Source organism: Protomyctophum parallelum, assembly GCF_964188405.1.
Source record: "Protomyctophum parallelum genome assembly, chromosome: 6".
In the NCBI taxonomy this organism is placed as follows: Eukaryota; Metazoa; Chordata; class Actinopteri; order Myctophiformes; family Myctophidae; genus Protomyctophum; species Protomyctophum parallelum.
In genome coordinates this window covers 11881211-11953299 of record NC_139701.1, presented here as the reverse complement: position 1 = coordinate 11953299, position 72089 = coordinate 11881211, and positions in this window count along the sequence as shown.

Here is a 72089-nt window from a genome sequence, read left to right as displayed (position 1 = left end):
ATCAGTTCCGGTTCAAACACTTCAAAACTTCCGCTAGCTTTTTCACAGGTCAGGAGGAGAGGTGATCCGATCGGGGAATAATTGTTTTTGTCACATCCAAGTCAAATTAAGCTCTAATAAATTAAGCCCCAAATATCGCATTTTGAGCATGATCCATAATGCACATAAAGACGTTTATGTGCATTTTTAGGTAAATGTCACGGTACGTTAGCATAAAATGCTAAAAGATGGTACTTATTTTAATTATTTCCCCTGGATTATGGGGAATAAAACTAATCTTGGGATGCCGGCATGGCATCGATTGCAAAGTTAAATGAATCTCGGTTTCTCGGGGCCCAGTGCCGAACCAGTTAAAATAATCCGTTTTGGACTGTGGCATTTCTTTTTCTTTATTTTTATTTTTTTAGAGTAAGTGCATCATCTCAATCAATCCAGACCCGCCAAATGATGGATGTTTTACTGAGGGGATCTTATCAACAGCTAGACGGGCTGTCCTCAGAATAGAGAAAAATAAGACTCTGGTACAAAGGCATACGAAACGCAGCAAGACAAAGACATGTCTGAGTCTGTATTGACCAAATACTGTAACATAGAAGATTGTATTACAAACTACAATTCAAAGGCTATTACATCAATTGATGTTTCAGTCATGTGTCTGCAAGAGACGTGCTTATACTTATACTCTTATACTAGACAAACAATTTCTTCGGATGGCGCTTACCAAAACATGCACACTGTAAACAGAGACGAGCCAGACAGGCAGACGGTATATAGGTATGTATCACAGACAAATCACAATTTTGTCGGGAACAATTCCCTTGCTTGAATTGGATTTGCTTGCCTGTAAAAGATTGTTGCAATTGCTGTTGCAATTTCTACTACACGCTGCTCACTGTTCCCAATTATTTTCACTCGTTGCTTCAACTGTCTTTATTGTGCCTCAGTTTTGGCATTGTTTGTCGGTCTGGGGTCTTTCATCACTGGGGCAGGATTGCTTATTGTTTGTGTGCAGAGTTAGCAGTTCTCACAAAACACAAAAGTTATCGTATAAATCTAGTCAAAAGCACTCAAACAAACAATCATCCAAGTATCGTTTGACTGGTTCGGCGGGGGTTATACCGGTGTCAAACTGAACTGGACCTCTACGGTATATAGGCCACAGCATGAACCGCTGAAGGCGAGATGTGATTTTGAAGTCTAATCTTATATGCTGCTACAGTGTATGCACAAACAACAGTCACGCTGTTGGGCCTAGCCTTGCATGATCAGACCTCTCTCCTCAGTTCAGTGGACTTTGGATTACAGCGCTGAGCCTGCAGTGCCGGGAGAAATGTCCACCATATAAGTGCACGTTGTCATGCAGAAAGATGTATAGCAAACAACATCCTGGGGGTGTTTGTCTCTCTTTAACCAGGATGCTGAGGTGGCACGCAAAACTATAGGATACGTAGAGATGCTGCTGCTGTGTGTGCGTGACAGCAGCTGCTTCCTCCCTACTGTCTGTGCGGCCTCTCTCTCTCTCTCACTCATACAGTATAACTTGCATCCTCTTTGTACCTGCTCATTATATTCCCATACGTCCATCTGTCCCTCTGCCTCACATTCCATTATTAATTGGCCGTTCCGTTATAATAGTTCTCTCCCAATGCAGACGTTAATTAGTTTGGGGGCTCCTTTGTGTGCCGAGCAAATACTATAATGGCCAAACGTGTGGGACGGAGGTGGCACGGAAAGAATGGAAGACAATAGTGGAATGACACGAGGACCCCATTACATGCAGCATCGACTGGGCACGTCTCCTTATGCGATAGTACTGTATCCCCCATGACCAATTAAGATACATAATGAGGTAATATGACTTTTTTTTTGTACATTTCCACATTCTTGAGCCAAAGCTACTACAAATGCACACAATTATAGTTATGGTGTAAACAACACTAAGCAGAAGTAATAATAATAATAATAAAACTTTATTCTAACTCCTAACGATATGGACCAGAGTTAAACTAATGTTAGCTCCCATGCTAACTAGTTGCTAGTGCTACCCTCGTCAGAAACAACACCACCATCCAGATCGGGTGGAAGCTGGCGCTGCTGATATCACTTTGCTTGTGCCCGTGGATGGGAAATGAGATTTAAAAGGCTATAGAAGCGTGGATGAGGGGCACGGTGGCACAGTTGGTAGTGCTGTCGCCTCACAGCTAGAAGGTCCTGGGTTCGATTCCCGCTGGGGACGCTGTGGGCGCTGGCGGCGTGTTCCCTCCTCCGCGTCATCAGTGCCCATACCCAAGGCGGGGGTTGGCGATAGGGCCTTTCTGTGTGGAGTTCTCCCCGTGTCCCCTAGGGTAGATACCCTCACAAAAACATGCCGTAATCCTGGTCTCTAAAACTACCTCCCCCTGGCCAGCCGGGGCGCCTGATGGAGGGGAAAGGAACTGGTCAGAATAACGTGTCCCTTCCACGCGCTACGTCCGGCCGGGGAAATTCCCCTCTGTCAGGTGAAAAGAAGCAGCTTGGACTCCTCATGCATAGAAGGAGGCATGAGGTCAGTCCGCTGCCCCCCCAGGTTGGCAGAGGAAGTGTAGCGCCCAGGATTACATTAGATAATTGGCACTGGGTGAAAAAGAAAAACTGGGTTACAAAATCGTGGGATAAAAAATAAAAAAAAGAAGCGTGGATGAAAGGCAAAGCACAGCTGTGCAATAAAGTTGTGTCGTAACTCGTATCTGCGTGTGTATTCCGTCTGACGACGAGTGGTTTATGCTGCTAGACTGCTAGTGCTCGTCTGTTGTCGCTGGCTGCTGATGCATATAGAGCGTCATCATAAGCATGCGCGCGTCCTGCGCTGGAAGTAGCAGATCTACAAGTTATCTACCCGTCACAATGCACGGCGCTTTGGGCTTGTACATCTGTGTTTTTCCCGCAGTTAGTTGAATTATATCGATTCGCAGCTTTAGGATCGAACCGATGTCCGATGCAGACGCTATTTTGACCGATCCAGACACACGTGCATCGATGTAGTCGCATCGTTAATGTTAAAATCGATTATCGATTCATATCGATATTTTTTGACACCACTAATTTATATCTCCGAGACCCCGATTTATATTGTAAAATCAAAGTTAATTTAACTCTGAGTTACAGACCCATAAGGGTCCATTTGGTTTCTTTTTTTTTTTTTTTTTTAAGATATTTTTTTGCGGCTTACGCCTTTTATTGATTTTTGAAGGGACAGACAGTAGGCTGACAGGAAACGGGAGAGAGATGGGGGGATGACATGCAGTAAAGGCCGTGTCGGGTCCGGGAGTCGAACCCGCGGCACACTGCGACTGGATTACCAGTCCGGTGCCCAGACCGTTACGCTACGGCCTGGGCGTCCATTTGGTTTCTAACCATCACTTAGATGGGAACTCCCTCAAGGACCCCTGGGGGTCCCCAGACCCCACTTTGGGAACCACTGCTGTATCCTTCCACACAGTGCTGCCATGGTTATGATGACCACACATGTAATTATTACCACATTATAGGTTATTATAGCCACAAGCGACCAAGAGGGCGCTTGCATATATATTGCATTAATACTGCATACTAAAGTCACCATTCCCTACATAGACCGCCCTCTTCATGAGAAAGAAAACTGACTGTTGGCGATAAACGGTCGGGCCTTCGCCATCCGAGCACCAAAGCCCTGGAATGAGTTTCCAGAATGAATTCGCCTCACTGACTCCCTCACACGTTTTAAAACCCCCTATTAAAATGTGTTTCAAAAAGCATTCCTATAAATAACTGTTGTTGTTTTTCCCTGCCTTTTACCGATCTTGTGTTATCTTGATTTGTTTAATGTTATTCCTGTGCAGCACTTTGTGGCTCATGCCTAGAAAGGTGCTATATAAATAAAGTTATTATTGTTATTATTATTATTATTATCCTCTTGAAAGGCTTTGGTTAAAAAAGGAAGGGATGTTCCTGTTTGCCATGCACCTACTGTATGAGCAATTAAAAAAAGATGATAATCCTTTTTTCTTTTTTTTAAACAAGCATTCAACAACACAACTTGCAAATAATGCAGCTGTAAACACACAGAACAATATCTGTTGTGTATAGTGCAGCGACAGGGACATAACCGTTGGTCGGTCGTGCACCCACAGACACGGCTGCCACCGCTGTGAGTGCCTGGCCGAGCCGCTGGAGCAGAACCAGTGCAAGAATGGCATAAGAACCCCACACAGCAGGGGTCTCCAACAGGGGGTCCGGCAGCCTATACTATAGGGTTCCTCTGAGTTACTGCAGGGGCACCGCCAAAGTTATGTGATAGGAACGTTTTTGGTGTCCTAATATAGATCTCTGAAGACTCCGGTCAATGAAATATAGCAGCGGTTGACTACTACTGTATGTGTGTAACAGAGTATATATGAATAGAGACGGCACCCGGAGGAAACCCTGAGGCGAAATGGACTTTGGTATTGCAGTGCTGGGCCAAACTGGGCCAAGCTGGTCCGTTGACTATCATTGCGCACGTTCATGATGACTCGTCAACAGTGCAATGATAGTCAACGGCCAGCGCGTTCATGAGTTTGGCCCAATCAATCCCAGAATGCACTCTGTTCCTACCCGGAAGGAGGAGTGAAATCGCCTCATGCACTTTTGAGCAACTTAATGCAGGTGGATGGGAGGAGAAATCTGGTGCTGTCTCTATTCATATATACTCTAAGCCTCTAAGGTGTAACCAAGGCTCTCTCCCTAAGAGCCTGGTCACATGGTATTGGAGGTAGAAGGAAACTATGCTGGTCTACCTACGGTATGTAGATAGATTATCTCTGGAGGGCGAGGTTGTCTAACCTTAGAGCCGTGGGGTTGAGAACTTCATATTGCTTTATGCTACAAGATCTTGATGGTGTGTCTCTCGTTCTCAGTCCCCAGGGTAGCCCTTATACTTGGCGTGACATCACAGCATTTCATTAAAAAGACACAAATCACACACTACAAACCAAAAATCACACCTGTGTGAAGTGAGGGGCGCTAATATATTAAAGTCTAACTCATGTTGATTAGGTGATAAAATGGTGATGTAAAACAAACGGTGACAAAATAAAACATTAAATTCTCTTTATTGTTAATGGCATTTAATGTTTGTGTTAGGGACAAGATGACGTAAATTTTCCCTTCATTGTCAATGGTGTTTTTAAAACAAACATTGAACTAACTAGAACTGCACTCTGTCGAGTGCATACTTGCTTGTTGCACACTAGTAGGCCATAAATGGCCAACTAGTACTTTTGACCGTTGTAAACTGTCAAATCTCAGTATCTCTGTGAAGGAACGTTTGAAATGTCTAATTATTAGGTGTAACTATTTGCTACCTACCTACTTTATGCATATAAACACCTAGTATTATTAAGTATGGTTCAAGTTTCTATCTATATAAGAAATACAGTTTTATCGATGTACATATATTCTGGATCCCTTTTTAGTTTTTTTAAGAAAAATAAATCATTGATATTTGATGAAAAAAAAAGTATATAAACTGAATTAAAATATGTTATACATTATAATTATTCTATTATTTATTCTAAATTGTCAATTGTTTTAAATGTATTTCATCTTGGAATATAGTGATATTAACACTAAATCATAATCAGAGTAATAGGTGTCTCTAACTTCAATTTCTGTAATAATACTAATTATACACGATTCAAATGAGCCCACCCCCGTCCAAAACGGTAGAGAAATGACAGAGTTACCATTTGGGGGTTCCTGGGGGTCCCTGGGGGTCCCCGAACCTTGAGACCCCCAAAGACGAATCTGATTTTCTGTGATTATTTTTTTGTATTTATTATAATTATAAAAATAATTTTGTTTGTGTAATGTTGTGTATTTATTTATTATGAAGAGGGTTGCGCTGCTGAATCTTGGCGATTCATTTTTACTATTGACAATTGTGGAGTGAAGCGCAGTAGCGCACTTGCCACTGCCCACTTTCACTTTGTGAGAGAGAGAGTGCCTGCAGACAGGCGTGCGTGCGCTGCCTGCCGAGTGCCACTGCCAATGGCCTGGGGCTCCTGCAGGCTGGTGTTGCGCACCGAATAGCCATTCGATCTACAAGCCCTCTGAAGTCACACAATGCATTCACGATCTAACACCTTTAGTATGGAGATCGGTTTCTAACAGGGCCATAAATCAGGTGGCAGGTAGGGCCGTGGGCGTGTCAGCCCCCTCCTCAGCCTAGGTTAACAACAGGTCAGTCTAAAAGACTAAACAGAGTGCAGTACTACAATAAAGAAGATGGATGTGATAAAAAAGAAAATCGAAACGGGAGAATACACTGTGATTGAAAAAAAGAAGGGGAAGGCAAGCGTGTGGAAGACCTTCAAATTGGTCTTGGACGCAGAAGGCAACCCGTTACTTTATGCACAGTGTACTAGTTGCAAGGCACTACTCTCTTATGACAGCAGGAAGACTGGGACATCATCATTGGGTCGTCATGCTGAAAAAGTTTGCCCAGGGGCACCAGCACCAGGAGCCTCGCAGACGAATTTAAAAGCATTTGTTGTAAAGAGAGCTGAAACTGTCCCTCTGCGGGTCAAGCAGGCAGTGACAAAACAATGCGTCAAATTGGCTTTCTCGAATTGGCCCAGGAGCTGATAAACGTCGGGGCTACGCACGGAAAAGTGCCTGCGAGCTCCGTTATCCCGTGCGCGAACACTATCCAAAAGCACTGCAAGGCCATGGCTGAGGAGAAAAGGGGGGCCTTAATAGCGCAGTTAAATAAGCACTTGAAAAAAGGAGGCACGGTCGGAATGACAACCGACATGTGGACCGATGATTATAGGAAACTTCACTACATGGCCACTACATGCCATTATGTGGCGGAGGATTTTAGTTTGGTTGGGAAGAACCTGGCCACAATGATGTTTCCCCTGGAGGAAAAAGAAACCGGGGAAAACATCAGGAGAGAGCTCGTCAAGATCCTGGTGACGAGATTTGGTCTTGATCCGCTTTCTCTGTCCAAAATCTGTCACTGACCAGGGCTCGAACAAGGCCCTAGAGCCCTACGTCAGACTTGATTGCCAGGATCACGTTCTGAATACTGTACTCAAGCATGGGCTGAACGTTGATGACGCTCTTAAAGAGAAGGCCTCAGACATAGCGGAAACAATAACCGCAGTGAAAGCCCTTGCGAGGTAAGCTTTGTTTACCCCTGGCCTATACAATACATAACACTTTGATGGATATGATTATGATACTATAATTAGGCTATTATACTTTGTCATGTCGGTTATAATTATGTGTAACCTAAACCTACACATTTATAAAAGCATATATAGTTTGCGTAATGTCCAATTGTAATTTGTCCATGCTTTGGTTTTAATACTTATTATTTTATTATTAATCAATAGATATGCCAAGCAGTCGGGGTTGCAAGCGTCTCTTTCCAAGACCCTGCTGCAGATGGTGGACACGAGGTTCAGCTCTGTATATATGTCACTGCGTTCTATCCAGGACATATACAGAGCTGCACGAGAAGATGGAGGCTCGTGGCGAGGCTGATAAGGTGGATAAAGTTGCCCCCGACATGCTGGCCTTTCTTGTGGCCTTCCTCGAGCCCTTTCGGGACGCACAGCGCGAGCTGGAGGGGGACAAATACTGCACTCTTCAGCTCGTCTGTCTGTGGTCAACAAAGCTGAAGGCTCATTGTCGGCCAGACCCACTCGACACGGCACAGCAGGCTTTTGTGCGTCAGCGCCATGCGGAGTGGATGGACAAGAAAATCATACTACATGATCTCCACAAGGCTGCAACCTTTCTGTGGCCCAAATACAACCAGCTGCGCATGCTGGACAGGCACGAAAGGGACAATGTGCACGAGTATGTGAAGTTGCGTTTAGCTGCAGGTCTGCCAGCAGCAGCGGTGGTTGTTGAGGAGGAGGAGGGGGAGGATGCCGCTGGCATTGCGAGTGGTGATGAAGATGAATCTGATGCAGCGGCTGCTGCGCCCGCTCCTAAGCGCGCACGTCCTGCATTTGATGCATGGGAGAATGTGTTCGCAGAGGAAGAGGAAGATGATGAGGTGGAGAGCTACATCAGACAGAGGCCAACTATGAGCGACGAGAAGGATGTGCTGGGCTGGTGGAACTCAAACAGCAAAACCTATCCAAAACTCTCTCAGTTGGCAAGACAAATTCTTTGTGTGCCAGCCAGCAGCAGCAGTAGCAGCAGCGAGAGAGTGTTCAGTGCAGCAGGCCGCACTATCGAGGAGAGGCGAACACGACTTGCTCCTGAAACGGTCGACGCACTTCTCTTTCTCCATGCGCAATAGGCCATTAGGAATAGGATAAAGATCGATTTGCTGTGTGTTGCGCTTTGTGTGTTTTTTATATATTTCTTTTATTTAAAATGTTAAAGTTTGAAGTGCTCTTTGTATTTATATTTTAGGTGTTCAAATTGGCTATTTTTTATTTTATTGTGTGCAAGAAACACGGTTTCTGCCTATAGCCCTTTTATTTATTGCAATCACTGACACTGCAAGAAAGCATTAACAACATTAGCATCCCGTCCGCGCTCCGCCTCATCGCATTTAAGATGCAGGCACGCAGCCCCACGGCTCAAGCCTCACATTCCACAGTCTACACGGCACGCACAGTGACAGTACAACACACTATGAAGTTAAGTCACACACAGTAAATCAGTAGCCCGTTGTGTATTATGGTCTATTGGTCTCTGCCTGACTGTCTGACCGTCTGTAATGTTATCATTGGACATGCTGTGAAAGAAAGTTTCCATTTCGCCGATTATAATTAGTAGGCTAATATAATTAAGTCTGTTCTTGACTCACCACTCTAGAATGGCATTGGCGCCTATGCGCCTATGCCATATATGCTATATATGCTATATATGCTATACGGTAGAGAAATGACAGAGTTACCATTTGGGGGTCCCTGGGGGTCCCCGAACCTTGAGACCCCCAAAGACGCCCCCAGGGGGGCGACACGATTCCAACGAGACCACCCCCGTCCAAAACGGTAGAGAAATGACAGAGTTACCATTTGGGGGTTCCTGGGGGTCACCTAACATTGAGACCCCCAAAGACGCCCCCAGGGGGGCGACACGATTCCAACGAGCCCACCCCCGTCCAAAACGGTAGAGAAATTACAGAGTTACCACCCAAAAAAGAAAAGAAAAAAAATCCGGCCGGCCGACCCACCCACGGACCGGCCGACCTATCCACGGACCGGCTGACCTATCCACGGACCGGCCGACATATCAAACGACCGGCCGACATATCAAACGACCGGCCGACCTACCCACGGACCGGCCGACATATCAAACGACCGGCCGACCTACCCACGGATCGGCCGACCTATCCACGGACCGGCTGACCTATCCACGGACCGGCCGACATATCAAACGACCGGCCGACCTACCCACGGATCGGCCGACCTATCGCACCGGCCACAAAAAAATAAAAATAAATAAAATCCGGCCGGCCGACGCTTAAAACGACCGGCCGACGGTGTTTACCCGTGGAACAAATGGATTCTGCCCTTGCTGGGGTTTGCTGGGACCAGATTACACAAATGACCATATTTCTTACGTCATCAATGAGAGCTAGTCATACAGTACATATACACACCACGTACTCTGGTCCCAGCAGATCAGGCACAATTTGCTATTTTATTTTACTGATTATGTATATAGTATACGTATGACTAGCTCTAAATGATGACGTAAGACATATGGTCATTTATGTAATCTGGTCCCAGCAAACCAGGCACGGATTTGCTGTTTTTTTTTGCATACACATCAAATGGCGGGTTGGCTGTCACGGTGAACGAAGGCCGGGCGAAATTATTACTTGCGCGCTAGTAAAAACAAACATTAAACCTGTATATAGGCTAGCGCCCCTCAAATTATGAGAAAACGACACGGGGACATATAAGTGTTTAGAATTCAACACTTAGCATTGGTTGTTTTCAATAGCCGTCATTGACATCAATGACACTTCTTTCAGCGCTGCTTCATACTGTAAGTGGACCTGCTTATTAAAACAGTGCACAGCCAAATGTTAATGGTGGCCATGCCGTCGTCTCCTGTGGCGCAGCCGTGCCTGGCTGCATTTTCTGGCTCATTAGCACGGTGCCACTGCAGAGTAGGTCGCCATTACTGAACAGCAGGGTCACCCAGAATATCACTGGAAGCTTTGAATAATTTCTCAAGAGTATTCATTTTTGTCCTCTCTCTACTGCAGAAGGCAGTCCACTGTATACAGTAATAATAATAATAATATCTGGGACTTATATAGCACTTTTCATAAACACTCAAAGATGCTTTACATGTGTGGGGGCCTGGGGGGGGGGGACACAACAAAAGGACAAAAAGGACAAATTAAAAGAGTAAAACCAATAAAAACAGTGCATGTAACAAGTTTAAAAACACATCAACTTGGAAATGCGATTTTGAACAGGTGGATTTTCAGTGCGGTTTTGAAGGTATAGGAAGTGAGGGGGAGTCTTGTGTGTGTTTGGGGAGAGCATTCCAGAGGGTTCACGTTTTATTTTTTTGGGAACCTCAAGGAGCGGGAAGGGGCGTGTGGCTCGAGGAGAGCGGAGAGGTGTTGCAGCAAATAAGACACATGATTAGTCATTACACTAGCTGTTGCCAGTGGTGGAAAGTAACTAAGTACTTTTACTTAAGTACAATTTTGAGGTATTTGTATTTCCAATTTACAAATACTTTCACTTCTACTCCACTACTTCTCAGAGCCACATGTTTTACTTTTACTCCACTACAATTATTTGAAAACTTTAGTTACTTTGTAGATTTTGAATTTGATTAGAAAACATTCATTAACCACTTCAACCCTATACATTTCGGCCATCTACAAAATAGCCGATACACAATGAGTATTTACTTTTTTAGTACTTTAAGTACATTTTGATGCAGATACTTTTATACTTTTACTCAAGTACATTTTCAATTCCGTACTTTTACTCGTAACGAAGTAGTTCTAAATTGCAGTATTGGTACTTTTACTTAAGTAAAACAATTGATTACTTTTTCCCACCACTGGTTGTTGCCACGACAACGGATGACGACCACATTATATTAGGCCACAATGCCTAAATAAGCAGTGAAAGAGACAGATTACTTCAGAGCATTTCCAGAGAGACATTCTAAATGTATATATCCTAAATCCTATAATACGTAACCTGAAGCTCAAGGGGAGAACCTCGTCCCTACTGTAAGAAACCAACCAGATTTAAGGAAGGCATGACTAACTGTCTTATAGATACAGTCCAAATACAGATTGCAAAAACAAATACCAGATCCTCTACCTTGCTGAGGGACATGGCTAATTTGGGCCTTGTCCAAAGCCTGCATGGCCAGAGGCCTTTTGTGGCAGTTCTGGACAACCGTGGGTCCGACCGACTCAAGGCCGGGCACTGCACTCCCTGTGGTGTGTGTGTGTGTCTCGAGTTACGTGGAATTGGATTACAGACATTTACACACAGAGACCTGGTGCATTTATAGATAGATGATGTTTCCAAACAGTTGGTCATCCTTGTCGGTATGCAGGGGCAGATCTACAGTAGGTCCAGGGATATGTCGAGAGCGCAATTAGCCCTTTGTGTGTGCCTGCTGTGCCACAGATTATTTTGGGTGGCTCACGCGCACCAAAGGTTTTTGGATGGTCCCTGCTGTTCCATCTGGAACATTAAAGACTAATTAACCCATTTTGGACTGAGGTCGATTACAAAAAAAGGCTTCTGAATTCTAACAGTTTTCTGAAAGTATGTATATTTCTACAGTATGTCAGTGGTGCTCGACCTCCAGAAAAATGTCTGTATTTGGCCGCTGACCCCCCATCTCAAAATATGTTGTTCCAGAGACCCCCCCCAGAAGCAAAGATTTTAGTTCGCTCTGAAAAAATATATATTCAAAGATTAGCTTTTTCACCATTTAAAAAGGTGCCGTGCTATGAGCAGGTGGAGCGAAATGCCTTCACGACGTACGACGTACGTCGCGACGTATATTTTTCCGTCGCAACGTATATTCGAGTACGTCCTGGCGTAAATATCAATTCGTCCCGGCAGAACGGACTCGTCGCGGCTATATCTACCCGTTTGCGACCTAGTAGTTTGACTATTCTTTTACGTCGCGACAGAACGGGACACGTCACGGCTATATCTACCCTTCTCGACGTAAAAGGTAATTCGTTGTGGCGTGTGTGGACTCGTCGCAACAGAACGGAACTCGTCGCGGCTATATCTACCCGTTTGCGACGTAATAGTTTGACTTTGTTATATGCCCGGTGCGCGGTGCCCTACGCCCACCGCGTGCACCTTGCCGGTCCGCCCTGCGCCCTGTGGCCTGGCACGTGTGCACGTGTGCCAGGCCACCGCGTGCACCTTGCCGGTCCGTGGAGCCCTTCGCCGTCCCCAGGCGACCCTGCGTTCCAGAGCTGTCACCCATGCCCACCGAAAATAGCAGATCTACCAGCTCCTCTCCTACATACGGGATGGCCCGACCCGCGTCTGTGGACCCCTGGGGGGGTGTGTGTGTGAGCGTCTGAGCTCCTATCTGTGTGCCTCCCCCCACCCCATGTGGACCCTTGCAGGGGGGGGGGGTCGGGGGGTCCCCCTATGCACTTTGTGTAGATGCTGCGTATCGCCTCATACTGAAAAAATTACTATTTTACGCACAGCGCAAGGCAATATGTGATTACGATCGTCCTTCTGGGGGGGGGGGGGGGGGGGGCTGGCCTACACAATAGATAACCTACCCTGGCCAACACAATAGATAACCTACAAGGACATATGAATTTAATTTATATACACGGCTATATTAATTTAGCCGATCATCAAAGCTCACCGCGCTCGTATAGCGCATTGACTGTCTGTCTGTCTGTCTGTCTGTCTGTCTGTCTGTCTGTCTGTCTGTCTGTCTGTCTGTCTGTCTGTCTGTCTGTCTGTCTGTCTGTCTGTCTGTCTGTCTGTCTGTCTGTCTGTGTCTCAATGACTTGCCTTAGGCAGATAATATAGACTACAAGTACTTTATTAAAGTAAAGTAAAAGAGTGAGTTCTCATTGCGTTCTCTGCGTCGTAGCGCATGCAGATAGGCAGATAGGGGGGGGGGGGGGCAGTTCTATAGGCAAGGGCAGAAGGTTCCTATAACGACAGTGGGTGCGTGCCCACCTTAGAGTAGCCTATATATTTTAAGGCACCCGCCCCGCAACTTATTATTATTGGCTTATTATTTTGCCACCAGCGGAGTTGACGGTTGACGCCGTTGTCTAGTATAGACTATAGGCCTGTGCCAGGATGATTTTAAATAAATATGTCTCTGTCTCTGCGTCTCTAGAGCTATAACATATATACTGTAGCACACATCATGTGTGACACATGTGCACACACACACACACACACACACACACACACACACACACACACACACACACACACACACACACACACACACACACACACCGAGTACTAAGTATAAGTAGCATATAGGGTACGGCTCTAAAAACATTAAATACTGCGGGAGCATTACACTAAACAAAGTTGGATTTGTACATTGCAGAAACGTAACATAACGTAAGTGTTCTTATTATTGTCCGTCTGGGTTTTATAATGCAGTGTGAGTCCGCTCCGCGATAGCCGATCTGCAAGCTCACAACGCGTTGCGCTGATTGACAGTGCACGTGCAGCAGCTACTGTATAAAATTATATTTAAGTAGGCTACTTTTTTGTGTGACGTCTGTGTGTTATTGACTTCTTGTTCCTTAATGTGCAGGTTTATCAGAGCGATATAGTGCAGCTGTGAGTGAGTAGGCCTATAGCTGCTGCTGCTGCGTCCGTGCACCAATAGAGCGACCGCGGCAGCGGCACGTATGCTTGAAATATTAAATAAAAATATGTTGGGCTTCCGGGCGTCCGTTTCTGGACTGTACCAACGGGCTTAGGGCCGGACGGTCCCTTAACTCCACGGGCCCCTATATTTTAGGCCCGTGCAGGGCTCTAGTGTGTGTGTGTGTGTGTGTGTGTGTGTGTGTGTGTGTGTGTGTGTGTGTGTGTGTGTGTGTGTGTGTGTGTGTGTGTGTGTGTGTGTGTGTGTGTGTGTGTGTGTGTGTGTGTGTGTGTGTTAAATGTGGTCATTTAAATGTAGGCCTATTATATACACGCACCATACAAGCACCTATATTATATAATGTGTTATACAAATGGGCAATCAACATATAGCAGCACCCCCCACCAGCAGATGTATATAAACATGGAATTGCGCTATGATATTAAAATGGACTGAGCTGTGATTGTGCCGTACTGCGCCGGCCGGTGGCCACTGGCCTATTCTGCCAGTATAAATGCATTATCATGCCTGTTGGTGAAATATAAACATCTAAAATGGTTCAGTAATAATTAGCATAAGTTATTATTAACGAAAAACATCTAATACTATTTTAAATTGGTCTAATAAAGTTAGTAACTAATCAGAAGCAGCAACCATTTTGTTTCAAACAACTATAGACCAATAAAATAGTAGGCTAGTATTTATGTTTTTCGTTAATAATAATACATGCTAATTATTATTGAACGGTAAGTACGCTGGTATGTACGCTAAGGTACACTATAAGCTTGTAGATCTGTTTATTTTAGTCAGAATCTCGTGTGTGTGTGTGTGTGTGTGTGTGTGTGTGTGTGTGTGTGTGTGTGTGTGTGTGTGTGTGCGCGCGCACACACATCACATGTGCACACATGTGTGCTATATGTTATAGCTCTAGAGACGCAGAGACAGACATATTTATTTAAAATCATCCTGTCTCGCACGGCATATAGAGCCAATGAACGGAGCATACACCCCCCCCCCCCCCCCTCTCTCTCTCTCTCTCTCTCTCTCAGCACACGCTGTGCTGTGATATCAATCAGACGCAAATGATCATTGAGTAACGTTAGCTCTGACTCGCACATTATGTGAGATCACATAAAAGGCCTTTAATATAGCCACAGATCATATAGGAATAGGCTTGGGCACTACCCTACCATCTCTCTATAGTGGGGCACCGACGATCTGCAAGCTCACAACGCGCTGCATGTGGACGCAACACTTGGAGCTTGTAGATGCGCACCACAGATCATACAGGGCGTGTGTTCCAGCTAACCCTATAGCATAACACACACACAAGCAACAGTATAGACATCTATTCATCATTATTTATTTCAAATCAAAATACAATGTAATGCTGCACCACTGTCATGAAGTTCGCACGCACACGCACACGCGACACACACACACACACACACACACACACACACACACACACACACACACACACACACACACACACACACACACACACACACACACACACACACACACACACACACACACACACACACACACACACACACACACGTTTGCTTTCATTCGCTGTATGATACATTAGGCGATATAGACCCGCTGCGGCCCAGCGATAATCAACCGCTGTCCGCTGCGATGCGTGAGCTTGTAGATCAGATGCCGACAGACAGACAGACAGACAGACAGACAGACAGACAGACAGACAGACAGACAGACAGACAGACAGACAGACAGACAGACAGACAGACATGAAATGAAATGGTTCAATAATAACACACACGAGATTCTGACAGAATGCGGCGGCATGCTTAAAATAAACAGATCTACAAGCTTATAGTGTACCATAGCGTATACATACCAGCGTACTTACCGTTCAATAATAATTAGCATGCATTATTATTAACGAAAAACATAAATACTAGCCTACTATTTTATTGGTCTAGTTCAGTTGATTGAAACAAAAGTCATGGAATTCAATTGCCTACATTCAGTATAGGCCTGGTTTTGATATAATGATGCAGGGAGATTTTCTGAGCCAGTCCGTGCCATGTCATTTTTTCAGATTAATATTTAAATCTTTAGTTGGAAGAATGCAATAGCATATCATAAGTGTTGACCATAATGGGACGGTTGGAACCAAATGAACCCCCGACGGCCGGCGCTATTCAGCTATAAGGCCTATAAACGATATGGCCATACAAATATGGTTATGTGGTGGTCTGTGACATGTCTGCGTGCGTGCGTGAAAGAAAGACAGAATACGACGCAATGACATGTCAAATTGTCAATTGTAGATCAGCTGCTTGTTATTTAAGTAGGCTAATATGAAGGCAGCGTCTCCGCAAACGTGGACACCCGTGGCCCCCCTTGATCCCCAAGGGTCCACGGTGACCCGTACCGCCCGGGGGTCCCCGGACCCGTTTGGGCGGCCCGTCAGGTGGTTTTCGAGCTTGTGGATTTGTATTTTTAATATTGCTTGTCAAACGTTTAAGGCATATAGCCTATTTAATCTGATTGGTATAGCTCTGCATGGTTGCTGCTTCTGATAGCCTACTAACTTTACGCACGCATGCGACACACACACACACACACACACACACACACACACACACACACACACACACACACACACACACTAGAGCCCTGCACGGGCCTAAAATATAGGGGCCCGTGGAGTTAAGGGACCGTCCGGCCCTAAGCCCGTTGGTACAGTCCAGAAACGGACGCCCGGAAGCCCAACATATTTTTATTTAATATTTCAAGCATACGTGCCGCTGCCGCGGTCGCTCTATTGGTGCACGGACGCAGCAGCAGCAGCTATAGGCCTACTCACTCACAGCTGCACTATATCGCTCTGATAAACCTGCACATTAAGGAACAAGAAGTCAATAACACACAGACGTCACACAAAAAAGTAGCCTACTTAAATATAATTTTATACAGTAGCTGCTGCACGTGCACTGTCAATCAGCGCAACGCGTTGTGAGCTTGCAGATCGGCTATCGCGGAGCGGACTCACACTGCATTATAAAACCCAGACGGACAATAATAAGAACACTTACGTTATGTTACGTTTCTGCAATGTACAAATCCAACTTTGTTTAGTGTAATGCTCCCGCAGTATTTAATGTTTTTAGAGCCGTACCCTATATGCTACTTATACTTAGTACTCGGTGTGTGTGTGTGTGTGTGTGTGTGTGTGTGTGTGTGTGTGTGTGTGTGTGTGTGTGTGTGTGCACATGTGTCACACATGATGTGTGCTACAGTATATATGTTATAGCTCTAGAGACGCAGAGACAGAGACATATTTATTTAAAATCATCCTGGCACAGGCCTATAGTCTATACTAGACAACGGCGTCAACCGTCAACTCCGCTGGTGGCAAAATAATAAGCCAATAATAATAAGTTGCGGGGCGGGTGCCTTAAAATATATAGGCTACTCTAAGGTGGGCACGCACCCACTGTCGTTATAGGAACCTTCTGCCCTTGCCTATAGAACTGCCCCCCCCCCTATCTGCCTATCTGCATGCGCTACGACGCAGAGAACGCAATGAGAACTCACTCTTTTACTTTACTTTAATAAAGTACTTGTAGTCTATATTATCCGCCTAAGGCAAGTCATTGAGACACAGACAGACAGACAGACAGACAGACAGACAGACAGACAGACAGACAGACAGACAGACAGACAGACAGACAGACAGACAGACAGACAGTCAATGCGCTATACGAGCGACTTTGATGATCGGCTAAATTAATATAGCCGTGTATATAAATTAAATTCATATGTCCTTGTAGGTTATCTATTGTGTTGGCCAGGGTAGGTTATCTATTGTGTAGGCCAGCCCCCCCCCCCCCCCCCAGAAGGACGATCGTAATCACATATTGCCTTGCGCTGTGCGTAAAATAGTAATTTTTTCAGTATGAGGCGATACGCAGCATCTACACAAAGTGCATAGGGGGACCCCCCGACCCCCCCCCCCTGCAAGGGTCCACATGGGGTGGGGGGAGGCACACAGATAGGAGCTCAGACGCTCACACACACACCCCCCCAGGGGTCCACAGACGCGGGTCGGGCCATCCCGTATGTAGGAGAGGAGCTGGTAGATCTGCTATTTTCGGTGGGCATGGGTGACAGCTCTGGAACGCAGGGTCGCCTGGGGACGGCGAAGGGCTCCACGGACCGGCAAGGTGCACGCGGTGGCCTGGCACACGTGCACACGTGCCAGGCCACAGGGCGCAGGGCGGACCGGCAAGGTGCACGCGGTGGGCGTAGGGCAGCGCAGGGCACCGCGCAGGGCACCGCGCACCGGGCATATAACAAAGTCAAACTATTACGTCGCAAACGGGTAGATATAGCCGCGACGAGTTCCGTTCTGTTGCGACGAGTCCACACACGCCACAACGAATTACCTTTTACGTCGAGAAGGGTAGATATAGCCGTGACGTGTCCCGTTCTGTCGCGACGTAAAAGAATAGTCAAACTACTAGGTCGCAAACGGGTAGATATAGCCGCGACGAGTCCGTTCTGCCGGGACGAATTGATATTTACGCCAAGACGTACTCGAATATACGTTGCGACGGAAAAATATACGTCGCGACGTACGTCGTACGTCGTGAAGGCATTTCGCTGTCTCTCGCTATGAGCTTGTAGATCTGCTATTTTTCAATAGCTAAAGTATAGCATAATGCTTGAAACACCAAAAAGGGTTCCTGCTCTGAATGTGTTAAACTAGGGCGGTCCCAAGAGTCAAAATATGTACCACAGACTGAGTTCTGGCTGCAAAGATCCAAGATGGTGGCGGCCAATTTGCCAAAGTCAAAGCTTTAATTAAACCAAGAAGACACACAACCCACAAACTAGTTCAGCACCACGGACAGCGCTAATGTAATTTTGCACCCCACTTCAACTAATGAGCAATACCTACACATGTAGGTCTGCTGTAAATGAGCAATAGCTGTAATGAAGTACATTGGAGGCTCCATGTAATATTTTTGTTACGGTAGCTTCTTTATCTTGCCTTTTTTTTAGGGCCGCTAGCCCTATTCAGCTATAGTGTAGAGCTTGGAATCAACAATGGCGGAAATTGTAAACAAAGTGGAAATGCAAATTTGGAACTGAAGACTGAAGAGGGGGAGGAATTATACAAAGTAGGGTGATACTGAATAGGACCAAATCAGTTGAGCTGTTCCTGAGAGGAATTTTCAGAAAAGCCCCTATATGATGAGAAAGCCTGATTGTTCAAAATTGCGTATTTTCGGGGGTTGGGTTGGCCTACACAGGGGAGCCCAAAAAACACTGAAAAGTTGAAGTCTTTGAAATGCCAATGACAATGAATGGAGATTTACATCATATGTGTCTACTCTGAGCAAGTCGGTATAGTTGTCCTACACGAAGCCTTTCAAAAGCGTGCGTCATGGTTGGTGAGTCATGGCTTGGAGGGAGGGACAGGTAAATCGAATAGTTGGGAACACCGTCGGCATTGTAGCACAGTAATGACTATAGAGGTGTAGAGCTGTACACAGCCTAGTTGGTATGGATGTGACAGGAGTGTGGGAGCACCAGACCGTATCGTAACGACAGAGACACAGAGCATGCTGTCCGTGTTACAACCGTTATCACTCTCACGCGCCTGCATGGACAGCACCCGGGGAGAGGGACAGGTGTTGTGTTGCTGCCAGAAGAGCCTCTGACTGCTGAAGAAAGTCAGGAAGTTGCAGCGCGCGCACGCACGCACGCACAGAGAGAGAGAGATCCCAGCCCCATGCCACACATGACACCCGCTCCTGTCTTGGGGAGATTATGAACATACTGAATAAACTTGAAACGATTGAGAACAAAAACTCATTTGAAAAGTGTTTACTGAAGTAATGAATCCAATGAGAAGGGTCATTTCCCTGTGGACTTGAAGAATCAGACTTGCATTTGCAATCAGTCAGTCCCTGCTGGCCATTAGAGAGAATGCAGGTTTAATTCACTTCTGCATACAGCAGGCTACGTGAAAATGTTCAGATTGGATCAAAGCTTCCCATTTTGTGGGTGTAACAAATTAATGATAATGAATAATTGATTTAGCTTTTCAGCAGTGAGGCTACTGTATAGATTCCCACTGGCAATGTGAAGACGTGCGTTCATGTGGTATGGCCCCGGTATATTGGCGTATTGCTGCCTCTCACTGTTAATAGGGTAGAACTGCACAGTCCAGAGAGTCAGGGAGGGAAATCACACAAATTGTAATTTTGAGAATACATGTTGTGGCTGCAGCCCCTTGCTGTATAGTAAGCCTGTGGTGGTATGTAATTATTACACAGGACATGTGTTCAGCAGTCACGGAAAGCTGCTTTCAAGTATGTGTGAAAAGTGTGACCCATTTCTGTAAATGAGGGCATGCAGGGAGACACAGAGAGGTTTAAACTCTGCATTCTCAGCTTGTTTGTGAATAATGCCTGGCGTGGTGGCGGAGCATCGTGGACACCTCATGGTGGGATCAGATCCCATTCCCTCCATCCCTGAGATATTGCCTTGACCTCTGCGGTGCACAGACCAAGATTACCTTGACATCTGCTGGGTGGGTTTTCAAAAAGCTAATTAATCCCCACTGACCTGAAGTGTGGCCCAGTCTGTTTGAAGAACAGCTCTCGTGTCGGCGTATAGACTCACCATAGGTCAGACCTCACGTGAATCTTGTTCTTGGGGGATGTGGTGTGAAGTTTTCTTTTTCTTCATGGACAACTCTGTTTGACAGGTCAAGAGAAATTGAATCAAATATTTGAAAACAAATATTGAACCAAGACGTTTAACAAACTTGTTTTTGTCATAACAATTATGACCTGGAATTATTTAGTGAACGTCCACAACTCCCTTTTCACGTCAGATTTAGTTTCGGCTCTGTTTCATGGCCTCTCCCTGCAGCCCACTGAGGATTGCAAACATTCCACATCACGAGGCAACATCAATATGCATGATGGTATAGAACAGAAACATTTATAAATACCACATTTGGCAATGTCAACAACACACCCCCAGGAAGACATTGAGAAATAGAAGACAGCGATGATATTTCTCAATGTTCTCAAGGGAAGCCGGAAATGCCCAATGGATGCATATATAGCCACTGAAGGTTTCGAGATCTGGGAATACTCGAAGATATTTGCTAATTTATTGCTCTGGTTTTTCAAGCAGGTGAGGAGAGAACCTTGTGCAAAATGAGGTTTATCTAAGCAGTGTTTGTGAGGTATTCTGAGGGGACTGGTGGATAACCCCTTCCGTCTGTCATCGCACACAGACGAGCTATGCTCAGCTGCTGTATCCAGGGAAATCACAGGGCTTCAGTGAGTCTACATACAATATCCACTATTGTATTCCTGAGGCAAGCATGCTGCTTTTTTCCATCAGACGTTTTGGCACCAAGAAGCGGTGTTGTTAATCACTAATTATACAACAGGTCGTTTCGAGGAAAGCAATCTGATTGGTTGAAACAGCCTTCTAGCCGTGGTTGAAACGAGCACCACTCCACACCTAATCAAAACAAAGAATTCAGCTGCTCTGTTCTCCCGGAGCGCAGCAAACTCGGTGGCTAGGCTAGCTAGTTTCTTGGGAGTTTCTTGTGGTCGTAGTGACTATACATCTCTGTCATTACATTTCATTAAATAAATATGTTTCTTCAGAGATTTTCTTAGTTTTAAGGGTAACTGTTGGATAATTGCAATATTACACTTGAGCGGGTGGTTTAACGTCATTTATGCACTTCTACGTTGCTTTCGGAACTCGGCCTGCAGCATCGCAGGCGTGCATTAATGACATTAAACCACCACCTCTCGTGTAATATTGCTTAATCAAATGCATGTCTGTTGAATATTCTATACAAATATTCATCCATTCAGGACAACACACTAAAGTTCACACTAAAGCAGCACAATTAAATCATTTGAACTATCTTTTAGTTTTGTTAATATACTTGGCCTTTAGTCAAAACGAGAAAGAGCTGGTGCATTGCTTTCAACTAAATGTAAAATATCTACTCCCACAACATACTGTAGTTACAGCATATAGAACAAAGAACAAAAGTGTGAATTTAAGTTGTGCAATCGTATGAGCAAATTCTGAGTGCAGTACAGTGGGAAGCTGGCCTGGGGGTACAAACTCCCCTCAAGAGGCTATCCATTACAAAATGGCACTGTGTTCACTTTCCTCAGCTGCCTTAACAAACCACACGAAGTCCCACATGAATACAGCAGCCTCCTAGATACACATCGCAGAGCAGGGTGACCTCCCCCCCGTACTCCCTTTTCCAATTTCTCCTCTGAACTTTGACCACTGTCCTCCCACTCTGCTCACCTCTCCATTTCCCTGGGCTCGGCCACCCCCCCGCCGCCCTTTTCCTGCATCGTTCTCGATCTGTTTGAAGACCTGCCTCTGATCTCCAGTCCTCCCATGGCCAGCCCAACACTCGCTGTGTCCATCTTGCTCATGCACTTCCCTGCCTGCCTCAGCCCTTATTGCATGGCTGGCTGACATTCCTTGTCCATGGATCTATTTCGGCACTCTCTCTGGAGGAGGTGATAGATCAGACGTAAGCCTTGCGGTTTGTAGTTGCTTTGTAAATAACATTGTGCACAATGTATAGACTGCAAGAGCGATGGCTCCTTTAGTCATGTCTTTGCCTCTTGCATACAGTAGAAAGCAAACACATTGACACAAAGGAAGAGTGGTCAAAGAGCAGCATGGCTGAGTATAGCAAAGATGTCAGACGGCTAACATGCGGACTGACCTCTGTGCAGGTATCCACAGAGGATGCATAGAATCAATTGGAGAACATTGATGCCCTAAATATACACATGACACAAAGCCGCTTTTTACAGCATGACTCCTACAGCAGGAGTCACCCGTCTAGAAGAGGGTCTGTCTGTCTGTCTGTCTGTCTGTGCATCTGGAGCCAATCGCACAAACCGCTGTATTGTGCTCACTGCCAATAGGACACAGAAATACCTCTACTAATACATTTTGCCACATGTTTTTTTTTTTATATCCAACTTAGATTTTATAATGGAAGTCAACGGGGCTATGATCAGGCTATGTTAATGTTAATGTGTTTTTGTTTGAACTGCGTACAGATCTAATAAATCGCAATAAATAGGAGGGCAAAATCTAAATAGAATCTCTGTTCTCTGTGCTCTCCCATCTGTTTTGAAGTGTTTGCTGTTTTTATCACTCTTGATGACACAAACACCCATTTGCAATAATATGTGGCAGGTTAATGTATCGTGAAAAATATTTGATTCAGCATTTTGCATTTCTCATAATCCATGATCTGATTTTATGGATGAGCAGATACATTTACATGACACTAAAAAAAGTGGAAGGATTTTTCTCTCGTCCATGCAAGAATCTAATAACTATAAATGTACCATGGCAACTTTGTCAGTGTTTGCTAAGCTGAATGCATTGGGCTGTCTAATAACATTGGAGGATTCACTGGAGTGGAAACTGCAAATTGTTTGTCATATCAATGCCTGTATCTTGGAATACAAAAGCATTCCAGCTGATCTGAATACATTTTTATTACAGTAAAATGTATACAATGATAGATTTTAGAGGAATTTATTTGTATTTCTAGAGTGCAGAGAAAATGAAAAGGGTGGGAAAATAATTGATATGGGACACATAATTGCTAGGCATATTATGTATACACAAACCTCCAAAAGTCATGAATGAGGTTCAGTCGCATTCTCCAAAAAAATGACATTTGGGTTAAGGCATTGATAATCACTATGCACAGATTGCCTCCCTACAGGCCATCTTGACAAGGGTACAGTTTTGCGACACAGCAAGGGCAATGTCCCTGGCCCTGCTTGTACACTCCACGGTCCAATGCATAAATAGAGCACCACAGCACACCTCTTAAAAGGCTGCAGCCATCCGAGTGTGTAATGACGCCAGGGGTGAGAGGCACTTTACAACCAACCCATACCTTCACCCACAATGGAGATTAATTGCACTTGATTGACTACATCAGATGTGGTTCTACTTTCTGGCTTCTCGTTTGGTACACTCCGGAATGTATCGGAAGACTTCTGCTTACTCGATATATATTGAGCCCTTATCAGAGCGGAGCTAATTAAGCACCATTTCCATGTGTTTATTTTTTTCGCCCCCTCCTATATCCGGACTGCAGATGGAGTGGGGAAATCTATTAAAGTTGTTGACATGCAATGTGCTAGCCTTTACCTGACGTCAATTCATCGTGGATCATGGTATGCTTGATGGCATTTTGAGCACTCAAGGACCACCTAGAGTGCTATGCAACTACAAGTACTGTAACTCTAACTCTGGGCATAATGAGAAATAGGAAATGACAAATGGGCTACAATATATCTACTCTAGTGCGTGTGTGTGTTTGTGTGTGTGTGTGTGTGTGTGTGTGTGTGTGTGTGTGTGTGTAATCCACGTCCCACCGACTTGAGATTCGACACACGCGTTCCACACCACCACAGGGAGTGCAGTGCCCGGTGTCGAGTCGGTCGGAACCCACGGTTGTCCAGAACCGCCACAAAAGGCCTCTGCCCGGGCTCCCTGCCCATGCTATGAACAGCTCACACGGTTCACACCTGATCACCCCTATATCTCCATATATGGAACTGGCCTGTTCTGACATCTGCATAGACTCCATATTTGGGCATAGATGGATGTTACAGCAGTTATTGGGGGAAGAAGGTGTTACCCAATATAAATGTGTTACATACACACCAACCCATGAGCCATCCAGCATGGACCAATAGAAATACATGTCAACTGTAGTCAGCCAACAATGGTGGGTTGCGTTATTAGTAATTCTACAAGTAATTCTACAATAATACGTTGGCTATACCATTCTCTATACACTCCGTGTTGCCATACTCGGCCCTTCCTAGATTGTGATGCCAGACGGGTCTGCTTTCAATAGAATACCCATTTGATGTACTACTACTACTGTACCTCTTATGTACTTTAACAACTTATCTTGTAATTTACTGTTACAGTGTGATCCTCTTCACCAGGTGCAACTGAGACCATTTCCTCCCCCCTGGCTGTCTGACAACATCTACATACTCTGACTTGAGTACAGTACAGCATGTTGTGACAGGATGGACGACCTCTCAGTGCTATAGATTCCCATCACCCAGAGTGAACAGCGTATTGTGACAGGCTTGAGATGGAAGGCTGCCATTTCCCATCAAAATTGGATTTATTTTCATTAATGCTATGGCCTACTGTATATAGGTCACGGAAAATGATCAATACACACATTTATTTCTATACCGTCCTCCTTGAGGCATGGCAACCACAATTAGACAGCAAGCCAAACTCCATTCAGAAGAGAACATGAGAGTCAGGATATATTATGCTTCATGCGGAATTGAAAAAAAGGCAACAATTACAGTATTGTTGCTTGTATAAATTAATAGGTAAGTGAGTGTAATGTAGGTTACATTTAGCCGCAATTTGCAGCACTAGATTGTTTTTATAATGCGTTGAATCTAGAGTTGAAATACCCTCCATTGACAGCCCATTGATACAAAAAGAAAATTCTGATCTGCTTATATTAAACGACGTAAACTCACCAACATCCATATGACATAGGAATCTGCAAGCCGATTGTCATTGTTGAGGGATTCTGCCTTTTCATTTAGCAATGTTTGTTTTTGTTCTAAATCCTGCTTCCTGTCTAAAGGGGAAGTTGTGTCATGGACTGTACCATTGCACAGCAACATCAGGGGGTGCCAAACACTACAACATAATAAAGAGCTGTACCATTACACAGCAATAGGGGTGCAAATAACACACCAAGGAAACAAGTGACTGATGGGCAGAACAGTGTCATTAAAATATAGAGCATCAATCTAGTTTCTACAAATGTGTAGGCTACTTTTGTTGAGCACGAACTTATCAACTCTCCAACTAGTAAGTAAGTTAGTAAGTAAGTACATTTTATTTATAGAGCACTTTTCAAAACAAAGTTACAAAGTGCTGTAGGCCTACAGTAAAAACAACAATATAAACAATCAAGTTAAAACAAGGCACAAAGGAGCACAACAAAGAATAAGAGCAGAAACATAAATTGACAACAATGATGGTCAAAATAAAAGTTTACAAGATAAAATGTAACCTAAATAAGTGAGTTTTTAACTTGACCTTGAAACCTTCAACATACTCTGCATTTTTTAATTGATAAGGGTAGGGCGTTCCAAAGTGTGGGAGCAACCACTGCAAAGGCCCGGTGCCCCTTGGTTTTCAGTTTTGTCACAGGAATATTCAGGAGGCCTTTGTCAGAGGACCTGAGGGGTCTTACATTTGGTTTTGCCACCAGTAAGTCTGTGATATAAACTGGGGCTAGGCCATGTAGTGCTTTATAGGTTGTTAAAAGGATTTTAAAATCGATTCTGGATTTGATTAGGAGCCAGTGTAGTTCAGCCAGTACCGGTGTAATGTGGTGTTATGTAACTAGGTGTGGCGGTGGATCAGGGGTAGAGTGGCCGGATGGCAACCGCAAGGTTGCCAGTTTGAACCCGGGACTTTGAGTTTGAGCAAGACTCTGAACCCCTAATTGCTCCTGATGTGCTGGTTGGTGCCTTGCATGGTTTCCGCCGCCATCTGTGTATGAATGTGTGTGTGTATGGGTGAATGTAATGCACAATCTATGTAAAGCTCCTTTGATAAAGGCGCTATATACAAATGCACCATTTACCAACTACAACGGAAATGTATTGAAATCCCTTTTATTGTCATTGCAAATGCAACAAAATAGAAATGTACAACTCCCGGATCAAATGCAGTCATGCAATACAAAGTCACATACTGCACCATCCTCCTTCCGCCTGGCCTCGAAAAGAGTAATTATATGAGAATGATGTTTATTCATGTACCCAGAACCCTCAGACTAAACGGCACTGTCAACAAACTGGATTCTAGTCTTTATGACCAGCAGGCCTCAAATCGAGTAAAAATGTAGTCGGAATCTCTGTCAGACAGCAGCACGGCTCCCAAGAATTGTGTACTCGGCCGGCCCATGACCGTGTTGTGAAGCAGGACTCCATTCTTACATTCGTGCATGACACCACAGTGATGCAGCTGGGACGAGTCAGCCTGCCTGTTACGGACCATGGTCCTTCTGAGTATTTGTTATTGATGTTGTGATGGTTAATTGTTATGATGATAATTAGTTGAGCTGTGAATAATATTTATAGTATGGGAATGTTGGTCTTCTGTGGATGGCTTCTATTATAATTTGTTTCTTTCTGTGTTTCATGTAAGTTATTGAATGGAGCTGAATGGAGTATGTTGGAGAGTGAGAAAGGCTGATGGCTGGCAGTGAATGATTGAATGCAGACTTGCCTGTGAGATTGACAGGTCCATGTTCGGACCTCATGCCCCTTCTTCCTGATTGGGTGTCTTCGCCCACACCCTAATCCCAGTTGGCTGTGCCTAGTTGGCTGTTGCCTATAAAAGCTCAGTTGAACCTTTGCTCTGGAGAGGACGACAGCAGTTTGCAGCAGAGACTCGGTCCCTCTGGTCCGCCACCCTTTGCCTGCCCTTTTGTTTGCTTTTGTTTGTTTTAGTTTCTTTGACTTCGATTCCGTTCTGTTCTGTAAGTTTTGCCTTAGCCCCTTTTGTTATCTGTTTGTTCCCTTTAAGAGTAAAACCCTAGTTTTTTATTATTATTCTATCTTTGTTTCTGTCCTTTTGTAAGGGTGTTAGGTCCCTTTTTGTTTTTCACTTTATTGTAATTCTGTTAGTTAGGTTAGTTAGGGTTTAGTATTGTATTTTTGTTCTTGGTTAGGGATTGAGTTAAGGGTAAACCTTTATTTTCTAGATAGATACTTTTGCTATGTAAACCGCACCCTGAAGCCAATACTTATTTGTGAACTGAAAGCTGACAAGCACAATTAATTTGAATCCATTGTCTTTGTGTATAAAGAAAAGAGCTACAACAATAAACTAAAGTTCTTTTTCAACCCTGTCTCCTCTCACATTATGTTGTTTACCTTCACCCTAGACGAAGGTGCGTAACACTGCCCTACAGGGAGGATGTAAGACATCTTGTGAACCAAATCTAATCGTGTATGGACCTCTGGATCTTGGAATCCCGGGAACGGCATGGCCCCAATGTCCCAAAAAAATCAAATCCATTATAAAATAGAAGTTAAATATGTCAAAATGTCGAAAGAAAATATGTGGACATAGGTGCAGTTAGCATTGTGCTGATCGGTCCCGCAGTTTGAGACATTAGCTCCCCACACATACATACGGACGGACACACACACACACTGGATTCCTGCAAACTGCATGCTGGAGAGAGTCGGCAGCCTCCGATACTCTGAGGAATCTCACGTGAAGCACTCATCACAGCCCATCCTGTCCTCCAACAACCTCATTTATTGTACAAAAGACTTGTTGTCCCTACTTGTTGCATAATGCCATGCTCTTACCCGCATCAAGTGAGGCGAACCTCGCACTCGCAGCCTGTAATTCTTTACTCGGAGGCTAGGAGATTACACTGTCACCTCCACGCAACAGCCTTGTTTTCCATTATGCAATGCCTCACAGTATTGCATACACCACGGTGTGAATATTGCATCAGTCTACCAATTCTCATCTGTCATGCAATTTCATTGTTTTCACAGATGCCAAAAATCTCAGAACCTCCTCAAACCTTTTACACCCTCTCCATCCTTTCAGCACTGATTGACAGCCTGCTGTGTCCTCTCACCCCTCTCTGGCTGGCAAGGGAGACAGGTGACCCGTCCGGCTTGGCCCCTGCATGCACCTGTGATTTTATAAGGACAGCACACAGCGGCGACGGAGGGAAAATGTGTCATTCGGTTGAGATGACAAGTAGACGTGAAAAAGAAAACTAAACAAAGGAAGAAAGCAAGATAACTGTCATCTCTGAGCACTAGAATATATCAAAGCCTGTATGAGTGAACTAACAAAGCCACAAAACTGGCCTTTGTAGTTTGTTTTTGCACATCCTTCTAGCAGCAGGACACAACACTCAAAGTCTTGAGACGTGTTTCACAGGAATCTGACAAGCAGCAATGTCCACTCACTGTGCTGCACCACAACATGGATTAACTTGTTAACACAGAAACAGTAGATCTTTTAGAGATTATTTGCACGTTGTGTCTAGGGGATATAACAAAGAGGGAGCCATGGTAAGAAACAGACAGATAATATCTTGTCCGGACAAGATATTATCTCGTCTGGACAAGATATCAACCTTGTTATGCATAGGCTAATTATAAACATTTACTGTATAACACGTGTTATGATATGAAGCTCAGCTTCATTATAAAAGCAATCACAATGCATTATAGACCTGTCCTTTAAGTGCTTGACACACTGTGCCACCAACCAATCCCATGAGTAATTGCTTAGAATATTTTCCAGTACAAATGCAGAACACCGTAGGTACACATATATATAGGTAGACTTGTCATACATGACAACTGATGATGAAACACTTGTAAAATCAAGTGATTCTGCGTTAATTGCCTAAGATAGATGCTCTCTCACCCAACGCCACCCACACTGTACCGCAGCGCCTTGGGCGATGAATCATGCTGCAGGTTGTACAGAGAACAGTGCGAGTACGTCAGGCAAAGGCCAGGGGGATGTAGAGGTGTGGGGTGAGGTGGTCGGGATGGCATGAGGAAAGCACTTTCTTCTCTCTCTCCCTTCTCTTATTTACCGTAAAGTCCTCATCAGACACACGCTTTGTCTCAGCATCTTGCTACTGTATGCTGAAAGCACACTCTTCCTCTTGTCACAAGAGAGAAAATATATGTGGTTTTGGAGAGGAGCTAAAGGTCATGTGATTTATTTCCTGTGCTATAGATTAACCTATTGTTAAATGTACTACATTTTCAAAAGGTAGCTAGAGCACAGTATGCAAGCATGCATATTCAAAATCAATACAACCATGCACACTTTGCCAGAACCTGAAAGGTTCTTTGTTGAGAAAGCAATTAGTTCCAATCAGAACATCCGTCAATTAATCACTATACTGGCCTTTTAATTTTGCTCCAATATGTTCCCAGGCCATATACGTAGTTGGTATAGGCTATTTAATTTACTGCCAACTGCCAAGTAAATTAAAGTGTTCACGAAAGAAAACATTTGCAAAGTGTTAATGCACAATTTAATTGGGTTCGATTTTTGTATTATGCTTTACAAATCAATTTATTTCTTTTTTCCAATCTCCTTTAAATTCAAACACATAATTGTTGCATAAGATCATGACAGCGAACCCACACATACTGTAGTATATTGGTGGAATGTCAATGTTTGCATCGTCTGCTGTGTGCATGACCGTCAGATTTGTACGCTTATATTCTAGTCATCCTTGTATGCAATGAATTCACTATGCTGTCTCGTCTGACCTGTCTCGGGTGACCGAAATAAACTCTGTGTTTGACTTTCCAAGAAGCATCTTGTCAGGAATTGTCTTTTATGCCACGGCGTGTGGCAGGTTCAGCCAGATGAAATTCCTGTCAGCATGTGTCACCTTATTCCGAGCCAACCTCTGAATCCCTCGGGAATTGTACGAACACAAAGCCATAATGAATTTGTCACCTTCTGTGGTTTTATCGTGGGCTGCAGGCCGTCCGACCTGCACAAAGCAGGATGAAGACGGCAAGCTGTGTGCTCCGAACCACGTTCTCCTTTCCGCAGCCTCCCTCAAACGCTAAATGAGTGGTCTCAATGTTATCAGGAAATTATACAGTGCAGGGCATATAAGCCCTTCATATCTAACCCATATTAAAAGACACTTTTCTTTCCAAGTCTACGCCATTCGGGTAAGCCCTTTCACTCAATTAGCCATCTTAAGCTGGCTGTACATGTTGGACAAAGGGACAGGCGCATGTTAAATGGGCTGATTATTCCACGGTAATTACGGTACTTTCGGAGAAGCGTTGTCTCGTCCTCCCTCTCAAACGGCTGGAGAAAGAAAAGCGGCGAGATAGAGGGAAAAGTGTGATAGTGTGAAAATGACAGGGATGAGCGAGAGTGGGATGAGAGCGAGGGTGGGCAGAGAGAAAGGGTCATTTCGACAGGGCGCACCGTGGCTGTGAGCCTCCGACTGCACCAAGGATGAAGCTTCCACAGATCAAGATAATGAGCTTAGACATAAAAGGACACCTCTGCGTTTGTTTCATGGATCACTTTATACCGTGTCCTGGTCCCCCCCCCCCCCCTCCATCCACCTCTTCAACCAATATACAACTGAAATAAGTGCTGCCAATCAGTGTCCATGCAGCAGCGCACAGGTTAAATCTGGAGCTGAAATAAAAAACGTGTTTATTTCACAGGCGCTGCAGAATTGATGGTTACATTCTCTATCGCAAGCTCACTTACACATGTGGGTGGAAGCCTGGGACTTAACCAGATGCCATCTGCCATGATCATTTAACCCATTCTGATCTGAGATCAGATTCTAAAAATGTCTTCTACGTCCTGATTTTTCAAAAATAGCAGACCTACGAGCTCATAGCGCGCCACTCGGTGGTGCACTATGAGCTTGTAGATCTGCTATTTTTTAAATAGCTAAAGCATAACGTAATGCTAACACCAAAAGGGGTTCCCGCCAAGAATGGGTTAACACCAGCTGTAGCGACGCAACTGAGCTTTAAAACAATTATGATTGGAAGAGAGAGAGAGAAAAAAAGACGGGGTACAATTGTGCTCAATCCTTTAATAGACGCTAGGGAGACATAGCAGTACTAGGTTTAGACGAGATTATTATTTTCATTGAAAAGTACCGTCACAAATCAGACAATAACTTGGCTCTATTGACCCATAAAAATCCCCTGTAATACCATTCAATCCTCATAGCGCAATTAGCCTAAATGACTTGTCTTAAAGGACATAATTCAGAATAGCTCAAGGTATTTTTCCAAGTGATTAATTGAAGCACCAACCAGGAATTAATCATCAAGTAAAAATCACACACGTGTGAACTGAGTGGTGCAACTCCCCCCCCCCCCCCTCACTCCTCTCCTCTCTCTCTCATTAGCAGGCAACAGTGCAGCACTAATACTACCTCTCTCTCTCTGTTTCTGGCACAACAGCACCCCTACTGGTACGGTAGTCATAGTCATACTGGTGCTCATGAACCAACACATACATAGGCACACACACATAGGTGAACACGGACATTGCTGTTCCTTGGAGTGGTTGCACCACTCAAAAATAGTCCACATGCACACTGGATTTGTATTATTTTGTTTAATACACACAGCTGACTCTTGAGACACTGAAAGTCACATTGATGTTCTCACCTTTGGAACGGTATCAATGGAAGCCAAGGTAAGGTGTGCAAAAAAAAAAAGGGGGCCATCTGGCCTGGCTGCGTATGAACCGTCATATGAACCGTCAGCTGCAGTTCTGGCCAACTGACCTTGGCAGACCCCGTCGGGCCTGGAGGTGCCGATATGGCACTAATCATAATAACTCTCAGTCTCAGTGGAGGTTGGAAACATGGCAAGACTACTGTACATTTTAGCTTCCCTGACACCTGATGGTCAGACAGTAAGACAACCGTAATATGTTCTGTAGATTCATCTCTGTGTTTCATCTGTGTAATCAAAGCACCGTGCATGTGTGCTGTGTGTGCGTGCGCCGTGCGTGCTTCCCGAAGGCCATCGTAAATGTGCTTTTAAAACAACTCCATGTCGACTTGTCCAGAGGGCTAAACTGAATACATATTTACATGTTAAAGCAGTGAGTCAAGGCCAGGGTGACTATGAAAATTATTTTTATACGCTTGAACGCCAGACGATTTCTCTCTTAAAAAAAAAAAAACAAGACATTTGGATGATCAGAGTAACAGTGAATATCTCCGAGGCTCTCATTTGGCCTTCCGCGTGCTGAATTATTTGAGCCACATGGGAGTCCGTAAATAACCCATGCCTTTGACCCACAGACAGTATAGCCTACGGTTTGAATTTGAATCCTCAACCCTAGGAGAGTCTCTCTCTTGTTTATGAAGTAATCCTGTTGTTGCACCATGATGGAAGGTGTGGAGCGCCTTGCACCTCCGGAGTGTAAATAGTACAGAACATCCAGCACCCAGCCAAATCATTTCTCAGAGCAAAACATTTACTGTTTCTTTCCCCCCCCTTTTCTTTTCCCAGAGTCAGTCAACTTGAATGATCCCTGAAGGCAACTAGTCTAGCTGAAGCAGAGCAGAGTTGTTTCACGGACTGTGTCCTAATGACAGATGGTATTTTCATAGCCAGTGCCAATGACGACCTCTAGCAACCCTGGCTGGAACACAACCTAATTGCAAAAAAAGAAATCCTACAGTGTAACGAAATAAGTTGCAGCCAAACAGTGTATACTTGTAGCTGTACATTTCAGATCTGTCTGGTGAAATAAATAAGCATAACGCATAGCACTTATTCATGCACAAAATGTAACAATACAGAAACCTGGAACCTTGAACTATACTATTACTGCTATTTAATATAAATTAGTCTCATATTATTTGATAATAATTATTATAATTATTATAATGTAATTATATTAATTACACACCCCATGAAGCCTTGAATTCATGGAAGTCTTTGTTTTGTTTTTGACACATTCCTCGGCCGACTCGCAGTGTCTCCCATTGACCGATTGATGAATTGATTGATTGATAAGTTGATTGGTTAGTTGTATTCACAGTAGAATGGGTACCGTACAATTCAAACAAAAGTCAATAAAAAAACTGTTACGAGAACGAAACGATGAAAAGCACTACCGATGACCCAGTCATCAAATTATTGTATTAGGAATGCATCAAAAACTAAATAAATGTATAATAATAATAATAATAATAAATAAATAAATATAGCTGCAAGCAGCGATAAGGCGGGACCAAGAAAGAAGACAATACGCAATAAGAACAATATGCACAAATAAGAATCACAGGCTGAGTTGTCATTCTGGGCATGTCATTATCCATTATTACAGTGTGTAAGTCGCTGTTCAAGTTTTCACATACAAAGTTCTCTTGAACTGGAATTTCAGATAATGGTCCATACATTGTGTGTAGAATGTTTCACGCAAATTGCTCAAAAAACCAGGCAGAAAATCAGGTATAAGCATTCTTCAAACTGCTCAAAATGGCATCTGAGGGCGGAGCTTACTTGTCAAAGTGACAGATGTGTTCCCCTGAGTCAAGGAACATGTGGAAACAAGTGCCATGAATTTTGGCCAAACAAAGCATGAGTCATGACTGTTCAAAGGTTTCATTTTCAAAAGATTGCTATAGCGCCCCCATTTGGCCAATTGACTGACATGACCCTCTACCATACTGTAAAGTCACAAGCATATGACACTGCATGTATGTATGAGGGGCAGAAGAACAGACAGACAGACAGACTGAGATCTGACTCACTGGGAGGTTAATCAGGATGGATCTGACTGGGAGGTTAATCAGAGACCACGCAGAGATCAGATCAGCACTGGCATTAAGTATAGTGAGATCCCAAAGAGATTGGAAATATAATGGTTTATATTAACCACATGAACCCTATAGCGTCTCTGGTCTGGGTTGAACGTTCAGCTAAAATAGAACATCTACACGTCTGTCAATCTGACAGACAGGCGAGGCCGAGGGCATTTGGTGTAGAGGGAAACAAGGACAGAGCCCTGGAGGACCCCGGTCAACAAACTATACAGTGCAGTGCAGGGTTTAACCCATTTTGGGCGGGAACCCCTTTTGGTGTTAGCATTATGTTATGCTTTAGCTATTGAAAAATAGCAGATCTACAAGCTCGAGCTTGTAGGTCTGTTATTTTTCAAAAATCGAAGAACGACTGACATAGAAGCATAGCTTATTCAGAAAACTGTCAGGATGTAGAAGACATTTTTTAAATCTGTGAAACTTTGTGAAACTGGACCCATTTTGTCCTATGGGAGGTGCTACAGGAAAGGCCAACATCACCTCCGTGTAGCATAAATGTGCACAGCACATTCTGAGACATCCAGCCAGTATTCAGTTGTTACAATTCCTAACACGCAAACATGACCCGCTTTAATTGTTTCTAAAATGTTTTTTGTGTCCAATGTATTTGGATTTAGGTCATAAAGTTAACATAACTACTATAACATAACTATTAACTATAAGTTAAAATAACTATAACTAAACGTGTCGCAGTGCAATCAACACTGTTAGAGGCCATACTGTAACATTCCAGGTGACTAAAATGTGACTAAAACTAAATGAAAACTATTCAAGAGACTATGACTAAAACTAAAATCAAAATTTGCTGCCAAAAACAACACCGATGACAAATTGTAACAAAGGCTGAATATAATACCATATACCGTCACAATTAATGATAATGATAATGAATTTTATTTATATAGCACCTTTTTAAAAGTCAAAAAACCAAAAGCTAATATACAGTAAAAATACAGGAAATACAGTAACAATATTTAAATATGTACAGTCACGTAACACTTGGTGTAGAGGTACGTTTTTAATTGAGATTTAAAAACAGGCATGTGCTAGCCTTAGCTGTGTTGGCAGTGCATTCCACAACCTGTAGGTGCCCGGGGCGGAAAATGCCCGATCACCACGTGTAACTAAATTAGTCCTAGGGACATCAAGGAGGGCCTTATCTGACGATATAAGGGTGCGGGGAGAGCATATCAAGTATATATTTAGGGGCCATTCCGTTTAAGGCTTTATAAGTGATAAGGAGATTTTAAAATTGCACCTGGAGCCCACAGGCAACCAGTAGGGTGGCCAGACGTCCGGTTTCACGCCGGACAGTCCGGTTTTAGACCCACCTGTCCTCCTCCCACCTCAACCTCTGGCCGGACACATAATTGTCCGGTTTTTTGTGATATACAGTGCTTGTGTCATTTACTGTCATTTACGTCGTCTGCCTGGGTATTAAAATCTCTGCAGCGCTGCTCAGCTCCGCCTCCGCAGCGAGCCGGCCACACTGTCTTAAAAAGAGAGAGGCTAGTGGAGACGTTCAGAGTGTTGCCATGTCCGCTTAATTATAAGCGACTTTAGGCTTGTTTTATATAATAGGCTACTAAGCCTAGTCAGGGCTTCTTTTGGGCTTGTTTTCATAGACATGGTTGCTTGGTTCTCTTCCAAAACTGGGCAACACTGCCAGTGGGATGGTCAGTTTGTTTGTTGTGCTCTCACAATCACTTTAGTATAGTTAATGCAGAGATAAACAAACCAAATATGCAGAAATGAAAAACTACATTTAATGAGCAATGGAGCAAGGAACTCGACATCATAAAGAAAGGGAGGCTGTGTGAACATATAGGCTGCTGGCATCATTCTATGTCCCACACCGATGACCATAAAACTGTATAAAAAAACCCACAAGAAAGAGATTAAACATAAAACATATCTAAACATGAAATAAAATAAATTGATTCTAAAATGAATGGCCTTTGTGGTACCCTATAATTTAAAAAGGTTAATTTAATTAGCAAATATATGTTCTCTGTGGACATAATGCTGGAGATGATGGTGGTGAAAATCAGGTGCAATAGTAGTAGTAATAATATTAATATATGGGGGGGGGGGGGATCTGGGAGGGGGAGGGGGGTCAGGGGAGCGAGCCCCGCAAAAGTGTCCTCCTTTCTGAGGTCTTGCAGGTGGCCACCCTAGCAACCAGTGAAGGCCAGCTAGCATGGGTGTGATATGGTCTCGTTTTCTCGTGTTTGTAAGTAGTCGGGCGGAAGAGTTCTGTATGAGTTGTAGACGGGAAATTGCTTTTTTGTTAAGGCCGGAGTAAATGGAGTTGCAGTAGTCGAGGCGTGATGAAATGAGGGCGTGAATGACTTTTTCAAGGTCAGGGGGTGAAAGGAATGATTTAATTTTGGCAATATTTCTCACCTGAAAGTAGCATGATTGAACAACTGTTTATTGAAGGATAGGTCGGAGTCAAAGATCACACCCAGGCTGCAGGTGTGATATCTGTGGACAGGGAACCACATTGAGGGTGGAAGGAGAGGGTTGAACTAGAAGGGCCAAATAGAATTATCCAAGAAATATTGTCTACTCCGTCAGAACAAATCAACAGTATTATTAGTCTAAAGGGCCAACAGCTTTAGCTGGAATTCAATTTGTGCCGTTTGATTTGTCATCTCGAGGCACGTTCTGCAGCCGTGTGATGTGGATGACATTCCCGAGCCTGCACCTCTGCACAAGTAAAACAGTATCTCACCCTCTTGTTGTGCTTTCACATCAAATTCGAGGCTTTATCTTTCTATACTGTGCGCTTTAGATTTTTTTTTTTTTTGTCACATAAGTCAGTGGTTCCCAAACTTCGTCATGCCAAGGACCCCCAAATTGACACTAATTAGCCTGCGGACCCCCATTTGAAAAGATACGCCAGGGACCCCCATTTAAGAGAAGATTTTTATGGTGATTCTCAACCCGTTTAATTTAAAGGACCTCCAGGTATGACATGCATTAGCCTACAGACCCCCATTTAATGGCATTTATATCTCTGGGACCCCCAATTTATATTGTATAATCAATGTTAATTTAACTCTGGGAGTGTACAAATGGAACCAAATGGACCCGTTAGGGTCCATTTGGTTCCATTTGTACACTCTCAGAGTTACACACCCATAAGGGTCCACTATCATTTAGCTATGGGGACCCCCTGGAAGTCCCTCAAGGACCCCTAGGGGTCCCCGGACCCCACTTTGGGAACCACAGGTGTGGATGACATTCCATGAGCCTGCACCTCTGCACAAATAAAACAGTATCTCACACTTCTGTGCTTTCACATCAAATTCGAGGCTTTATCTTTCTACCGTGAGCTTTAGATTTTTTTCTTTTAAGTCACGACATAAGTGACAGGTTGTATAATCGCTGTTCTGTTGTAATGTTATTTTAACCTCCACATTTCACAGCTGCTATTCTAGCTGACAACGTTAATGACAACATTAATCATGCACACACAGCTCATGATTATCATTATTACCGATTGTGTTGTATAGGTTTAAAGAGAGGGTTTTATTAAACCTGTATTTCAGTTTCAGCAAACTGATTGTCTTCTAGGTAAACAAAAGTCCATTACAACTGGGAAATACAACATGTGTATACTGCAACATTCACTGACTTGGCACTTTGAGAGGACGCATTCCATTAGTATTTCAATTCCCTCTCAGCCGTACACTTGAACTGCGTTCCCAGATATTAAATTAATTGTTTAGCGGCTGCTGTGTGTGGCAGGCTGCATTGCTGTCAGAGTGGAAATATCATTTATGCAATATAAATGAAGACAAATTGCTATGCCATGATTCTAACACCCAATACGGCAAAGAACATGTTGCACACATGGCGACCTCACTTTTTGTTGAATATTATTATTACGTTTCCCCAGCAAAACAATACATGCATGACAATGGGTATGTTTATTTAAACATACTGTAGCAGCATGCAGTTATTTGATTAGCTGTCCAATATAACTGTAGAAGAAAAACATTCATAGGCCTACATCTGTCTGCCTGCCTGCCTGCCTGTCTGTCTGTCTGTCTGTCTGTCAAATTTGTCATTGCTGCTAAAAATCAGACCCGTCTGAAGTGAGTGGTACTGTACTGTACAAGCCCTCATCCCTGGCCTTTGTGTGTGTGCGTGTGTTAGGCTGTGCAACAGTGGTGTACAAACGCCATAACGCTATTTTCGACCCGGCAGGGACCCAGGGACACACATAGCTGTCTATAGGTGTGGTTGCACCACTCAAAAAAACAGTGGAATCAGAACATAATATGTGCTGGCCTACCCTGTGGATTTGAGTATTATTATTATATTAATAATAAGTACACAGGGTATGCCTTTAACAATAAAGACACCTTAAACCACAAGCCCACATCAGCTATTCTCACTATGTGTTGCACGAATACGTAGGCCTATTATTAGTCGCACATTATTAGTGTACAGAGCTTATGTGGTTTATTTCATGTAAACAATGTAATGTGTGTTTCTACATTTGTAACTCAGAGAATGTATACAAATGAGTTAAATGAACACAGCGAATGTTACAGTCTATGGCAAAATGCCTGCTGCCAGACTAGAAACCACCTCAGCAAGCAGTACTAGAGGCACCCATTTGATCAGCGCCACCTGGCGCAGTCCTCACACATGGGAGTTAGGGGAAAAAAAGACGTACATGAAAAATGACATCAATGCAAAGACATGCAAGGCCCACTAGCGTTTTTCCCCCTTCCATAGCCCGTTTAGACCTGAGCTCGATTCTACAAAATGTCTTCTAAATCATGACAGCTTTCTGAAAAACCTATGTTTCTATGTCAGTGGTGCTCAAACTATTTCATGTCAAGGACCCCAAAAATGTATTTGGCCTCTCTTTTATTTCTATTTTGCAGACGTTTGGTCTCTTTTGTTGTTTGTTGTCACTTGTATTTTGTATTGTCACTTGGGTAAATAAATCCTGTTAAACTTCTGCCAAACTGCGTGCCTTGCCATCCGTTTGTTCATACAACCCTAGCCTCAGACAGGGGTGTGACAGCCTCCGATCCCAATCTGAAAATATTGAAAGAAGCAAAGATTTGAGTTAAAAATGTTCGTTCTGAAAGAATATATTATTCCAAATTTGCGCCACATTTTCACGATTTTTCTAAAATAGCAGACCAACACTATACAAGCTCGTAGCGCGGCACCGAGTGCTCACACTACGAGCTTGTAGATCTGCTATTTTTCAACAGCTAAAGTACAACATAATGCTTAAAACGCCAACAGGGGTTCCCGCCCAGAATGAGATAACAGAAGCACTTCATGGGCTATACAGTCTGAATGCTGCCCTATTGCATGTTTGCATCCATGCATCTCTATGGAGAGGGAAAATGAGTCCCTAGGGGGGGGGGGCGGGAGGGACAAAAGTGTCAAACTACACACTTAGAATGAGTAATGGAGGAACATGCCCATAAATGCCTCCACTGACCTTTCCGTGTACAGATACGACGTGCACGGGAAGGAGACTGGGGGTGACGCTCCAGCATTAACCCACTTTCGGCGGGAACTTATTTTGGTGTTTTAAGCATTATGTTATGCTTTAGCTATTGAAAAATAGCAGATCTACAAGTTCATAGCGAGCTTGTAGCTTGTAGTTACGAGCTTGTAGGTCTGCTATTCTTGAAAAATGTTGCTCAAATCATTGAATATATATTTCAGAGCGAACATTTTTAACTACAATATTTGCTTCTGGGGGGGTCCCTGGAACTACATATTTTGAGATGGGGGTCCGTGGCCCAATAGAAATAATTCTGGGGTCCTTGACATGAAAAAGGTTGAGCACCACTGACATAGAAACAATTTTTCTTTTTAGGATTTAGAAGCCTTTTTTTTATCGACCTCAGTCCAAAATGGGTTAATTGCTGCAAGCAGACTTTTATTTATTTTTTTGCGTGTCAGGGAGGACGACTTATCAACCACCATATATGTTAAAATGAAAATGAAGAAGTGAAATGAGTTTTGGGTTTATTGGGAGAGGACGGAGACGGAGAAAGGGGGTTATATTATTATTACCGAGGAAGGAAAGAATGTATGAGATAAATAAATGGGCTCTAATTTCCGCTGTTCCGTCTTCGGCTGACACCCCGCAAGCTCGACTGCTAGACGAGGTCTGGCTCTATCACCTGAACTGCTACTCAACAACGCATGCTGTATTTTATTCTCCGGCAGATGGAGCTACTTTCACGGATCCAGCCTTTTGTTTATGCTCATCTTCTAACACACGTCACACACGGTGGTTCTCAACATTTTCTGGACCCATGCAGGGCATCTGATCTGACCACTTAAAACACATTCCCTGCCGTTACCATAGGCGGTAACGTGAGGCTATAGTGCCAGAGAAATGTGCGACATAAGCAGAGAAGAAGAGCCCTCGTCCGGCCGACCCGGAAGTGATTAGCCCTCAAAGTTTTTCTCTTTCTTTTCTTTCTTTTGTTTCTTCTATTTTGTAATCTGTGAAGCACATTGTTGCGCCTGCTGTGTGAAATGTGCTATACAAATAAAGTTTAGATTGATTGATTCAACTCAACTCAATAGAAAAGACAGAACAGTACATAACAAAAGTGCAACAATATGGAGGAACAGAGAGACAAAATAAGAAAGGAAAATAGAGCTATGGACAGTATAACATTTACATAATCAGGCACTGTCGAAGGCCACGGAGAAAAAGTGAGTCTTCAATAGGGACTTAAAAGGGAGGGAGAAAAGAAATGCTGCTGCATGAGAAACAAACCTACTGTGAGTGACTGTCAAATGCACCAAGCGGGTGTCAAATGTGTCTTCAGTGTTTGGGTGATTAACTGAAATGGATTATTATTCTGAGACTTATTTTGAGTCCTGCTTAGTACAAGTAAGAAACACTGTAGTAAAACTTTTGATAATAAAATACTTTTAAACATATAGTTTTTTTTGTCCAGCTCATGAATGTAGCCTGTGATAGTGTGATTAGTGAGTAACAAGTAAGAAGAAAACAAAAACAATCTTAACCCACGGTGCATGAATGCCCCACCACTATTGTGTCGGGTGGGTCCATCGTAGATCTACGATGAACCCACCCGACACAATAGTGGTGGTCCCCAGGCTGCTCCTAGTCAGAATGGTGGTCCCTGGGTCAAAACCAGTTGAAAACCCCTGCAGTAGAGGGAGGCTAGGACCGGAGTAATGTGGCCGCGCTTCTTCTTGCCGGTGAGAAGGCGGGCGGCAGCATTCTGCACCAGCTGCAGACGCCTAAGAGCCGTTTGGTCCAACCCTACATAAAGGGAATTGCAATAATCGAATCGTGTAGTGATGAAGGCATGGATTACCCTTTCCAGATTGGATGGGGAGAGGTAGGCCTTGATTCTATTGATTGATTGTCGCGCCAGGCTCGCTCACGGCCATGATCTGCCACTCAACAATTATGCATATCGTGACCGCAAATTAATGTTTTAAGCTCTAAACATGGTCCCCTTTATCTCAATCTGAGCCCTAAAATGCTTTAGATCGCATGTGTGAGCGCGTGCACAAGGATGAATATTCGATGACTACACACCATGGGAGCCATGCACCGGAGGGTAACGATAGATGCTAAAAACTGTTAAAAAAACATTACCGTACTATTAATTCTGGATTAAATTACATAAAACAAACCCGAGAGTCACCGTGTTTGCAAAGGAGGTTGTAAGCACGAATCCCGATTTAACACGGCCTCTGCCATGTTAAGTGGCCAGATGGGTGGGCCATGGGCATTTTCAGAGTAAGCTGATGGTCGTTTATTTGAATGATCAATCAATTGATTGCGTTCCGGCTCAGATCAATGGAACTAAGGCAGGACTACTTTAATTTCCAATTAAACAGTATCACGATGAAAACTCACTTTTCAAGGATTTAAGTAAGAAACGTACCATGCCATTAATGCTACTTTGACATTATCATATTAGTGTTTTTGCCAATTATTTGGAGGGCCCACTTTCAATTTCCCCGAGAACCACAGTCTGTTCTATAGCACGATGCAAACAATCTCCTCATCTTCCACGGGAAGCAACCGCGCTGATTGCATATTAATGATTCATATCTAGGCTGCCCTGGTCTTATTTAAAGTCAGAGATCAAAATAAAGAGAGCGCCGGCCAAGCATATACCGATCTACTTGCGCTTCAAAAGCCACCTCTGATGAGAACCCGCCGATACCACACACGCACGCACACGCACACGCTCTCCACCCATCCATCCATTGACTGACCCAGTTCTTCAATGCTCAGGTGGCAGATTTGGTGACGGCATAAATCATTCTGAGGCAAAGATCCGTGCTTTGATCGATGGCACCATCAGCGAGATCTAACAGTCAACACCACTGCCTGACCACTTCTCCTGGACCCGGTGTCTATAATGTTGCCTGTTTGTCCTGTGCTAATTGGCACTTTCCAGTACATAAATCACACAAAAAGATCTGTAGCGAGCAGCCCGTTCTCTCTGAGGTATAAGCTAACTGCATTCAGAATGACCGGGACCTGCTAATTAGAGGGGACACATTTTCCTCCAGTGTCTGCATTGAGTAAACTATATGACATAGAATATAGCAGCTTCTGTTTGGAGGAGGTTTTGTTTTGGTCCTTTTCCACATGCAAAGATCATTTGTGATTATAGTGTATATAGACCACGTTTAAACGGTCTATATAGGCAATGAAGACAATTCATCAGCATGTTAGCATCAACCGAAATATAATACTATGAGCAACAAAAACCCAAAGCAAAGATTAAAGGGACACCCGGACACTTCACCCCTTTTGCAACCAGATCTTATTTTAAAGACGTTTGGGAGACAAATAAACACATTCCTGGGGGGTTTTATGTGGGTAATTGTTTTTAGATATTTTAGTATTTCCAAGTGTCCATGATGTCATGGACACTGGGCTCACTTACTTCCTGGACTACATGTTGTCTCAGTAAGACAGCCCTCTCCCTATCCATGAGGAGGAGCAGTGCACCAAAGCATTCTGGGAATTGTAGTACAGGAAGGAATAAAGTGAGCCCAGTGACATCATGGACACTTTGACACTTTGAAATACTAAAATATCTCAAAAACACATATTACCCACGTAAAAAACCCAGGAAAGTGTTTCTTGTCTCCCAAACATCATTAAAATAAGATCTGGTTGCAAAAGGGGTGGCGACGTGACCCTTTAATTCACTGCTACCCTGACACACAGCGGCACAAAGAGATAATTCAACATTATTGGCATGCTTAGCCTTTGACTTTAAATGAGCAGCCCACAGAGAGCCACAGAAATCCAGTACGGAACCCATTTCCAATTCCCCATAACATCAATCAATAACAGAAAACAAAAAAATTCAATATGCTATTGACGTAGATGTGATTACAATGGCATGCGTTCCTATCACTGTTGTCTTTGGCAGCAAACTTTGATTTTAGTTTTAGTCATAGTCTCTTCAATAGTTTTAATTTAGTCTCAGTCACATTTTAGTCACCTGGAATGTTTTATAGTGTTAGTCTAGTTTTAGTCGACTAAATATCATAACATTTTAGTCGAGTAAATCTACAGTTGATTTAGTCGACTAAAATTAATTTTGGTGGGCCTTGATGCCGTCGTAATGACTGTTTTTACACTTGCTGAAAATGGCAGATCTAATGTACAAGCTCAACACATCGCAGCGCAATGTGTTGTTAGCTTGTAGATCTTCTATTTTCAGCATGCAACCCAGTGTCAAATGACTTATACTGGATATCTTGTCCACTAGTCCCTTCCTAACATTTTACTCTAGTTTTTATTTGTTGACGAAATTGTCAATATATTTAGACTTAGTTTTAGTCTTCATAGCTTAGTTTCCATTTAGTTTTCGTCAGTGAAAAAAGGTAGTCGACGAACATTTTTCGTCTTAGTTTTATAGTCGACTAAATCAACACTGGTTCCTATACTTGCAATCTGTGGAGGACCCCTGCTCTGCAGGACCACTTCGCTCTCAAGTCTTGACATATAAATGTGCACGCTTTTAATTACCACCCTAGAATAACTTGACCTTGAGTGTTAGAGTGCACTGAGCATTATTTCATTGCTCATGATTATATTTATTAAAATATATCTGTAGGCCTATGCCAAGTCCTGGCACAGTGGGGTGGAATTCAAGAAAGGAGGCATGCGGTACTAGGGGCTATGCGGCGGATGAGAAAGAAGCCAAGACTCAATTCCTTTTCATAGTAAATAATAAGCTTGTTAAATGGCTGAAATGTTTTTTTTAAAAGCTATTATATGCCCCATTTCACTTTAATTAGCCAAATGTCACAGAGAACTGCATGGTGCACAGCCTTCACACGAGATTTACTTTTTGCATGACAAAACAGAATGTTGAGTGACGCTAATCCAACACAATGGCAATTCAAATAGTTTGACAGGTTAAAATACTGGGGGAATTAGTTCCCCTGAAAAAGTATTTTGCTGTGATTATTGACGCTATACTTTGGCTGCATACAATGGTAAACAATATTGGTCAATTAAATAAATATTAATTTTGTGACTTCAGTGGAAATAACTAGTTAGACGCACATCACACTCACTAAATGTATATTTGAGTAAAAAACCCTGGCCATAATGTTTCACCACATGGACTATAGTGTCTCTCTTTTGGCCATGTCAATAATATAAAGTGAGGGGCGCTTGACCAACCCTTATCATCTTACATCATCGCAATATCATAACGTAACATCATATGCCGATTGGCTCAGTGACAGACAAAACATTAAACACATTAAACTCTGTTCATTGTTAATGGCATTTAATGTTTGTGTTAGTGACACAACAAACATTAAACTATGTCCATTGTCAATGGAGTTTTTAATGTTTGTCTAGGAAAGACAAACATTAAACCTGTATATAGAAGGGGCTAGCACCCCTCAAAAATAGGCGAACGTTTAGAGAAAATACTATAGCAGATGCCTGCAACGTTCACAAGTCAAGTGCATGTAATATATATATATAAATATCTCAAATAAAAATGTATGACGTTTAGGAGCTTTAGAACACTTTCTTTATGTGTGTAATATGTGGTTTTAGATATTTTAGATTGAAGCAGTGAGCCCAGTATCTCTGATGTCATGGACAATGGGCTCACTTACTTCCTGGACTACATGTTGTCTCAGTAAGACAGCCCTCCCCTATCCACAAGGAGGAGCAGTGCACCAAAGCATTATGGGAATTGTAGTCCAGGAAGGAAGTGAGCCCAGTGTCGATGACATCAGAGACACTGGGCTCACTGCTACAATCTAAAATATCTAAAACCACATATTACACACATAAAGACCCCCACGAAAGTGTGCTAAAGCTTCTAAACATCATTAACATATATTTTTTGCAAAAGTGTCCCTTTGGAAAAAAAGAGATCTAGCATGCAGGTCAGTGAGTCCAAGTAACATTGTTACAACAGAATAGATGGACCAATTCTGAAATGTCCCACAACTCTATATATAATACATCAACTAACACATGTACTGTAACCAATGAACAAACTCACAACGCATCGCATGGCGACACCTCGTGAGCTTGTAGATCTGTAGTTTTCACTAATGTGTGCAGCCTATTTTCGCCATTTGTTTGCCTATTATGACATGAAAAACATTTAGCTACTTCTTACTAGTGTGATTTAATAAAATCATAATGCATATTTTTAAGACGTGTAGAGAGTTTGCATACAGGCTTTTACACGTAATATCCGTCGCTATAACTATAGTATAATGGAGCGATCCAATTACACACAGTCAACCGCGGGAGATGATTAAAAATGACTAGCAAAGAGCAAAGACGGGGGACTTAACTAAAAGTCTTTAATTACACCTCATGGGCATTAATCACTCTGAGGGATGAGGTTCATTTCCCGGTCTTCTTAATCTTCGTCATGGAAGGAGTGGGTGAGCAGTGTGTCTTGACTGGTCCCAGCTGTGAACCATACCAGTACATTCATACTGTATGCTGCCACCATATTGCCTCCCGAGGCGAGCTTTAGACATGTCCTAGAATAAACCTGCTTTCAATGATACAGCATTGGTATTTACGTTCTGCTTTCCCCACATACTGTACACAGCTGCATACCACAGTGTGTGCAGTACATATACTGTACCTGCAAGAAATATCTATTTACTGAGACAATAGAGCGTCGCAGTCCCGCCCCCTTTCATGACGATGCCAGGCCCAGGAAATTATTCCCAATGCATTTCAAAAAGTATTTATTTAAAGACGGTTACGCCGCGGACATAGCCAACTGGAGTCGTGACAAATCATGTCAATAAACACAATATTTTGGACCAAACAAATAATTACAAAGAATTTTTTGCTTCTTTGTTCGGCCCAATTTTTTTAGTTTGTTGTCATGATTTGTCACAACTCGAGTTGGCTTTGTACGAGGCTTAAAAGGTCTTTAAAGGTGATATAGACAAGTTTTCAGCCATAATTTAAAAAATATATAAATGTATTCTTTTGGCCTTTTCCCCCTGTATCTTTCCCTATTTTATGATGCTGAGGTGTTCTCCTGCAACAGCACACTCCCCCTTTGCCCCCCCTGTGGCTGAATGGGCTGTTTATATCCACTACAGTTTACTACTCGGGACGTCGGAGGGGATTTAAACTTTTAGCCAATTGCAGCGCGAGGCAGTGACGGTGTGTTCAACCCAGCACTGCAGTATTATAACGAAAACGCGATGAGATTTCAATTGCAATGTATAATATTATCCCCATATCTTAGTTTCACTAACATTGTTCATGTGAAATAGTATGTTTATGATTTAATATGTAAGCCTATTGAAATGATGAGAATCGCTATGTATAGTGCATGGTTGGGTGGTGTGAAACTGAACAACACCAGCAGCAATAAGCACCCCACAGAACTCAGGATCCTTAGTCACAGAACAACTCAGACCCCAATAAAATCTCCTGTTTAGGCCTACATCAATATCGTTCTCGTTCATGTGGAGTGGGTTGTATGTGCTTTTGTTGAAATGGTGGAAGTGGAAGTGAGTAATAGTATTTCACCCTGCACCGCCGCGGCGACTGCCTGCCAGCCGGCCGTCTTGAAGCGTGCATTCAACCCGTGCTTGCCAACGGTGACAGGCCGTCGCGGATCATCATAGCGATTTTTCTTCATTGCAATGAATAACCGTGGACAGAGTAGTTCACATGAATGAACGATGCTGTAGTGGCATGGGGCATTTGAGGGGCAATATGTTTTATATGCACGATTACAAATAAAAGAGAATTGAATTCAGAGCCAGTGAGTCTCCTCTACTTCCTACTTCCTCATTTGCGGGACTCGGTGTGATATTGCGATTATGCTACAGTTACCCTTAAAAAAACATGTCAACTCAATGTCATTGTTGTAACTAAGATATCGATAGAAATTCATAATTTTGTAATGTCATATTTAGCCATACGAGCGCAATATCCATAGCGTCCCTCCCAGCAGCAACAACAATCCCATAGCCTGAAGTGACCTGGCTCAGCCAATAGAATGAGGGGGGGGAGGGGGGTGGAGCTAGATATGCATTTGTTTGGAAACACTCACTCACTTCTGTGTACAAACACTGGAAACTTGTCTATATCACCTTTAAATAAATACTTTTTCAAAAGTCTATGAGGAAAATGAACGGGGAATCATTTCCTGGGCCCTGGCAAGGACTGTCTAAAGAGGACGGGACGCGAAGACCGTAAGGGCGCCGCCATGTTGCTCACATGGTGCTCCATGGAAGGAAAGAAACATGCGCAATGGGCTATATGCAGCCAACACTTCCTCGTTCAGCTTCCTTGGTCTCAACTGCGCATGTTTCTTTCCTTCCATGGAGCACCATGTGAGCAACATGGCGGTGCCCTTACGGTCTTCGCATCCCGTCCTCTTTAGACAGTCCTTGGGCCCTGGTAGGGGGCGGGACTGCAACGCTCTATAGACGCCTTAACAGACGATGCGCATAAAGGCAGCAGAAGAACATCACCTCCCATAAGATGCAATGGAAAAGTTCTAACTGCACAAACGTGTAAAAAATGGAAGAATTATTAGTATTTTTATTGTGATCTCTCGCCCTTGAAATACATAATCCATTGGTTTCTGTTATGTTTGAACAATAATAGCAATTCAAAACCAAGCATCCAGTCGCTGTCATAAGAACGGGAGGTGTGCTCATGAACACGGCAGCAGAGCCTATTTGTACGCGGCTGCACGCGCACCTGCAGCCCATCAAGTATAATGTATGCTTTGTCCCGCATTGGTGTCGCGCACGCAGACCTCTAAGCTCACAACAGTCGCATCCGCGATGCGATGTGAGCTTGTATATCAGCTGTTCTTTGCGTTCAGTACTGTTGCGCTTTGAAGTATAATGTCTCCTAGGGTGCATCTCACTAGCCAACACACAAGAGAGATTGAATGGACTGAAACCAGCGCTCTCCAAAACAACAGGTTTGGAGATCTGTTGGGAATAGATTACATGAAACAGTCACCCGTGCGCCCAGTCCCAATGTTTGTAAACAAATAATTGGTCTATAGGGACAGTTCTGCTGCATAACCCGCTTTCCACGCTATTTAATCCATGTTTCTGCCCTGCGTAATACGCTAAACCTGCTATTTGTTTTATGTGTTTAATTCGCCGTCTTTTAATAATTAAAAAGAAATGGCGGATTTGTCGCGGACATGGTGACGAGGCCGTCGCGTTATAATGACGAAACCGGAAATCGACACCGTGCTCTGGGCTGCAAGGGCTTCTGGGAAAATGAGTTCAATGCAAGTGAAGTGCAGTTTCAACTGCACTTTCACTGCCTGTTGTTCCGGATCGCGATGGTGGCATATTTTTCAGTTCGACAACAAGCCATTTTCAGGGGGATTTTCATGGATCAAAGGCACACATACTTGCATAGCATACCTGCATTATGCTCCAAAGGTAATTAAACAATCTCGGCAGGCTGAGACCCATGAGTTGGCTGTGTACTGGGTGCACTCTTTCCCCCCACTTTACCAAGTCTCGTCTCCATGACAATAGGCGATCTACAAGCTTTCACAACACGTCGCAATGCGACACATTGCGAGCTTGTGAATGCACTATTTTGGACGAATGTTCCCACCAGAATAGAGGCGCTAGAGTTCAAGTGGTTACGAGCGCATGTTGTAACACTGGCAGCCTCTTGGCAGTTGCAACGGTAGATCATGGCATGCTGCCAGGAGTCCCAGGACCATGGGTCCCATGATAAAAAAAAGAGAAAGAAATGTATGGTCTTCACTTTCAATTCAGGACAAAGGAATGCAAGAGCAGGGTTTTCTTTAGAATTCAAAAGGTGGACACCTTTTGTCAGGAATAGTCTCATAATAGTCTTATTATCAGGAGAATAGCTAAGCAGGTTTGAATAGGGATAGGAAATGACCCAAATCTCAATGTTACACTGAGTGTTTATTGGACTCAAAGAGTGCGGAAATGTTACATTTGTGCACACTCACGACTTAAAATGAACACCGATTGTTGAAAACAATCACACCCGTGTGAAGTGAGGGGCGCTCTTATCAAAATGCCATCATACATCATCACATTCTGGCCAATCAAAATGTGTGTCCTCACTTTTGTTTTCAAAGTTTGTGTTTACACACTTTTGTCTTTAATGTTTATGTTTACACAGACCCTCAAAGCTGGACGTAGGATGGGCTAGCGCACCTGGCAAATTAAAAAGCACCTTTCTAAATATATTGGATAGTTTAGAGAGATTTGTCAAAAGTGTGGTGTTTCCATCATGATCAGACGTGAGTTTGAAGGCATAGACCAAACACTGTACAAGTGCAAGCTATTTTAATGAGGATATCATTAATTTAGTTCATGGTCCTGGTTGTCTTGATAGGCTTTATCTAGTAAAAAGCCACAAGCTTTTTTTTGTGACCAAGTTTTTATTAAACATGTTTTTCATTGTCATTACAAATCCCCCATCGCCCCACCCTCCCCAAGGTTCCAATTACCGTTGCAACAAGAGAAGACATTTCGTCAGTTAGTTCAACAAAAAGCCACAAGCTTGAATTCTTCTGTATATCACACACATCCACTCCCTGTTAAGTTCAGAATAGATTTTAAGGTGCTTTTATTTGTTTTTAAATCACTTCACGGTCTCTCTCCCTCCTACCTCTCTGACCTAATTGTGCCCTACGTCCCACCTAGAGCATTAAGGTCTGCGGACAAGCTGCTGCTGGTCGAGTTTACGACTAGTAAACTAGTATACTTTTAAATCCCTCCTCAAAACTAATCTGTTCTCCCTCGCCTTTAACTGCACCTGATTTACCTGTATATTGATTTCCTGCTGTGCGCTATTGTATGCTCTGTTTTATATTTTATCGTCTCTTTTCGTTGTTTTACATTGCTATGCTCTACCGTCTTGTTTTACTCTGTTCAGCACTTTGGTCAGCTGTGGCTGTTGTAAAGGTGCTATACAAATAAAGTTTGATTTGATGTTTTAGCCATGTATGCGAAAAACGAAAGAAGGACTTGATGTATACTGCATGCAAGCCCTTTATAGCTCATGGGGATCGTACTGGAGTCAATTAAATAAGTGCTTACACTCACTGTAAATATATATATATAAATAAAATAAATGCCTCATTATTAACCAATAGTGACACTCGGGCATGCACTGGTCTCTTCTCCACGGATTATCCATCTCATTTAGTTATGCCTTCCAAAGAGGTAGAGACTTATCTTCTTATAGGCTGTAGCACAGCACTGCCCAGTGGGGTCCCTTACATTTTGCAGCCAACCATTTAAGAGCGATGCACTGCAAATTGAAAAAGTTGTCCCCTTGAATTTAAGCTTCCATGTATCAATTATGATGTATACCGTAGGAACATTCAGCCGTGTTATAATGCCTCAGGAAATAGTAACGATAAGAGATGGGTGTGATCAATGTGAACATGGACCTAAACATGCACGCTAGAGGTGGATATGGGAACAAGAATTCATTTCAGATGAGGTTATGTGCTTTGCTCCAGTCAGTTACATTTTTTTATTTTTTTGCTTTGGTGTTTTGATGCTAATTGAACCATAAAAGTATTGAATTGCAGACTTAATCACATTCCAAGGTCATTTCAGTGCTGAAAAGTTACTTCCCTACTAATGAATGTCTGCCTTTGGGCACTCAGTGGGTTATCACTTTCTCTCTGAAAAGCAATTACCTGTTTCTCTAATGATTGTTAGTTTACGCCCCAATTCACACAGATGGGTTTTTACTGAACCTATTTGTAAATGCAGAACCAAAACAAATAGTGGTGGCTCATCCTGTCCATATCACACAATCACACGCACGCACGCACGCACGTGCACATGTGCTCTACTCTAAATCAATCTGTCAACCCTCATGAAGGTACAGTTTTGAAGTCTGATAAATCACAAATTAAATGCACAAAATGATGCACAAAAGGAAAGACTGTAGCCTATCTAGAGATTCTAGACAGTACTATTTAGTACACAACTTATTTTCAACTAGGTGCCAACGTTAATTTAACTAATCAAAAAGTGGATATTATAATAAACAAGTAGGACACGCAAACGCGGGAAGCGAACGCAGCTCGTTTGTGTGTGTGTGTGTGTGTGCGTGCTACAGCTGCGCCCTCTGGTGGCGGGCGGGTGGTGTCACAGCGGGACAGACACACAGACACACACACAGACAGACACGATCTGCAGGGTCTCATAGTTAGTGCTCACTACGTTCGCAATAATAATTTATTCATAATTCATCTCTATTTTGGAAATGTCATTATCGGCAAAAGAAGAAATGAATATGCTTCTTTTGAAGGGCAGTAATTAAACTGGCAAAAGCTCTTACAGTCGCAAAAATGTGTAAACAAACTTATCGTCTTTTAAAATAGTCATTAGTTTCAGAGAGAATAATTACAAACTAGGAACTCATGCCAGCATAGTCACTTAGCCTACACGTTTTTGCGAACGCAGTGAGCCACTTACTATGACAGCAAGGGCTGAATGTCTGTGTGTGTCTGTCTGTCCCGCTGTTACACCACCCGCCCGCCACCAGAGGGCGCAGCTGTAGCACACACACACACACAGGGCGCAGCTGTAGCACACACACACACACACACACACACACACACACAACCACACACACACGAGCTGCGTTCGCTTCCCGCGTTTGCGCGTCTTACTTGTTTAAGTGCTGTGTGTGTGTGTGTGTGTGTGTGTGTGTGTGTATATATGCACGTGCATGTTTGTATGCACGTGTGTGTGTGTATGTGCGTGCTTTGATATGCAAATAGGCACCACCGTTCTGTCAAGTACAATACACTTTATGCATTTAGTAGAATCTCTTATGCAGAGTAATTAAAAGTTTTAGCTCAGAGTAAGTAGCATGAGCCCTACTCAACAAACAACAGGGTCACATATAACTGTACAGCCTGCAAAGAAAACAATTTAGTGCTTCAAAGAAACCGGCATACCAGGTAAATCAACCTAACATCTGCCTGTGTCTGTTTGTTGTATAAGGGCCTCGCAAAATTACATTTAACTTTTGTTGCAAATCAACCGTATCACAGCCACCTGGTGGACGCAAGAGCCGACGCTTGACTGCCGACCCGGATGTACTTGCTTTTAGTGTGATGCACGTCCGTTTGTGGCGTCCATTTTAGATGCTAAATATTTAGCGTCAATGCTAGCCAGGTAAAACGAGGCCATCCTTGCTCTAGAAAACGCCAATGTTAATGTTAATTGGTTAATCTGGTTCTGTTTATGCTTACAGTATTACTATGTACAGTAGGCTCACCAGGCTGAAAAAGACAGTAGGAATACTGCACCTACTGTATGCATTCTTATATTGAGTTCAAGGTTGGACTTTATTGTTACGTCTCGTGTACAGGTACATATTATATTACATAGCATAAGTGAATAAGTGAGTACGGCAGTACGTTTAAAGGACAACTTTAGTTTTTTTTCAACCAAGGTTCATGTTTTAGGTTGTTATTAGAGAAAGTAAAAGATGCGATTTTTTAATTTGCTGCTTTCTTTCGTTTTAGGGATTTTAGCTATTTTTGACAGGGCATTCGATCATGGGGCTAAATATGTATTTTTTTTTACAACATATTATGGCGATTTCATTTATTTAATTATTTACTATAGTCCTAATAGACCCCAGGAAATTACATCTGGCCACAGAAGATCACAGGATCTACTGAATGTGATGGTAGCCTACTGGGGGCAAGCCACACTTATATACTCAATATTTCAGTTTGACACATTCAGTAGATCTTGTGATCTTTTGTGGCCAGATGTAATTTATTGGGGTCTAGTAGGACTAAAGTAAATAATACAAAAATAAATCGCTATAACATTTTGTTATATTCGATGCTCGAATGTCAAAAACAGCTCAAATCCCTAAAACGAAAGAAAGCAGCAAATACTTTCTCTAATAACAACCTAAAACATGAACCTTGTTTGAAAAAAACTAAAGTTGTCCTTTAACTTCTGTGTCTGTTCGTTCAATACAAAATACAAAACAGGCTGCACATTTGTTGCAACTACAGCAGTGTGTCCCCCCCCCCTCTATGATTAAGATCTAATTGACCAATCATCATCTGCTGGCTGCTTGAATGACACCATGCCGAGTGAATGGGACCACGTACTGCACGCGGATGCCAATGAGAACATTTGTCTTGTGCTCAATAATGCGTGTCTTGCTGAGGTAGAAAACTAATGACTGAATAATGACCACCCGGGATGGTCTCCGCTGACTTCCATTCTTACACTAATGCACAGGAGAGAGTACTTTAATGCAATAGTTAGGAAAGGAAAGGTCACGCCGTCTTGTTCTTATCTAGTGCATTGTCCCCTGACTTAATGAGGTAATAGACTTCATGACCTTTACTCACTGTCCAACCTTTGTGTCATTTTAGACCAAAAAGGCACATGCCTCCAAATTCAGTACAGACATTGGGCCTGATTCTTCAACGCGCTTCCGCTTATATATTGACGTGACGCTAGCGGAAAGGCATTTACGTGGATTTCCCACATTAATTTGGAATTCATGGAAATGGCCGTGAACTTGACGCTGACTTTGGTTGATCGGAAACTCAGCTAAATCCAGAAATTTGCGGAAGCATACACTTGCATATATATTTATTCAGAAGGCTTTAGTCTTCATGCTGAATCAATAAATAGTCCCCAAATCTCAGATAAAATATGTAGGCATGTGTCCCCAACATATTGGTCGATCAGCACATAAAAAAACGATATATATATATATAAAAGCCGAGTGCACTTGTATGCCTAAATGCATGCATTCTAGAGGCAAGTTAGCCTATAGAGTCCCATAAGGAAACTGCCCCTGCAAGCCCCGACACCTTTTTATTTATTTATTAGGATATTTCTATAGCATGCCATGCGCGATTGCGCTGCTCACTTGACAGCCTTCTCTAGGCTACTCGCAGTGCAACGCGTTGTGAGCTTGTAGATCGGCTCTCGCGGACTGCATGTTAAAAAACAAACTCACAATTATAATAAGAACATAGGCCTACACTTATCTGCATTTTGCACTGTACGAATCTAACGTTGTTTAGTGTGTGTTAGTGTATTGTTTAGTGAGTCAGTTCTCTTGACTGTCGGTGTGTGTGACTGTGTGTGTGTGTGTGTGTGTGTGTGGGGCGGACAGCAGCATGCTGAGTCCAATCTGGGTGAAATTTACATTGGAAAATCAATATAACGGCGCGGTGAGCCCGGCCAGGACAGAACACGGCCCGGCCCGACTGGCATTCTATAGCCCTATAAATCCACATTATGGCATCAGCGCGTGCAATTTGGTCAGTCAGTTTTAAGCCAGCTCACCTTAATTCATTATAATATGGGCAACGTTGTAGCTGTGTAGGCTGTAGGCTACTACATAGATCTCATCATGAGATCAATCAAGTTTGCCGCGAATCATTTTAATATGAGGACATCATGAAATGAACCATGCACTTTCGAGGATATAGGCTACCCGCTGTATATGGTTGAAATTCTAAATAGCTATGCCTACATGTCCATGCTCAGAACAAATCCATTCTCCACATATGCATTCAGACAGCTGACAGTGAGATGATATTAATCTATTCCCCGAATGAATCAATGCAGCTCTGATTAAAAAAAAGTAGCGGATATCTCTTTACTTCTGCAGGTGCCTTTCTTTTTTTATAACCCTGCAGTGCATTCATCCTGTCAAAATTAACTACTCTACAAGGCACAAGCTCATCGCGCTGTTGTATAGAATTGAAATCCTCTGTGCAGGCTATGATGACGTATTTCGAGATTTCCTGTTGCCCTTATATGGTGTAGAATGGGCGTGGATGTTCCAACTAACCAGGCGACACCAGGCGAATCGCTTGGGAAAAATGCGGAAAGGATACACTCGGCGATCCGCACAAATGAAGTGATTACACCAGCTTCCCTGAATAACACGTCCTCTCAACGTAGGATGATCGGACGGATAAATACGATATCCGTTTCCGCCACCGTTACACTCTGGCGCATTTCGTTTTTGAAGAATCAGGCCCATTGTGTGTTAGTTACACATAGCCAGAGAAAAGATGCACAGGCCTACTGAAATATCCAACAAAGACATATCTTGCCCTTCTTGCCCTTATTCCATTATAAAAAATTGACCCAGGGTGGGGTGAGGATGTGTACAATGCATTCAAGGATTAAAATCCTATCAATGAAAACAGACGGGGCCCCAGCGATGCTAGGAGTTCATTCAGGATTTGTGTTCACATTAACTTCGGATGAAATGGAGATTTCTGAACTAGTAAATTACTGGAGGACTTTTGGCCACTTGTGAGCAGAGACAAGTATCCCCTGATTGTGTCGTGTGCACTCAAGCTGCATGCCTACGTTGGCTCCACACAAATGAAAATAATAACATCCAAGTTTAGAACTCGTATTTGACTCACATCCTCAGACTGGCTATCACTAACTATGAACCAGATTTCAAAACGCTTGCAGATAATGTGCAGTCTCATTAAAGGTGGGCTGACCCAAATTCTTGTCCTGATATGTAAATTATGTATATTTCTAATACATATGTCTCAATATTTAGGCATTCATTATAACTATAAGAATTTATTCTTAAACTATAGTCTTTGTCTGGATATGTGCACATGCATTGAGCCTGTCAGAAATCGCAAAAAAAACAAGTGTTTTTCTTTTTTTTAACATAATTATTTTAGTGGTAGATCATGGCTTTCAATTCGGAATAAAATGGACTCTTGGCCTTGAGGTTGGTATCTGCTATTTAGATTCAATTAGATGCTAAATTGAATCTAAATTGAATCTAAATAGCAGATCAACTTTCCTATGCCTTAATTAGCAACACTATTGTAGGTAAAACAAGAGCTGAAGAAGTAAAAACTAATCACAAACAAAACAAAACAAACCTGTAGTTCCTATACTGGAGTGGGGCTGAGAATATCAAGGAAAAAAGTAGCAAATCTACAAGCTCAACGATGCCTCGATGGGGGGGGGGGGGGGGAAGGAGGAGGCCTAGTATAGACCCCTGGGGGACTCCAGTCAAAGCTTTATAGTGTATAAAGGGTTTAAGTGGCTAATGGCCGTCGGAGGAGGAGGAGGAGAAGCTCAGTCATACAGCTATACGGATCTGATCTCCTCATATTGATCCATGCATTCATCCATCTTCAACCAATTATTATCTGAAGTATAAGGCAGCTCCAGCAGGGGGACCCAGACTTCTCTTGGACCTGCTGGTCAAGTTAGCCAGCTCTGACGGCTCTGATATAAATTAAGCACCATCAACACATGCAAATGTGGTTGAATCTCATGTGCATCGAATGCCATGAGTCCCCTGACAAACGCACACACGAGCCCGCACAGGCACGCACGCACGCGCACACACACACACACACACACACACACACACACACACACACACACACACACACACACACACACACACACACACACACACACACACACACACACACACACACACACACACACACACACACACACACACACACACACACACACACACACACACACACACACACACACACACACACACACACACACACACACACACACACACACACACACACACACACACACACACACACACACACACACACACACACACACACACACAGGGGCTGACCTGTCGATTAATCATCAGCATATACACACCAGGAAGACCTGGGGGACTGCGATGTTGTAGATATTGGCCGGTCTATAAATCTAACGGGGACCTATATCTCTGTGGGAAAGCACAGATGATGAATGCTACATCCCACAGTCATCTCTTCCCATAAACACTGTATTGGGTTTAATTAATTGCAGCGGTGTTTGAAAGGAAGTAAAGGGGAAAAAAGTGTGCCTCATTATGGGAGCTTACTGAAGGACTTGCACTGTGAGACATGATGAATACACACAGAAAAAATAACATTTCTAGCTGCAGCAAAAAAAAGCATACGCTAGAACCTTGAATATGAAATATGTTTTGGCGAGGGGCCATCATTTAAAACCGCAAACTATAGAGATGAATCCACCTGCCTTGCATGCACCCCGCACAACAGGAATAATATTCATAAATTAAATGGATGGGCGGTAGTACAAGAAAACAGACATCAAGGCCAAAATGTTAGCGTATACAGCATAGGGTACAGTCCATTTCAAACTCAACGATCACAATGTGCAGTGGGTTGCTCTAATTGTTCCTGACAACAGCTGGCCCGATAATTAATTGGAATCCTTTGAATAACTTACAGAGTTTGCTCCAGCCTCCCTTGAGTGCAAGGTGGGGACACTTCTGGGACAGTCCAATTTGTTCAATACAATAACAGGTAATAATAATAACCTATTAATAAATCGCTGAATACCGCATGAATTCCCAAATACTGACTACAGACTACTGGACCAATGTCTGCAATGCATACTCCTAATTTGTGTGTCTCTCTCTCAAGTAAACCCATCTAGTCTAGTGCTTGTATAAAACAAAATGCCAGTCACAACAACTGTATGTGAACCTGAAGAGTCAACCTAGCTGTCACATTGCATTTTGTCCAATATCTTCAATACAATAACAGGTAATAACCTATAAATAAATCGCTGAATACCGCATTGATTCCCAGTTAGTCCCCCCCCCCCCCCCCCCCAAGAGTATAAACCAGGTGTAGCTAGTTACAGTACGTTTTGATACTTTATACTGGGCTATTATGCATTATGAAGACTGGCATAAAAGTAGTATACAATGTACTAGATTACATTGATACATGGCTAGATTGGAATTATTGACATGAGCATATTTACGTTTGGTATGGAGAGTGTCTTGTCTGTCACTAGTCACTACACTTCAGTATGTCTACAGTATATGTAAAGTGTGACTGCCAACACTACAGAAAACCATGCACACTTTTGTAATGAACGTGCTGACAGATTCTCTTCCCAGAGAAACATACACGCCAGTTCCTGTCAGTCAGTTCCATACCGTTGGACAAGGTATGATGTTGCAAGACGAGAACGTTGTTGACTCAAACAACACCACACGTTATGCTTAATTAGGAATCTGCAATGTAATGTATGAACAAACTGGCAAGACGTCTAACAAAGAGCTGGTTTAAAAAGTAAATGTACTCAATTCCATGTAGAACTATAATAACGAATGCCAACTGTCTGCCTTTAGAAGAATCAAATAAAATATTACAGAAAGAACAGGGCATATACGGCACCCACTGGAGAGGACTTTACAGTCACCAAAGCACATATGGCTGGCACATTTTCTTTTCAATTAGTGGTCGTCTTTTCAATGAGCTTTGGGAGCTGTGTCTCTATCAAACAAGTCAATGAAGAGCAAAGCAGGAGGGTTCACAAGGGTGCTCCCTTTGAACCTACACAAACTGCTCAGTGATAATCAAGGTATTAGTGAAAGCAATTACTGTATTATGTGGCTTACATATTTGTTCGGGAGCAGGTGAACCTTTGTGTTGGAAATCTAGTATTTGCCCCTCTCTCAGCAAAAGGCAAAAAAATTATAAGGTCTGCTGCTGTAAATTCATAATTGTAATTAATGAGCAGGCGAGGCGGTGCAGACAAAGTCATTGTAACCTAAAAGGAAGCAAGGAAGGTGATTAAGATGGAAAAGTTCTTATAACTTTCCAAACGCCTTATATACTCTGGAAAATGAGAGCCAATATGAAATATCTTTCTTTTTTTTTCCCACCCCTTGAAATAAAGTTTTCATCTCGTGGTACGGAATGGCTCATTAAACAAAGTGAATTCTGCAGCATTACAGAAAGCATTCTTCAGCCTGAAGGCTGAAGTTGCGGGCCAGAGATCCTCCGCCTTCTACTTGTATCAAACAACAGAGACAGCTCAATCCCATGATGATTGTTAATACTTTTTTCCATGAGATACTGTATAAGCAAAAAAAAGAAAAAAATGGCATTTCAAATTGCGCTGCTGTTCAGATCAAGTTGTTCAGATTTGGATATCCAGCATTGGCCGGGTTAATGCGTGGGTGAAGTATAGACTCTCTTTCCCTCTCCGCCTGGCCCTTTCCTCTTTTAAAGAATATCTCTGCGTGTCTGTCCGCAACCAAAACATGTGCAAATATGGAGATGTGAGGATGTCATATCTACTATAAAGGGTACTGTACTATAGAGGGTATGTATGTGCATACATAAAGTGTGTGGCAAAGTGAGTGGAAAAGTGAGTTTTACATTGTTTAATGCAATCAGATAGGACTTTTATGTTTGGATGTATGTACTGTCAAGGCCAGAAAGTCGTTTTTTGCCACTCAGTAGGTGTTCCCACATAACTTCTGGTTATGATGATGATGACACGTGCATACCTCTATCACTTAATATTTTCAATTTTTAATGTAAATAATATTAAAGGTTTCATGACATTAATTTTTATTTTTTATTTTAGGTTTTATGACCTCGATTACACACAAAAAACCTGAACTTTGAACATTCAGTGGATTTTCTGTGCTATGGAGTTTTCTCTGGGGTTTGGAAGCCTTTTGAGCTGCAGGCAAAACAGTGAAAACAGTGACATCTGCTAGCAAATCACATTGATTGTCCTGCTGTTTGTGATGTCACAGCCTGCAAATCCCATTATGTCAGAGTACTTGTTTGAGCCAGAAATCCCCAGACCACCGAAAATCTACTGTACTGAATTCTTCTTCTACTTCTTCTTCGTGTCTGGCCATCCTCTATATCACGTCTTTCCAGTGGTTGGCGCAGGCGAGTGCAGCGGCATTTGATTCGGCCAGGTCATCTCCACTACATTGTGAAGCATATACAGTAGATACATCTCATGATTAGGGATGCCAGAAAGTGAACATCAGCCAAATCGAATAATCGACAGCTCTGCCGATTAAATCGAATCGATTAAAAAAGCTTTTTTTTCTTTTTTTATCAATATCAGATAAAACTTTTAAGATTTGATATTATGAACATGCCATGGTCACATTAGTGCATGCTTTGATGGTTACAGTTTTATAATCAGTTTTGATGAGTAAACCTTTGTGGAGATCTTCTCAGTTCTCATTATATGCTAGTTACTGCCATTCAGGATGGAAAATGAAATCCATTTGGATTTGGGGAGAAGTAGTTTCAAGGGGCTGGTATGAAGTACTTGATATAAACAGAAAACGTTCAGTTCACTAGTCTACACTCTACTCTACAACTGCCTTCATTTCATCTGATTGTCTGTCTGGCAGGCACTTAACAACTGTTGTTAACTGTGTCTGTTTACTCTGTTAGAGAGAGGGGCAGAGAAGAGTGGCTTTGCTCAACTTGATTTATACTTATATTCTCCACTCTGATGAAGGTACATGTTCGATATATCATGCAGCCTTACTTATTGGCCTATATTCGATTATAGCCTATCGATTATGAAATATTAAAATCGATTTCCGAGACTCTGAATCGGAAAATCGATTAATCAGTGGCATCCCTACTCATGATGTGGTCCATTGTTTGTGGTTCGCCGCATCAGCAAATGTTAGTTTCCATGTTTTTCATGGATGCCTTGCTGTCCCGCAGACGGTTCAAGGTTTTCCAGACGGCCAGTCGAAAGACATTCATCTTGGGTGATGCCTCTCTCTGTCCATTGGGTTGTCTGGCTTGCCCAGGCTGTTCCACTGGTTGTGCCACTCCGTGGTCCTCCTGGCGACAGATGGTGTGGTCTCCAGTTCTGCAGGGGCATCCAGGAAGCTGCTTCTGGACCTGAGCCGTTTCTATAGGGGGCAAGGTGTTTGTGCAGTGAGTGCCGGTTGTCATGGCCCTCATGGGCCTGCGTTGTGCGCTCGGCTTTGGCGGTGACTGCTCTGCGGATGTCAGGGGGGGACGATGCCAGAGAGGGCGTAGAGGCAGGATATGGGGGTTGTTTTGATGCACCCAGTCATTATCCTGCAGGTCTCGTTGAGGATAGGGTCTAGTTTACGTGCGTGTCTTGATTTATACCTGAATGGTAAAAGTTCAAGTTTTTTTTTGGGTGCAATTGAGCTCAGAAAACCTAGAAAAAAATAACAAAAACTAAAAAAAAATGTCACAATCCACTTTAATCCATTTTGACCTGAACTCGATTCTACAAAATTTCTTCTAAATCCTGACAGTTTTCTGAAAACGCTATGTTTCTATATCAGTGGTTCTCAACCTTTTTTCATGTCAAGGACCCCCAGAATCTATTTGGCTGCAGACCTCCATCTGAAAATATGTTGTTCCAGGGACCCCCCCCCCCCCCAGAAGCAAAGATGTGAGTTAAAAATGTTCTCTCTGAAAGAATATATATTCAAAGATTTGGAGGCACATTTTAACGATTTTTCAAAAATAGCAGATCTACAAGCTGGTAACGCTCGTAAATGGGTTAAGGCCAGGGTTCAAATTCAGTGGACTAGTCACGGATATAAAATAAAATGCAGCTATTGTTTCCTGTGCCATTAGGGCCCACTGTAGACTAGAGGCAATAACCTCTACAGCCTAGATCAGGGGTCCTCAACTAGAAATGACGAAGGTTCACAAATATTTTGAATAAGACCATGGTCCAGTCTCATGCGCACGCAAATAAAATTGTGGGTCGCAGGCCCCACGGGGTGGAGGATGAGGGCTGCCCCCCTCACCCCCCACCCCTAGAAACAACTATGCCTGTTTAGTACAGTCAAACCAAGCTTATACAAACCGGGTCCCATCCCAAACCAACCAATACTGGGGTGGCAGAGTTGACAAATATTCATTATTCCCCCAAAATAATCAAATTTTGTTCATTCAACCGAATGTGTGAATGTGTCACTGCTAGTGAGCCAGTCAGTGCAACATTGGCATCATGACATTGCTCGGCATTGACCGAATACAACAGAGAATTCAACTCACGGTTACGGTGACTTTTTTTCTATTTGTTATGGAGGGACAGACAGTAGGCTGAGAGGAAATGGGGAGAGAGATGGGGGAGTGACATGCCGTAAAGGCCATCAGGAAACCCGAACCCGCGGCACACTGCCAGACTGGATTAACAGCCATGGTGCCTGGACCGCTGAGCCACAGCCCAGGCCTCTTCTCTTTATTCTATCATTTCTCCAGGGTCTGGTCGTGGACCACGGTCCGCCTGTTGTCCGCCTAGATCAACACAGGCAATGGCCTCAAGATCCAGGCTAGTGAATATATTTGGTATTAGAGGATCAGGCAACAAAATGCCATGTTCTGAAAAATGCAATTTCTCATCTGGTATTACATGCAATCAAAACATGTTGCATCCATTCAACAGTCAATGTCACACATTGACTAAACATCCACAAGTTCATGTAACAGAAAATATAACAATATTGATTTACATCATCACATTATCATTGAACACTCTTTCAAACATATTTGTGTTGCTAAACAAACTAATTAATCATTCTACAATCATTCCATTGTTGTTTTGATAGAGCTACTGTAATTCAATTGTCAACCCTATTTAATGTCTTAATCAGACTAATAGACTGTGAAGTGTGGAGTCACTCTGTGTATTCAAAGAGCTGGTATGTTAATGGTAAGGAAGTAAGCATGCTGCTTCTCATCGTCAATATATAGGCCTACAATATCCAGGGTTTGTTTTGTAAAAATAAAATAGACTATTGTTGTAAGTTGTTATTAGAGAAAGTAAAAGATTAGTGTTCATTATTTTTCATTTACTGCTTTCTTTTGTTTTAGCGTTTTTCAAAGATTTTGGACCGGGGGCGTTCGGGGCAAGTGGCTAAATATGTTACTACATTTTATGGCAATTTCTTTATTAAGGGACAAAGTAGTCCCAAAGGGGCTTATTAAGGGACCAAGTAGTCCCTTATTGGTTTTGTCTGCTTTTTTCTTCTCCTTCCGCCAAAAATAGCAGTTATGGCTGAACCGTGCAGTCGGTTTTCATGTTAGAGGGCCATGCCAAACGATGAAGATGCGAAGCCCATGACCATTGGCCAAAGGTGGCACTATAGCACTTAATTGAAAATGCAAACTTTGTGAGAATTCTTCTTCTGCCCATAATACATACATGCAGCGTCATATGCTTATGAAACTTAGTTTACACTATGGTAGAGGGTCATGTCAAATAGCACTGAAACCAGCCTTACTCCAATTGGCCAAAGGGGGGCGCTATAGCATTGAATATAGCATGAAACCTTTGAAAAGGCATAACTCATGCCTCGTTTGGCCAAAAGTCATGGCACTTGTTTCCACATGTTCCTTGACTCATGGGGAACACAACTGTCACTTTGACCAGTAAGCTCCGCCCTCAGATATTCCGCCATTTTAAGCAGTTCGAAAAATGCTTATACCTGATTTTCTGCCTGGATTTTTGAGCAATTTGCGTGAAATGTACACACTGGACCATTATCTGAAATCCCAGTTGAAGAAAAGTTTGTACGTGAACACATGAACAGCAAACACACTGTAGTAATGAATAATGCCCTGCCCAAACCAGGACACATAATAGTCATCAAAAACACTGAATGATTTTGCCGTTTACAATAAAACAACTGATTGTGTCTTGAGAGCTCAGTAGTTAGAGCTCTCGATTTTGGAACACAAGGTTATGGGTTCAAATCCCGGCACAGCCAACACAGCGTATGAGTCTTCAAGAACCCTGAAGATAGAGAGAAAGTGCACTGATTCTTTACAATCTCTAATAACAGCCTGAAAATGAACCTTGGATGAAACATCTATCTACGTCGACAAGTCTGTTCTACAAGCCGCAAGCGCAATGTTATGCATTGAGAGTTGTGAGTCAGCATAAATATTTCATTAAATTGTAAAATGTGTGCATTCAGTCAGACCAAAGCAAGGCTAAAACATAAAAATTGTGTTAAAAATGAATGACCAGATTTATCAGTCCCCCCCTGACCCCCCTTCTATCCTCCCTCCATCCCCACTCAGAGTGGAATGGACTGACTTGTGCTCTGAACTGACCTGAACACTTGAACTCTCTGCACTTTATATGTATTCACTATTCATTGCACTATGTTGTCTTGTCCTGTTTTGCACTTGTCCTAGTGTTGTAACTGCACTCTGCTGTCCACCAAACCATGCAATTTCAACTCCATTCAATCCATGCACGCTCAGAGTTACACAAATGGATGGATTGACACAGCATTATACTGTTAGTGTGTACCCACAAATGCACACAGCCACACTTATCCTTTCGATTGTCAAGCACTGAAGTGTATAAATATTTGTATAGTTTGCACAGAAAGAATATCCATTACTGAGCTTTACAGCAAAGCATACAATACTCTAGAGTACCAGGGTAAAATTCAATAAACCCCACTTGGATTGAGGAAGGTTCCAGCAGAGCATGCGTCATTTCTTCTGCACTATTTCAAGACACTGAATGGAGGGCACAGGACACTCCCCTGTCATGATTTATGGCGCGTAAAGTAAGGAGCTTGTTAAGGCAGGTACAGTTAAAGATCCTCTTGAACTGGTCATGCATGTCTTTCCCACCTCAACACCTCTTTCGTTTGGGTCAGAGAAGCCAAAGACAACATATCTAAATCAGAGGCAGACAGATCCAGAGTGTTAACTAGAAAAAGTGCTCCTCAGAGAACAGGTCCCCGGGAATGGGAATGTGCGTGCAAAGTTTCACGGCAATCGGACGCTGCGTTTATTATTTGAGGCATTTTGTTCAGAAGAAGCCACTCCTGCAAAATGCACATGCCAATCTTAGGCAATCAGGATGGATTATGAAAAATTTAACAGATTTGTGTTGATCATATGACTATAGAGATAGTGTGTACCCATTTGGGTGATGCTTGGACAAAATCTGTGGGAGTAATATCAATAAATGTGTTTTTGCAAAAATCGGCCTCCTGCAGGTTGCACTATAAACGGCAGATGTGTAAAAGGTTTGCATGCAGGGAGTATGTGTGTTGTGTGCACTGTTTCACTAGCATTAGTTTGTTTTGCATTCTAAATCGTTATCACATTTACTGGAACATGGAGGGAACAACTGGGTGCTGGGAAGCAGCCTGGTGGGAACCTTGCACCTGTGCATCAGGAGTTGGACTACTATCAAGATAAAGAGCTCTCCTTTATCAAAATAGAGACCTTTTTGGAGATCCATTGGAAACATTGTTTAATAACATGGTTGAAATGCAGCACAAACTGAATGTACACAGGTGCAAGGTTCCCACCAGGCTGCTTCCCAGCATTTACACACCCAGTTGTTCACTCCAGGTTCCAGTAAATGTGATAAAATTGAAGGTTTTCGTATGACGTGTGTCGTAACCTCCACTTAGTATAAAGGACCCTCGATCACCAAAGGAGTCACAACCACCTTTCTGGCCTCCTCTCTGAACCAGGATGATGGTAAGAAAGAGCTATACCTCAATGCCTTTTTGAGGGAAGAGGGATATGTATGTGTGTGGTTTGACAACACATTTGATACTTATGCAAACTAGTATGACAGAATTCTATGACTATGTTACGTACCTACTGTAGGCTAGAGTATACGAGGCGTGTTCATTTCAATTACTGTACGTTCAAAATTATTAACTATTTTCGTCTAGCACTATAGGCATTATTGCTTAATTGTATCATTATAATGTAGCTTTCTTAAAGTCATTGTTGTTAGTATTGGTGATTGTGGACATTGTCAACAGACCAGCAATTACAGTACATCATGTTTTCTCCACCCAATTTGTGTCCAATCTCTGATCCTCCAGGCGTTATATGAAGCAGTGTTGGTGGGGTGCATACTCACTCTACTGGGTCCAGTGGCCGTGCTGACCCAGAGGGACTGTGATGACGTGGACATGCTCCACAACAACCGTGCTCCCAGCGGGGTCTACACCATCTACCCTGTTGACTTTGACACTTGTGTACAGGTCTACTGTGACATGGACACAGATGGAGGGAAGTGGACGGTAAGAATGTACATCTTTATTTCACTTTAATTACATGCAATGTTTACTGGATGCCTATAAAGCATGTGTGGTGAAATGTCATATCCATGAGTGCATGGCACACCAGGTCAACTAGCTTTCTCTGTTCCTGAAAAGGGAGAGGGGAGGGAAAGGGAAATTTCGTTTTGGTGTCAGGAAGGTCTCAGGTTTAAATGTACTGATATGGACTTTAAGCAGTTGACACTTCAGATTACCCAATGTCTTACTCTTGATCCTATTGTTAAGCTCAAAATCATTAAAGCAGCACTATGCAACTTTTTTTTAATGATGAATACGATTAAATTGTCTACAATCTGTATGGTAGAGTACTGTATGTTAATACAAACATATACAATTGGGGTGGTTGTATCATGTCAAAGGTCATGTCTCACCTAGACACAAGGATCTGACACAAATTTTGCCCCGAAGGTCAATATCCAATTATCCCCTGAGCGAGCAGGAAGGCTGCATTAGCTCAATGAAAAAAAAAGAAAAAAAAAAAACCCAGCAGGAAACTATTTTCAAATCCGGGGTAGAAGAGAAAAGTTACATAGTGCTGCTTTAAGTCAATAATATTAGACTTGCAAAACCATTGTCATTCAATCATATGTGACCAGATTTGACTGAGAGACTGCCATTGCGCAAAATACAGCTTTTCACCGGAGGAGAAAAACCTTTTTTTCTTTTTTTTCTTCAAAATGAGTTAATAGCACAGGCAGACTCGTTACATACTAGAGCATGTCTGAAATAAGTGTCAGAGCTGAAATGTAAATATGAAATAAATGCCGAAACATGTAGCTACTGTAGGTGTAATGTTAGAGACCACAGAAGTGAACCTTTCAAGACAGTTTTCTCAACTCGCTGTTTTCTGCAAGACATTACTCTATAAGCCATATCTCCAAAACTGGTGGGCCAAACTGAACAACCAATATGTCAATTTGAAGCTATGATTCCCTGCTTTCACATGACAAAAAACATATTTCCATTTCCCTCTTTCTGTCTCTCTCTGCTTTTCTCTTCCCTGCTACTACTAAAGGTCTTTCAAAGACGGATGGATGGCACAGTGAACTTCTACAGACCCTGGTACCAGTACAAGACAGGTTTTGGTGACGCTGATGGAGAATACTGGCTAGGTGAGTATGTTGAATAAACATGTGCAATAACAGGAGTAGTGCTGTATAACCATAAGCTAGGCTGACATGACATTGCCACTTTTTCATGTCAAGGACCACAAAATTGACACTAATTAGCCCACATTTGCAATGTGGTTCCCACTTGATAGCTTTATTTATCATCGGTACTGTATAATATTGTCCTGTTTTCATGACCCTAAACTGTCACATTGCAACATGTCCTTGTCCTGTGTGTGTTTCCACTGCAGGGCTGGACAACATCTTCTTCCTGACCGCACGGAGAAGGTACGAGATGAGAGTGGACATGGAGGACTTCAGTGGAAACAGGGCGTTTGCTCTCTATACCTCCTTTTACACCGACTCAGAGGCCAATGGATACATGCTGCATATTGCTGGATTCAAAGATGGAGGAGCAGGTGAGTTTGATTAGATTCAAAGCCAGAAAGATCCATACTCATATAAAACTATCAAACACAACAGAAGAGTTAAAGCAACATGCTACTTTGGAATGGAGGTTTGGGTTGTGTAGTTACCCAATCTGAGAACCCAGTCTTAAAAAAGGAAAACAATTATCTGTTTTCTGTGTCTTTCTTGGTCACTCCTGTCATCTCCATCCATAAAACCTCCTGTTTGGCCTTCCTTTAGCAGAATGAGCTTAAACCATCAACATCATTTGCGATTAATAATCATGATTGACATCAACAAATCTACACAAAGACAATTAAAATATCAGGTGTTGTATAGTGTTAAATTGATCCACTTTGTGTTCATTTGTGTGCCCTTGAGACTGTTATACCATGCAATTAATGTGACATATTCTAATTAACTATTGAAGATATCCAATATTTCGAGTTACTATACAGTACCCCAACACAACCCAAACCTCTACCAACGTGCTTCATGGTGATGATGATCACGGTCATCATCACTCACTGTATCTTCCCTTTTGAACTCTTTCCCCCCAGGAGACTCACTGAGTGGTCGATCAAATGGATGCAGATTCTCCACTCTAGACCGAGACCAGGATACCTATAGTGGACATTGTGCTAGAGACTATTTGGGAGCGTTCTGGTACGACAATTGTCATAGCGCGAATCCCAATGGACTGTACCTGTGGGGAGCTGAGAGCAGACATTTTGCTCAAGGTGTTAACTGGTCTAATTTTAAAGGTCACTACTATTCCCTCAAGTCTATTAACATGAAGATCAGACCACTGTCTCCAAGAGAAGAGCAGGATGAAACTATTGATGGATAGTTTCATTGTAAGGGCAGTCCAGTGCAGGCCCAGAACCCCACCCCACCCCCTGGGAAACATAGAAACGTAATGAGATACAACATTAGCCATTAGTGTACTGTACATACACATACATCCAAAAAGACACCTTGGATAGACAACACAGCCCACTCTGAAGTGTCATGAATCTCCCTGTGTTCATTCATCCAGTTTACTAATTCATTTTCATGGTCAGTAACTCTCCTGTCATTTCAGTTGCTGTCACTAGTGTAGCCTCAGCCGGGAGGCGAACCCGGGTTCCCCAATCCAAAGGCAGAGTACGTTACCAGTCGACTAAAGAGCCATGGCCCGATAGGCAAGTAGTAACGCAGCAACCCCCCCCCCCCCCCTGGAAGAGCGTCCAGGAGCTGGCTACACTAGTACCACTGTACCACGTTCCACGTTCCACGTTATCACCTCAGTACAGTAGGCACAATGCCAGCCCATTTGCACTATAGTGCTATGTCAGCTTAGTTAAACTCAACCTCACTGTTTGATCTGGTTCTGATCCTTGTCTTTATACTGGATTAAACTTTGTGATCTTATTGTCTCAGTTTTGTGCTTCTTACCTGTTCTGAGTCAATGACCGACCGTTACATTAAGAATTTATTACATAATCACAACAAATTATGTTCTCAATCGAAGTTATAGATTAGCTTTTTTTTCAATTGTAAAATGTGGACCCAACCCCATGGAGGAATCTGCTGTGAACCGGAAGCTTAGCTACTTTCAACTTGTTAAAGCTGGCTTAACATTTTTAACATTACATTTAGAACGATTATTCATTATTACATCATTATACTGCATCATACTCCTTCTCCTCCTCCTCTTCGTGTGGCTGATGTGTGATTACTGGGGGTTTCACGTTTGGTTTGTTGTATGACAATCAAATCAAAATTGAATGTATAAATTATGTGAATGTATTTTGTAAAGCACATTTAAAACAACAGAAGCTGACCACGCCCCCTGGTCTTGTGCTATATGCATCATCTGCATTTTTTTTAAATAGATATTGAAGACCTGGTCGGATGACTTATAAACTAAGGCCATTTTCTCTGTTATTCAGAGCTTTAATTAGTGATGCAAACATGACCCAGAACAAATGTTGTATTTTGTGAATGGCATTTTTTGGGGGGGTGGGTCCGATATGATGGTGATGGCATGTTGTATGTTATTGTCCGTCCTGCATTAAGGTCTCAACGCCGAATAAAGAGCAACATTTCAAAGAGTTCCTGACATTCTTCTCTTTGTCATTCAGAGATCCAGCCTAGTAGACCCCTCCCCCTGGTAAACCCCTCCCCCTTGAAATCATTTCATTTATTCTGATTTTCTTTTTTTTTCGTCTGGCGGGGTGGGGGTTTTACCCAGTGGTGGAAAGTAAACTAAGTACTTTTACTTAAGTAAAATATTGATGTATTTGTACTTTACTTAAGTATTTCCAATTTCCAGTACTTTTACTTCTACTCCACTACATCTAAGAGCCAAAATTTGTACTTTTACTCCACTACAATTATTTGAAAATCTTAGTTACTAGTTACTTTGTAGATTTTAATTTTGATTACAAAACATACATTAACCACTTCAACGCTATACATTTTGGCCATTTGAAAATAACCGATCTACAAGCTAACGGACCAGCGGAGCTACAATGACAAATTCAGCCACTATGTCCATTTCGACTTCAGGGTTTCCTCTGGGTGCCGTCTCTATTAATATATACTCATATAAGGTTCACATACACAGATCTCCATGACAACGTACTGTATATCATTAGGTTCCCAAGTTGCATCGTTCCCAATTTTGCACAGAAAGAATATCCACTACTGAGGTTTACAGCAAAGCATACAATACTCTAGTCCCAGGGTAAAATTCAATAAACCCCACTTGGATTGAAGAAGGTTCCAGCAGAGCAGAGCAAGACACTGAATGGAGGGCACAGGACACTCCCCTGTCATGATTTATGGAGTAAAGTAAGTAAGTAAGTAAGGAGCTTGTTAACGCAGGTACAGTTAAAGATCCTCTTGAACTGGTCATGCATGTCTTTTCCACCTCAACACCTCTTTAAAACCCGTTTGGGTCAGAGAAGCCAAAAACAACATATCTAAATCAGAGGCAGACAGATCCAGAGTGTTAACTAGAAAAAGTGCTCCTCAGAGAACAGGTCCCCGGGAATGGGAATGTGCGTGCAAAGTTTCACGGCAATCGGACGCTGCGTTTATTATTTGAGGCATTTTGTTCAGAAGAAGCCACTCCTGCAAAATGCACATGCCAATCTTAGGCAATCAGGATGGATTATGAAAAATGTAACAGATTTGTGTTGATCATATGACTATAGAGATAGTGTGGACCAATTTGGGTGATGCTTGGACACAATCTGTGGGAGTAATATCAATAAATGTGTTTTTGCAAAAATCTGCCTCCTGCAGGTTGCACTATAAACGGCAGATGTGTAAAAGGTTTGCATGCAGGGAGTATGTGTGTTGTGTGCACAGTTTCACTAGCATTGTTTGTTTTGTTAAGTTTTGAATTCTAAATCGTTATCTGCTTTGCATTTAAAATGTGTGCCCATTGCTTGCGGTTACTGAGAAGGATTATTTAACCACATGAACCGTATCGTTCATTTTTTTGGTGGGTGTACATTTGGCAGGTGCTCTTTTGTTTGTTTGCATATACATATTCAAGCTCTTATATTTCCTCATTAGCACCTCTGTTGATTAAAATTAATCATGGTCGCTGCAATATGTGAATCTCTGCAGCTAATTGTCTTTCGCTGTTTTGGAAATGCTTGAATATTTACAATGACTTTTGAGACAAGATAATGAAGCACATGGATTTCCTGTGGTAATGTGCAGTCATTTCTTTGCAAATTGTCCTAATTATGGAAAATTA